General features: G+C 44.9%; 2 long non-coding RNA genes across 2 annotated transcripts; one reads left to right on the top strand and one right to left on the bottom strand.

Moving 5' to 3' along the window:
* Positions 1-20,120: 20,120 nt before the first annotated feature.
* LOC309525700 lies at positions 20,121-48,205 on the top strand. The gene is made up of 2 exons (XR_014216496.1): positions 20,121-20,370; positions 47,744-48,205. It is a non-coding gene; the product is annotated as an uncharacterized lncRNA (long non-coding RNA).
* Positions 21,788-22,560, bottom strand: LOC309525330. The gene is made up of 2 exons (XR_014216155.1): positions 22,502-22,560; positions 21,788-22,391 (listed from the first exon to the last, which is right to left on the bottom strand). It is a non-coding gene; the product is annotated as an uncharacterized lncRNA (long non-coding RNA).
* Positions 48,206-72,089: the final 23,884 nt, after the last annotated feature.

The raw sequence follows: 72,089 nt of genomic DNA, 5'->3' as shown, positions 1-72,089 counted from the left end.
AACAAAGGCTTAATATCTGGGGTCTTCTACCCACTCTGCCTATTCTGGGGGAATCCAGGGAGCTGCCGTGTCTTTCTGTATATTTTTTTAAAAAGTTGAATCTCTTCTCATGTATACTTGTCAAGTTTGGTGTTTATTGCTTCCCAGTGGAAATGAGAGAGGGAGAGAGGCTCAGCTGGGGAAGGGCTAAGGCAAAGCAAGGAACTGAAGAAATCGTTGACAGTTTACTCCTTTATTCATCAGGTTGCTAAGTTGTGCTAGGGGTAGGGGAAGAGAAAGAGGTTTCCTATCCCATGGTTGGAGAACTTGAGGCCCTCCAGTCCTATCACGGGACGCGGGTGGTGCTGTGGGGTAAACCACAGAGCCTAGGATTTGCCGATCAGAAGGTCGATGGTTCGAATCCCCATGACGGGGTGAGCTCCCATTGCTCGGTCCCTGCTCCTGCCAACCTATCAGTATGAAAGCACGTCAAAGTGCAAGTAGATAAATAGGTACCACTCCAGCAGGAAGGTAAACGGCGTTTCTGTGCGCTGCTCTGGTTCGCCAGAAATGGCTTAGTCACATGACCCGGAAGTTGTACAGTGGCTCCCTCAGCCAATAAAGTGAGATGAGTGCCGCAACCCCAGAGTCGGTCACGACTCGACCTAATGGTCAGGGATCCCTTTACCTTTACCTTTTAGTCCTATCACAGATGTTGGACCCCAGCTCTTATTAGCACCAGCCATCATGGCCAATGGTCAGGGATGATGGGCTCTCGAAAACCACTTGAAAATATTGTCTGGGCTTTCTCAGAAGCACTGAAAATTGGGGAAACAGCTACCTACTGAGTATTTGACAGCTGTTCATATATATTTTTAAGGTGATCCCCCACCCTTTTAACGAAATCAGTGCAGAATATTTCCTTTAAAGGGTAAAAGGAAGAACTTCCCTTAAAAACAAATCACTGTACGCAATGAACTCAGGCACTTGCTAGCCAGCCTCCTTGACTTCCCAGGCTTCAATTAAAGCTCAGAGAAAGGTATCACAAGGTGACTCTTTCCATGGGCCTTTTTCAGATCTGGAAGCAGGGACAGCTGGTGAAACTGCAGAACAGCCAGCTTGCAACAATAAGGTAAGCTCAACTTCTTTTTTATAAAAAAAAATTCCAAATTCCAAAAAAAAAAAAATCTAAAGTGACCTGTGAAGGAGACACTAGTACAGAAGCATTCTTTGCAAGAGAAATGTTTTGTGTGTGAAACTAAACAACATTTTTGCCACTACACTACTGTAAATATTGCATGCAAATTGAAACTCTGGCAGGAATCGGGTATCCCACTTATGGATGTTTTCGGGTGGGGGAGGGATTCATGCATATTTTAAATTCCAGTTCAACATTAGCTACTGTCCTTATTTACATTTGAACCATCCTTATTTATGTATTACATTTATATTATATTTTTCCCGCCGTGGAAGCCAAGGCAGGTGGTCGTCCTGCCAGGTACCGGCCAGATGCAAACCTTGCTTAGCTCATTTGCTTTCTGACTATACTCTAAGATAACAGGTTGTTATGTACTGAGTTGAATAGTACATAACAATAGTACATAGTTGTTAATAGTTGTTAATAGTACATAACAACCTGTTATAAAACGCAGCAGTCTGATTGGTCCTAGAACAATAGGATCCAAAATGCAGCAGTCTGATTGGTCCTAGAACAATAGGATTCAGAATGCAGCAGTCTGATTGGTCCACAGGAGCCACCCAGTCTAGCTCCAGGTGGAAGTGAATCCACAACCTGATTGGCCTACAGGAGAATCCCAGAATTAGCCAATCACGTTGGGCCCATTGTGTAAATAATGTGTATAAAGCAAACATTCTGGGGGAACTTCCATTCCTCCTCACCACTATGAGCTGAATAAAGGACATGAAATCTACACTCGACTCAGAGTATATTTCACAGGCCTTGAGTGCACAAGAACTCGCTGGAAACTCAGTTGCTCCATTTTCACATACCAGGAGACTGACCGTAGATTAGATCTATTCATTTATTGCAATACTTGAAGTGCTGTTCATTAACAAAGATACCATAATACAAGGTTGGCTATTTCTTTTTGCCTGATTCCACTCTGCTCCAAAGTCTGATGTTTAAATTGATTTGTTTCCGCTGATGAGCTATTAAAAAGTAATGAGATCCATTAGGCACAATTTTGATCTTGGCATAGTGCATTTAAGTTGCTATGCCAATATACTTTTTAAAAAACACGATCTTCCTACATATGATCTTCCCCAGATGTTTCATTGCTGATTAACTGCTGAATAATCTCAAACACATGTGCATAATGTCACACAGGGCGTTTCAAAGTTCCACCAAAGTATTATGAATCAGTGTATGATAGTGATGAGGAATCCAGGCCTAGCAGCCAAATGTGGCCCTCAAATCCTTTTTATCTGACCTTTAGGAAATCTGTGCACTTCACTGAATGTTTCTTGGTGGGAACATATCCTTGAACTCTGACTCTTGGAAGAGAAGGAGTGTGTGTAAAAGCTAACAAACTTTACAATGCTATAATGTGCATTGCTCCACCCACTTTTAGCTCTGGCTCCACCCACCACTGGCATGCAGTCCTCAGGCTGCAAAAGATTCCCCACCCCTGATTTGTAACATCTTTATTACACATAGGGGTTATCTGCAATCTGCATCAGGCTAGGTTGAGTGCTGGGGCATAGCATGGGAGTGCCAGGGGGCCTGTGGTCCCAAGCACACAATTTTGAGGGGGTGTGAACCAGGTGCCCCCACTCAGACAGCCGAAGTGCGGTCCAGTCTGGTGCTCCTCTCTGCATCTGTTGGGATTCACCTGCCAAGGGCCACACTGGCTGGCCAGGCTCCCCCCAACGTGGGTGGGCAGGTGTCCCCACTTGGCTCTGATCATAGCTGTCAACTTACAGATTTGAAAATAAGGGACCAGCAGCCTCGAAAATAAGGGATCAGCAGCCAAATAAGGGATTTTAGTCAACCAACAGCCAAACAAAGCCTCAATCGGTGGTTCCCACAGTGCAGCAACCCGGCAAAGGTGATGCAGCAAGGAAAACCACTGTCACCTCTCCGCTGGGAAGCGCTGAGCAAAGGCGAGTCCCCAGGCAACGCGGCCGATTTGATCGGCACAAGGCATGCAAGCACCATCCCCCAGTCGTTCTTAGACTCCTTATTGGGTGAGCAACGCAGCCAAGCAACACAGTTGGAGCCTCCCTCCTCCCTGGCTGGCAGGAAGGGAGGGAGAGGAGCTGCTTCCTTTGAAACCCAGGAAATTTAAGGGACATCATCAATAAGGGACAGCAGCGGGACACGGCGCTGGGATAAGGGAGTTTCCCGCCAGATAAGGGACGGTTGACAGCTATGGCTCTGATGGGAGGTCGCTCTATCAGTGGCGAGGACTAGGTTAGTGTAGCAGGCTCTGTTCATCCTCTGCACCCTGCACCCCCAGCGCATGCAAACACCCCTGGTGTGTAGACACATCCCAGCACACACATGCATGCCCTGGGCACTGGCAACCCCACGCTACACCACTGGTTGAATGACCCTCACTTGCTAAAGGCTCTCCAGTGAACTTCATGGGCTAAGTGAGAATTTGATACCAGGACTCTCCACTTCAAGACCAGTGCTAGCTGCTCTTTCATGATGCCAGCAATACGGGCATGTTCTTCTCTAAAGGAGAGCCGCAGAAGCTTATTTCGGGAATCTTCTGGTCTGAATTAAAATAAGCAGCTTTCTTCCATGCTTTGATTTCTCTGGTGGTGTTCACATCAGATCAATTCAAAACACTGCTGCTGAATCTTGGCTCATCATGGTGGCTACTTAGTTCCCTGAACTTCCTTTCTTTTCAGTCTCCGTGTTGGCTCTTGTTTTCCCCACTATATCACTTGCAAATTTCTTTCCTTTTACCTTCAAAGCCCTTTATAATTAAACTTCCTTTTAGTTCCTTCCTGTATTACATTAGCATTCCATTATCTGCTCACTTGGCGCGTAGAGCGACACAGTGACGTTCCAGTGAATACCTTGCCCAGATTCGACTTTTTCTTTATCCTTCATCCTTAACATAGGAACACTCCAAAGAAAGAAAAAGAAAGAAGGGTGACGACTGTCCTTCAATGTACTAGATTTTATTGTTTTATTATAATACTCTCAGAACAGTACAAGCTGGGAAGTGATTCACTTTGTCCATGTTTGGACCAAGTTCTTTCCGTTTAGCAAGAGGGGTTATAAAATTAATTGGAGCATTTGCAGCTTTCAGTGCCTTCAGTTGTGCTTCGGAATATCAGCTGCCAGGGAACGTGAGCGAGGAAGAGTGCTCTTGTACTCATGTCCTGCTTGTGGATTTCCCATCCGATTGGCCACTGTGAGAACAGGATGTTGGACTCGATGGGCCTTTAGAAGGAACCATCAGAGCTCTTCTCAAGCTGTTGCAACACTTGTGCAATCACATTCTTGCCGTTGCAATTGAAGCAGTGCTTTTGGTGGGGAAAGCTGTTCTCCCAGTGGCCAAATAAGTTCCACCATTTTGGAAGGGCTGGAAAATGCTAGCTGTGAACCAAATGCACCCCTCAGTTTCAGAACCTTATACGTAGGATGTGAATTTGAGGGTGACTACAACTGTTTTTGTAGATTGTCCTCACTCTGGTGGCTTCAAATGACACAACACAACGAAAGAACGTCGTCCCGAAATCCACCAGATTGAAGGCAATGTTTTCTGCTCTCACTCTAATGGGCTTTCAGGAAGAGAAAAGATGTGCTTGCCAGTCAGGAAGAATGCCATCTCTCTGAAATAAGGGATAGCGGTGAAAAAAAGATGAGAGCCAGGGATGGTTTGGGGACCATTTCACACACACATGCCCTATAGCTCTTATCATATGTCTCTGGTGGGAGGAAATCAGCTCTGCTTTATGAAATTCAGTTTATTCACAGCAGAAGAAAATCATCTGAATCATATGCAATAGTGGGTTAATAACTGAACAGAAAAGGAAAAGTTCTAAATTATCCAACAGCATCATTCTTCATATCTGTATAATGCTTGGTTTTTAACTCTACATAATGAGACAATAACTCTGAGAGCAATTAAGCCCCGTATTCTTACATCTGATTAGATTAGACTCTGATCTCCAGACTTTCCTGCAGAGCACGGCATGGAAATAAACAGCTGAATTAATTTTAAAGACACTACCAGTGGATTAAAGCATGGATGGGCAGATCTCAGGCTTGCTGGGTTTACTTTGTTATTTGTACTAGGAACCCAAGATTCATCAAATGGAGTCTGATACAAAACAGGTGTAGGCGTAAAATAAATTACTGGACTCAGAATGTTTTAAATTCTGAGTATACAGTAGAACTGAATGGAGTTCTTCTACACACAGGGGGGGGGGGGAAGAGATGATAGATATAGACCATCCCAAGCATTTTTCATTTAGCAGTATAATTTAGGGTAGATATAGGAGCCACCAAGGATTGGCTCCTGGGATCACTCTGGAGAAGGAGCACAGGAAGAACTCCAAGAATGAGTTGTTGTGTCTGCTCCAATGCTCATTATTTAGGAGAAACACAACGCTAGTCTTTCTGAAAGAAGATATTGGAGCGCTCCAAAGTATTTCCCCATGTATGTGCACAGAAAATAGTAGGTTTAGCTGAAAGGCAACACATTGAATCATAGAATCATAGAATCATAGAATCATAGAATCATAGAGTTGGAAGAGACCACAAGGGCCATCGAGTCCAACCCCCTGCCAAGCAGGAAACACCATCAGAGCACTCCTGACATATGGTTGTCAAGCCTCTGCTTAAAGACCTCCAAAGTAGGAGACTCCACCACACTCCTTGGCAGCAAATTCCACTGTCGAACAGCTCTTACTGTCAGGAAGTTCTTCCTAATGTTTAGGTGGAATCTTCTTTCTTGTAGTTTGGATCCATTGCTCCGTGTCTGCTTCTCCAGAGCAGCAGAAAACAACCTTTCTCCCTCCTCCATGTGACATCCTTTTATATATTTGAACATGGCTATCATATCACCCCTTAACCTCCTCTTCTCCAGGCTAAACATGCCCAGCTCCCTTAGCCGTTCCTCATAAGGCATCGTTTCCAGGCCTTTGACCATTTTGGTTGCCCTCCTCTGGACACGTTCCAGTTTGTCAGTGTCCTTCTTGAATTGTGGTGCCCAGAACTGGACACAGTACTCCAGGTGTGGTCTGACCAGAGCAGAATACAGTGGCACTATTACTTCCCTTGATCTAGATGCTATACTCCTATTGATGCAGCCCAGAATTGCATTGGCTTTTTTAGCTGCCGCGTCACACTGTTGGCTCATGTCAAGTTTGTGGTCAACCAAGACTCCTAGATCCTTTTCACATGTACTGCTCTCAAGCCAGGTGTCACCCATCTTGTATTTGTGCCTCTCATTTTTTTTGCCCAAGTGCAATACTTTACATTTCTCCCTGTTAAAATTCATCTTGTTTATTTTTGCCCAGTTCTCTAATCTGTCAAGGTCGTTTTGAAGTGTGATCCTGTCCTCTGGGGTGTTAGCCACCCCTCCCAGTTTGGTGTCATCTGCAAATTTGATCAGGATGCCCTTGAGTCCATCATCCAAGTCGTTGATAAAGATGTTGAATAAGACCGGGCCCAAGACAGAACCCTGTGGCACCCCACTAGTCACTCTTCTCCAGGATGAAGAGGAAGCACCCTTTGGGTTCGGTCAGTCAGCCAGTTACAAATCCACTGAGTGGTAGCATAGTCAAGACCACATTTTACCAGCTTCTTTACAAGAATATCATTGAGATCTGCACTGATTGTTGTGACACATTCCTGATTATTATTACTGCGTAATAATAAGGTTTTTTTGTACAATCTTAGAAGGTTGCATAATTTTAGAAGGGAGCATGACTGTGATGGATGTGTGGCTGTGAGCAAAGGCATGGCAGTGATTGTCATGAAGGGGATGTGGACTTCTGTAGTAGTAGGGGCGTCTTACCCATAGAGGCTAGTGGTGCGGGGCGCCAGGGCGCCAAGTTCTGGAGGGCACCAGGGAAGAGGTGGATGCTGTGCCTCCTGGTATCAGCTCGCTACCCTCTCCCGTCTCTGCCATGCTGCGCCAAAGCAGCGCCGCACCCAGAACCTCCGTCTGCCGTGGTCACTGCGGAACGAAGCGTCCAGCTGAGCTGGGAGGCGCTGCATCCAGCCTTCGCCTCTTCCCCGCCGGAGCAGCCACCCTCCAGCCACTGCCCACCTCCTCCAGCCCCACCAGCAGCGCTGTCCTCCCTAAAAAACACTGGGAAACGGGGGGGGCGCTTTGCACCATGGCGCTGGATATGCTTAATACGGCCCTGAGCAGTACTGTTCACGAGATGCTTGGACGACTGCTCTATCAAACTGGTGGGGGAGGGACTGTTACTTTTCACCTTAGGATTTCAAGCTATTATTTAATTTATTTAGATTCTATCAGCATTTTTAAAAATAAATCAGGATTAACTGAAGTACACAGTTCACCAGTCTTGTTTGGCATGTAACTGTATATTGCATATTTCTTTTTAAAGAAATCTTTCTCCTATCGAGATGGATTTGTTTTCCATTTATATAGCAATTGACTGAAAGAGGGAGTCATTGGGGATAATTCATTCTCTGTCAGCTCAGAGCATAATTCAAATTGCTAGGAGAGATGCAAAGCTTGGTGGCCATTGCTCACACACTTTCAATCAAAGAGGATTAGGAACTTGATTATATATGATCATCCTAATTTTATCTGACTTGCCCATATATTTTTCATGCTGCTGCCTATTTGAGCAAACGGAACATGGCAGCCTAGTTCTTAACTATTTTGCTGAGAATGCCTTGCTGCCGTGCAAATATCAAGATGGAAAATGCAGGCTCTTATTTTGATTAAGAGGAAGCACTGATTTGTGCATAAACAACTTGGTGGTTTGAAAATGCAATATGATGCTAACATAGAACCCATTCTAAGGCGGGTAATACACCTTTGCCCTTTGAGTGCTGCACATATATTTCTGCAGGTTAAAAGTCCAGTCCAGGAGTCTTCCCCGATCCTGCTATCTTCGTGAACAGATGAACACAGTTTCTGACCTGCACTTTTCAACCCTGAGAAATGTGCACACAGCTCCCATTTTTACACATGCACTTCCTCCTGCTGGTGTAGAGTATGGGCTGATAGACACCAATCACATACTTGTGTGGTCATCATGACGGGACAATGACATATTGTATCAGCTACTTTGTTTCTGGTGTGTTGCTATCAGAGGGCTTGAGAAGCAGTAAAGCTGATATCTCCTCATAATAGATTTTGATCGTTAAATTAAAATTATCTTATATTGCCTTCGGTATGTCAAAAGGACATCTATATTGAGAGTTTTGCCAACTTACAGATTTATTTAAATATATTTCATGGATGAATGGATTGAATTGGCTAGGGGGATGAATATCTAAAAATCATTTAATCAGTTGACACCCTTAATCTTTTCCTCCATTGACCTGCTGCAGATATAATGGCAACTTTATGGCCATGGAAAGTAATAGCTGTGGTATCACTAATGATATTCATTCAGATCCCCTTCCATGATGTTTGTGATCAAGCAGTAATCAGCCCCTCTTACAGTCATGAGTCCCTGATGACATCAGCAGGCTTTAGAGGCCATCTTGGAAGTAAGACTCTTGTCAAACGAAGTTCACATGGAAGCTCGCTGATATATATATCATGAATGGTTTCGCTCATCAAATGTGCCTAGCCATAGCTCTACACAAAATCATAGAACATGGCTAGCACTTGGGGAAAAGTGCCACTGTGGACTCAGTCTGATATCATCAGCTGATATTACTGCAGAGCATTGTCTGGGATTGACTTCTAAGACCATTACAGATGCTTCACCGGCGGAGTAACAGTTGCTGCTGATTGTATGCCTTTGCAGACAAAGTTTATCCATGTTTACTCAGAAGTAAGGCATACTGGTGTCAGTAGGACTTCCTCTCAAATAAGCGTGCACAGGAATGCAACTTGATTCATACAGAAACTGCCAACCTGTTTCTCCCATTTTGTTGTTGTCTTTTAGTTATTTAGTCGTGTCTGACTCTTCATGACCCATGGACCAGAGCACGCCAGGCACTCCCATTTATTGAGTTGTAAAGAACTTTTTATACATCTTCCGGCTGTTACAGGGGTTTTTCCAAATGTAACTCCAACTAATCCTTTTATCTTGGTCACAGCATATTGCTGTTGACATTTGAACTCTGTGCAAGCCAGCCATCTTGGGTAGAGCCAAACAATCAAAGATAGACTCTCTCACATTGAAGACTTGGTTAAAACTTTGATGCTAAACCTCAGAGATCAAAGAGGGAGGAAGAAAATCTCAACTGTTCCTTTTCTCCTGTTAACACCATTTGTTTGTTCACACGACTGTTATTTAAAAATGGATTAAATGTACAGACAAAAACAAACTCCCAACTGTTGAGACGTGTTCTCTGAAGAATTTGGAGTAATATTTCTTCCCACAAAATTACATTCTATAATATTGGGGCTGATAGGAGCTGCAGTTCAACAGCATCTCAGGAGGCAGAGGAGCAAGGAATGGACACATCTGTCCATTTCAGTTTCTCATATTTTCAGTCTTTAGTTCACTTCACATTTATGCATCAGCTTGAAAATCCTTCTGCTAAAACACTTTGCAAAAAATCATCTGCTTTTAGTGTGCATTTGTCTTAATATAGGCAATTTTGCCAGCATTTCTCCCTAATTATAATGAAAGTTTGCTTGTGTTCAATGATATGAGCATTTTTATGCACACTTTCCCTTAATACACACATTTTCGTATAAATTGTTTTGGGCTGGAGATCTACAGCACAATGTTTGGAGATGCGAAAATTATGAAGAATAGCTATGTTTGGGGTTGCATATTGTTTTGGGAAATGAAAAATGGTTTTTAATGCAAATCGAACTGACTCTCTCCCCTATTTGTAGCCACAACAGTTTACCCATTCCTGCTCTTTGGCACTGGCCGTAATAGTTTTTATTGTTATCTAGGGTTGCCATATTTCAAGAAGTAAAGACCCGGACACAAAAAGTTGTGGGGCTATTTTTTGGGGGAAAGTTTCAACAACCTGGATGTTTTGCCAATTTCCCCCGGACACTAATTCCATCATTTGAATCCCAGAAATGTTGGGGAAATCCAGATGCATGGCAACCCTATGTTATCACAAAACAAAGTCAAGATAAACTCTAACCCGTCACCTTTAATATGTAATAGAGTGGTGGAGAGTGACTGGATTATATGTGGTTGTCATGCACATTACATGATTAGAGGACATATAAAGGCAGCTCTGTATTGGGAAGTTTTTAATGTTTGATGTCTTACTGTTTTTAAATTTGTTGGAAGCTGCCCGGAATGCCTGGGGCAGCCCAATCAGATGAGTGGCATATAAATGTTGTTGTTGATGATTATATTTTCTGTGGTTTTTCTCCCCCTTAAAATAGGTGGACCTTGGAAATTAGGCAAATTACATATAAATTTGTACAGGAGTACATCCAGTTTACACATGATGTACATGGTGATATGACTGGAACAAACATTCTCAAAGTCTGACTCTACAGCCCACCTTGTGTAGGAGATAACTACTTACAAAGTTAGCCTGAGTTAGGCTATTACACAAAATACAGCACATTTTAAAAGACTTTTTAAGAAATGGTATTTGAGGTTGGAATTAAGCAATAGGCCTAGGTGTATTTCACTGCTACACTGTTGCCTAAGAGCAGGAACTATTTATGTATCCATTCATTGATTTGAAACCTCCACAGAGATTGTAAGGCTTAAATAATACCCACAGAGTCTTTTCATAGATGGAGTGATCTAATCCTTATTTCCAATGTCTAGATCTCTTATCCTGTCTGAAATTAGCCAACAGCTCAGATTATACAGGTTGCTCAGCAAATCACAAATATTAAATGCATTTGGCTGAAACAAACAAAAAGCAAATAGAGATTGCCACTGTTTTTATATTTTTCTGCATGGTTTATTTTGAAGACTCTTTGATCTTTTAATCTGAATGTCTTATTTGAGCTAGTTGAGAGCTCCAGTCCCTTATTTATTTATTATTTCTCCATAATGCACTTGATGTCTATTTAATCATAAGACCTGAGAGGACTCTTTGGTCTCAGAGCTCTCTCTGTAGGGTTTCGGATACAAATAACAAACTCGGTTTCAACAGATGCCCAAAGCAACATCAAATGCACGTAACACAATGAATGGAATATTTATTTTGCATCACCAAAGGAAAAAATAAGAAAATAATAATAATGCTAATCCGGCCATTAAAAATACAACGGGTAACATCTAACCAATGTGGTGCATTGCAGTCAGAAAAGAAAACACAGCACATGGATACAGGTCGAATGATTTTGCGGTATCACTTTCATTCCTCTCTGTTTTGTTAGCATTCTTCTGCTGAGATGGAGGCTGCAGTTCTCTACTCAGTTACATGGGAGTAAGCCACACTGAACTCAATGGGTGTCAGAGACTGGGCAGAGAAGAAGGGCACTGGAGGGGGGATAATGCCAGGGGCTGAGCAGAGGAGGAGTAGTGATAGAGACCGCCTCCCCATCCTGACCCTTCCAGGGAGGAGAAAGAGGAAGACAGCATAGATTTACAACAGGGGTTTGTGGGAGGTCGCAGCCCAGAGGCAGATGAGGGGGAAAGTTGGGAAATAATGGGAGAGGAGGAGCAGGCAGAGCCGGAACAGCAGCTGGCTGACACATTGTTCCTAGAAAGTATTCCAGACCGTCCATCTCCCAGAACCTGGCAAGCCTTGAAAGTAGGAGAGCAAAGAGCTTGAAAACAGAGGGCACTTAGCAGCAGCCGTAGAGGAGGCAATGATGATGATGAATGAGGAAGTGGGAGAGAAGCGGGGTGGAGAATCACTCGGGACAACACCATTATCCAAGATACTGGGTTCTATAGCCTCTCTTTGGAAAGTTTGAAATAAATAAGGACTGTAAGGAACTTTTCCTTGTCTTTATCATTCCTGGGCAACCAGCCGGGAGCCACTGATGGCACCCTGACAAGGGGACTACCTTCTCTGTAGACATTGATAGGATTGCACCATAACTGTAGCCCAGGCATAGGCAAACTCGGTCCTCCAGATGTTTTTGGCCTACAACTCCCATGATCTCTAGCTAGCAGGACCAGTGGTCAGGGATGATGGGAATTGTATTTCCAAAACATCTGGAGGGCCGAGTTTGCCTATGCGTAAAGGTAAAGGGACCCCTGACCATTAGGTCCAGTTGTGGCCGACTCTGAGGTTGGGGCGCTCATCTCGCTTTATTGGCCAAGGAAACCAGCGTACAGCTTCTGGGTCATGTGGCCAGCATGACTAAGTCGCTTCTGGAGAACCAGAGCAGCGTATGGAAACGCCGTTTACGTTTCTGCTGGAGCGGTACCTGTTTATCTACTTGCACTTTGACGTGCTTTCGAACTGCTAGGTTGGCAGGAGCTGGGACCGAGCAACGGGAGCTCACCCTGTCACGGGGATTCGAACCGCCGACCTTCTGATCGGCAAGTCCTAGGCTCTGTGGTTTAACCCACAGTGCCACCCATGCCTATGCTTGTTGTAGCCCAATTTGGGCATTCTTAAATTGCATTGATGGAGGGGCAGTTGAGCCATGCTGCGAGTGAGCCCCACATGACCCACCCATTTCTTTCTTGAATGGAAAGATCCAAAAGGGGATTGTAAGCAATAGCGGTTTGGGAAGTGCTGCATGGGTTGGTTTGTGCTGCTCCCCTGTCTTCCCAGCACCACACATTGCTGCTACTTACCGAGAAGTGGGAGGGCAAGCAGGAGGAACTTGGCACAGTGTGTTGTGGGAGCTGTGGTGGGAGCGGAGGGTGCCTGTGCCATTGTCATGGTGCAGATGCAGTCTCCCTGTGCCTTGACCCACTCTCAGTAAGTAGAGGCAACACGCCCCACTGGGGAAATGGGCAAGTAATTTTGCTCTAGTAGCGTACCTCTGATGTGGCTACGCATGTAAGGCTGGATGAGTTCACAGTCCTCATCATGACTGGGTTTTTGTTGCTGCCTTGAGAGACAATGGAGTCTGCTTCTGGGGGGTAAAGCCAAACCACTGTGTTAGCAGCACTGAAGTGACCTCCCCGGGTTGCAGTGGGTATGGAGGTCCTGGGCTACCCAGACAACAAGACCTCCCCACTCTCAGACTCACTGATGTGGTCCAAAGGAAAGCAGAGCAATACATTGGGCTCCAGCTTGGCAGCAGGAGTTGCTGGAAGGAGGTGTACCAGACGCCATTCAACCGTCCTAAGATCTTTCCTTCAGATTTGTGTAGGGTTTACTCCATAACAGTGGCGTAGCGTGGGGGGCAGGGGGCGGCCGCACCGGGCGCAAATCCATGGGTTAGGGTTAGGGGGTGCAAATCCACGGGTTAGGGGGCGCAAATTACTTGCCTTGCCCCGGGTGCTGACAACCCACGCTACGCCACTGCTCCATAACCTTTACTTCTCCTGAAGATATCCCACAAGGCAGTGGAGGTTTAGGATCAGAGTTTTCCTTCTCCTAGATGGGCTACCTTCCCAGGTTGATGAGCTCCATTTACACACACACACACACACACACACACACACACACACACACACAGAAACGGCCTTCTTGACTCGGTACCCTCCTGATATCAGGGGGCCCTGTAATCATGTTCATATTAACATACTTACAATCCCCCTTCAGACCTTCCCAAATACAATTTAAGAATGCCTGACTAGGAGTAGTTTTAAACTCATCCAGTGTAATCTTTTTGCTCTCTTCTAATAAGGAAGACAAAATATTCAGGTCTTCCTTTGATCTTTTTTTAATGCAACACCATAACTCCTCTGCTTTTCTCGAACAAAGCAAGGCTTGGGAATAGATCAATATCACAAGCTTTTGCTGACTCAAGGTGGTACTGCAGAATTGTGGTTCAATATTCTCGGAACTTTCTGAATAGTGTGATATTGTTATGCACACCTCGGTCTCCAATCAGCAAGAGATTTCAGGGGTGTCAGCACATATCTTGGGTTTGATTTCTTTTGAAAAAAAAGGCTAGCGGATATGGTTTGCAGTCCTTAAAACCATAGCTCTGAATTCAACAGAGAAAGAAAGTCAACCCATTCTGTCTTCCAGTTCTAGCTGAAAAATGAGACTGGTCCCTGGTCTTTTGATTTCCTTTACACTCTCAAGTGACATCAGTTGAGGCATCTTGTGGAAGCATCTCCAGCTAGAGGTTTCTGTGCTCTTTAGTCATGCGAAGAGATGCTTAACAGGCTCAGTTAGCATAATTAGCAAAGAGACTAATTCGACCACTTAGGACATGGGTAGGCAAACTAAGGCCCAGGGGCCGGATCCAGCCCAATCGCCTTCTAAATCCAGCCCATGGATGGTCTGGGAATCAGTGTGTTTTTACATGAGTAGAATGTGCGCTTTTATTTAAAATGCATCTCTGGGTTATTTGTGGGGCATGGGAATTCATTCATTTTTCCCCTCTTCAAAATATAGTCTGGCCCCCCACAAGGTCTGAGGGACAGTGGACTGGCCCCCTGCTGAAAAAGTTTGCTGACCCCTGACTTAGGAGCTTAGAGAGACACCCTAAGCTGATGTACAGGTGAAACACTGACCCATCATTCTACAACAATATATAAAGCACAAGTTGGAATCATATACTTACCTGGATATTTCACAGAGTAATATTCATAATGCTGAGCAAAAACTCAGTCCCCCACCCCCTTATCCAGGAAGCAAGCAAGCAAGAAAGGAAAGATTGTATTATTTTACACTGTCCTCACTTCCCATCATGGATGACGTATCATAAGCCACACCTTGATTGCATACTCATGATGAAATCTCATTCTTTGTACGGTTCCTGATTGGGTGGGTACCCTAATGTGATTAATATTTCAATGAGAAAGCAGGAGAACTGGGGGGAAACTGGTGCATAAGGAACATTGCTGAGGGGAAACAGCAATGTCAAAAAAGGAAGCTGGGGGGGGGGAGAAATCAGAAAATTGAACAGCTTTGGGAGGAAAATGGCACCCCACCAACAGTTGTAGTCTCTCACCAAAATTTGAAACTGGAGACTCTTCAGCACAGCTCTAAGATGCAAGTATCACAAGTTCTCATACACCCTGACCATATGTGTAAAAATATGAAGCATCTCAAGTAATCAAATTAAAGAGTGTTTTGGATTTGAGGACCATTTCATCAAGGCTTCCATCTTGGCTTGCAGACCGGATTAACAGAAGGAAGGTAAATTATTTTAAAGCTGCAGAGAGATTATGCTTCTCTCCAAAGAGGCACATCGGTGGCAGACTATTTTGGAGTTGTATCTCTTGGGAGAACTATTTATTAAATGCTAGCAAATGAAGATTCATTCATAACAAATTAATTACGTATCTAGATTGAAATTACATATTAAAATACACACAGGGGCCTATGTCAGTGGAGATTACTTGATGAGCCTCTTGATGTTGGAGCAAGAGTACATAGGTTTCTGTGGTCATATGCTGACCATGTCAGTTCATGTGGGTGGAGGCTAGGAGACCTCTGAACACATGATATGCCTGGTCTGCTAGTCACTAGCTCTTCTTCCTAGTAGTAGGAAATGTCATCTCAGGCCTAGTTTGTTCCTTTGCCTGGTACTAGTGATGTTGGCTTGTTCCATGATGTAGGTTTGAACCAGGCAGAGGGCCTTCTCGGTGATGGCGCCCGCCCTGTGGAACGCCCTCCCATCAGATGTCAAAGAAATAAACAACTATCTGACTTTTAGAAGACATCTGAAGGCAGCCCTCTTTAGGGAAGCTTTTAATGTTTGATGTTTTATCGTGTTTTTAATATTCTGTTGGGAGCCGTCCGGAGTGGCTGGGAATAAATATTATTATTATTAATCTTGTGCTTGATACTGGATTAAGCTATGGAGGCTGTACCCAAATTGATGGTTCCCTTGCTTGCCGGTAAGCTCACAAACTCGGTTCAAACCAAGATGTTGTTGCTCTTCACCTCTGATCAACTGCAGCCATCATTGCCAGTGGTCCATGCAGGAGTGCCAACTTGAATAAAATATTGGGTTGGGGGAGGTAAGCCCCACCCCACGTAATCAATCACATGGCATTGTACACACATACCATTTGAATGGCAATGCCCATCAACTTTTGGGGAACTCGGACCCCTCAAATACTTTATGGAGGGGTGTCGAAGGTCCCTTGGCCCCTAGGAATTGGCTCCTATGGGTCCATGTGAAACCACAGGAGAGAGTGGGTCAGGAACAAAATGGTAGTGGCACCTGCCCTGTGGAATGCCCTCCCACCAGATGTCAAAAAGAACATCTGTTTAGGGAAGCTTTTAATGTTTGATGCATTCTTGTATTTTAATATTTTGTTGGAAGCCGCCCAGAGTGGGTGGGGTATAAATAATAAATTATTATTATCATTATTATGCTTCAGATTAACTTGTACTTGGTAAAATAATTTTCAATCTTTCTTAACTGTAGTTTAGCTCTGTTTCTAATGATCCTCCCAGATCTTTGACAACTAGGACATCTCCCTTGTTGCTAGATTCCCATTTGCATCAGTGTCTATCTGCTGCTCAGTGATCAGTACAATCCAGAAAAAAATCCTGTAAGCTGTTGTATTCCTCCCCCCACCCCTCCCAATCTCTGAAGGGCTGCTTAATGACGGCAACCCAGTTTTCTCTAAAGTAGCTTTTCTGCTACCTTTTCCTACAGAACAAAGGTACCTGAAGGATGTCATTTTGCTGACTGTTTCATCATTCCTCTCATGTTGGCTCCCTCCTATTGGTTTGCTTTCTCTCTGCATAAACTTTCATTTTCCTTTACATTGCTAAGCAGCTGTTGGGATTTTTATGCCTCATTGACTCTGATGATCTTCTCAAAACTTTTGTTGGGAAAGTTGCCAGGCAAATCAGCCTGAAAATAACTCTCTTGCAAGATCGGAAGCAGGCGAGTACAACTTGTGGTCCGCCAAGCCAAGCCAAGTCCATCCGCCTGCCCACCAGGCTCTTGATAAACCACCTGAACTTTTGCTGCCCGCCTGCCGTTCCAAAATAAAGGGAAAGGGAAGTTGTCATGGCTAAAATACATAGCGGGTGAGCTATGTCCAGGCTAGTGGGTCTCTGGTTCTTGCAGGGCTGGTGTGAAACTTCACTGAGATTCGTAACATCTCAAGAGGACGGATATATATGCCAATGAATGGTTCTTTAATTTGGTCAAGGAGTTAATTTGACCTTTAAGTGATTTAAAATGAATTTGGAAAAACTATTAGGGAGGAAGGAGAATTCCATTGTGGCTCTAAGGTTATTGCTGTGTCATCTAGGGATGATATAATACAGGATTGTTCCAGACTTCAATGCTATGTCCTGTATCAATAATATGGGCTGCGGGTAGTGCTGTGGTCTACACCACTGAGCCTCTTGGGCTTGCTGATCAGAAGGTTGGCGGTTCGAATCTCTGCGACGGAGTGAGCTCCTGTTGCTCTGTCCCAGCTCCTGCCCACCTAGCAGTTTGAAACCTACCAGTGTGAGTAGATAAATAGGCACCGCTGCGGCAGGAAGGTAAATAGCGTTTCCATGAGCTCTTTTCCATCACAGTGTTCCGTTGTGCCAGAAGCAGTTTAGTCATGCTCGCCACATAACCCGGAAGGCTGTCTGTGGACAAACGCCAGCTCCCTCAGCCTGGAAGTGAGATGAGCACCGCAACCCCATAGTTGCCTTTGACTGGACTTATGGTAACTGTCCAGGGGTTCTTTACCTTACCTTTTACCTTTACCTGTATCAGTAGTTTGGTCTTGCATTTCAGGTCTGTGGGAATGTTCAGGGATGCAGGAGAGGGTATATTGTTTGATTATAGCCTTTCCAACTTGTGTTAACAAGCTCACAATTTGGCAGAGTATCATTCCCATTTTTAAACTTGCAGCAGATGCGTTTGCTCAGGCTCGCTAAAGCCTCTATAATAACTGTTCTGGTATTTCCCCCTTATTCCCTCATAAAAGATAAGACATGACACAGTCTTCTATAAAAGTATAAAAAGAGTTTATTCACATTCTTTTCACAATCGGATCCCAGAAGGGAGACTTGGCTTAGAAAAGTAACATATACCTGGAAACTATCTCATAAGGAGACAGTCCCTTTGTCCTCTCTTGGCTGGAAGCCAAGAGAGCATCTTTGGCTAAGCAGATGTTGCTTCTTCGATGCATGTAGTCAAAGAGAGAAAGATGGCTGCCCTGCCCTGTGCTTTTGTTGTTTACCTGCACAGGTGAGGCCACACCCACCTCTAGTCACATGCAGAGGAAGCCTGTCCCAGCCCAGAAGGAAACAGGAAGTTTACCAGCTGGCTGGAGAAACATTCCTCCCCATGTGTAAACATGTTCACTCTAGGAATGTTGTACTTGACTGTTCTTGTGTTTCACATCCCACAAGGTCTTGTCTTGTCTCTCTCTCTGCCAAGTTAGGGATCCTCTCCAAATGCACATATTTGAAAAGGCGTGTGAAAGGTCATGTATTTAAGCTCTGGGTAGCCAAGCACAGAGAGATTTACAAATTTGTGCTTGTGTTTCAAATTCCAGAGGGGCCATCCTGCTAGGATGAGATAGATTGTAATGGGTTGGTTTGAAGTCACTTCAGCACTAGATTGGGGGGTTGGATTCATTCCCCAACCGCTCTGCCCTGTATTTTGCCAGAACAAAGGTGGCAACCCTGATGTCATCACAAGCATTTCTGCTTAGCTGATGGAGCAGTCTTCCTTCTCCTCTCCCTGCATATTGTTCTGGTTGTATGTGGGGCAGGACTGGGGGGGGAGCTCTACTTCTCAGTGGAAGTCCTTGCACTGGCTTTCGTTAGTGGGATCAGTTATTTTCTAGCCCATCTTCTTCGCAACCGTTAAACCAGGGGTAGGAAACCTGTGGCCCTCAGCTCAATCTCATGTGGCCCTCAGCTCAATTTCATGCAGGTGTGGTAAGCCCAAAGGGATAGAAGTAGGATAGCGGAAGGAAAAAAGGAGACATAGAAGGAGAGGTGGAAAAGAAGAGAAGTGGAAACGCCCTCTGCAAAGCCAAACTCTAGGAAGAGTGGTTTTCCCCTTTGATGGACCGCTTGCTGGTTGGAGAGGAAGAAGGAAAAAGGAAATGGGGCAGCAGAAAGATAGAAGGGTAGCCCTGCCCACTTTGGGTTCTGCCTCTGCCCATTGCTGACTTCAGCCCTGCCCAACACTGACAGATAATTCCCCAAGGGAATGTGGACTTTAATAGCTAAAAACGTTCCCAGTATACCTGCAGGAGCATCTCCACTTCCATCATTCAGCCTGGACACTGAGGTCTAGCTCTGAGGGCCTTCTGGCGGTTCCCTCCCTGCGAGAAGTGAGGTTACAGGGAACCAGGCAGAGGGCCTTCTTGGTAGTGGCACCCGCCCTGTGGAATGTCCTTCCATCAGAAATCAAGGAAATAAACAACTATCTGACTTTTAGAAGACATCTGAAGGCAGCCCTGTTTAGGGAAGTTTTTAATGTCTGATGTTCTACAATTTTTTATTTGCTGTAAAGCCTCCCAGAGTGGCTGGGGAAACCCAGCCAGATGGGCATGGTATAAATAATAAAATTATTATTAATAATAATTAATACCCACCCTTTCATGAAATGGACACCTGACCACCAATTGCACTGAGCTGCTGTACTGTAACGGGAGACGTGGATAATTTGAAAGTAGTCCCTCTCAAGGGTGCAACTAAAATGGACAGCTAAACTGGTTGAGTTGTCATTCCCTCTCCACATAGAACAGAAGTTCTTGGAGGCGGTGATGAGGGAATCTCTTAATTGATACCTCTTGGTGCCTTTAATATGGAGGCATTCGTTCTATGCAGATATCTATGCAGATATAAATAATGAACCACATGGCTGCTACTGAAAGTGGCAATAATGGGTTGTCTTCTAGCCGAACTTACCTTCGCATCATGAGATTATGGCATTCTCGTTCTTCCTACCCTGCTGCTTCTTCCTGGCTTTGGTTGTCAGGGGCCAACAGGAGGAAAAAGCATTGTGATGTCACAAAATAAGTATGTTCCGTAGCAGTGAACCTTGCTTGCTCCTGCAATTCGCCTGTGGCACAGCCTAAGATGGAGTGATTTTGGACTGTGTGACCTTCAACATTCTTCCAGCTTACAAGCGGATGGTTCCAACCACAGTTTGCAGAACTCATGGGGCCATTTTCTTCTCTGTGTCACGCTGAAGAGGAAAAAGTGAATGTGCAGTTGCCACTGTGCTGCAGTACAAGCGAATTTTGTTAGCGGTGTGTCATCAGATGCTTCTGAGAGGGACTTGAAAGGTCTGGCTATCACTCATAAATCTTACAGTGTCAAACACGGATGGAGATGTCAGTAAAACCCGCATTAATGTTCAAACTATGATTGTGCTTAAGTATAGCTAGATAATGGCCTCAAGTCCTCCTTCCTAGTACTTGTTTGACAGGTTGCATTCCAGATTCTTCTTATTGCAAAGCAATAAACTCTAAAGAGTTTTTTTGGGGGTGATTATTTATTACTAGAACAATACTAACATTATTATTATTTTTATTTTATTAGATTTCTTTCCTGCTCATTATCATAAGGTCCCAGGGTGAGAGACAGCAACCTAAAAATATATTAAAATGTAGGAAATAACAAAATAGTAAAATTAAAAGCAGCTGTTGTGTGTACCACAGCCTTCTGAGACAAGGTTGACAGGAGTGTGCCAGCAGGCCTTATCTGTGGTGGTGTCTTGCATATGGAATTTCCTGTCCCTTCATTTGTGTCCTGCCAATCATTAAATAAGGGATGCGGGTGGCGCAGTGGTCTAAAACACTGAGCCTAGGACTTGCTGATCAGAAGGTCAGAGGTTCAAATACCCGCAATGGGGTGAGCTCCTGTTGCTTGGTCCCAGCTCCTGCCAACCTAGAAGTTCGAAAGCACAAAGTACAAGTAGATAAATAGGTACCGCTCTGGCGGGAAGGTAAATGGCGTTTCCGTGCGCTGCCCTGGTACGCCAAAAATGGCTTAGTCATGCTGGCCACATGACCTGGAAGAACTGTCTGAGGACAAATGCCAGCTCCCTCAGCCAGTAAAGTGAGATGAGCACCGCAACCCCAGAGTTGTTTGTGACTGGACTTAACTGTCAGTGGTCCTTTACCTTTAATCATTAAATACAGTATTTTTTGCTCTATAAGACTCACTTTTACGCTCCTAAAAAGTAAGGGGATATGTGTGTGCATCTTATGGAGCGAATGCAGGCTGCGCAGCTATCACAGAAGCCAGAACAGCAAGAGGGATTGCTGCTTTCACTGCGCAGCGATCCCTCTTGCTGTTCTGGCTTCTGAGATTCAGATATTTTTTTTCTTGTTTTCCTCCTCCAAAAACTAGGTGTGTCTTGTGGTCTGGTGCGTCTTATAGAGTGAAAAATACGGTACTTTTGTTTTGAAAGAAGCTTCTGAATTTGGATAAATGCTTGACTTATCAGGTTACTTTTTGTGGTTTTGCTGCTTTTTCCATTTTATTATTTGTGTTTTAATCGATGGATCATTGCTTTTTAGCTCTCTTTTTTTAATTTCCAAGTTGCTTTGAGAAACTCCTCTGGGAGGAGTGGAAGTGGAGCATTTAAAATAACAAGAAATGTCCACTCAGAAGTAAATCCCAGCATGGCCTCCTTCCAGCATAGAATGGGGCTATAGGATTGTAGTCATAGCTACTAGCTGCACCATATTAGCATTGTTGGTTAGGTTTTTGTTTTAAACACATTTTGTAGCAATTTCTGCCAATGAAGTTTTTAAAAACATTTTTCACAATTCAGCATGCAATATTAGTTTCACAATTCTTACCTCAATTACCTATGCCAGTGAGCCTGGTATCTCAATTCATTTTCATTAAGGCTCTTATGTTTCCCTTTGCATTCTTATTCTGAAGGTGAAAGGCATTCTGAAGAATAAAACTGCACTCTAGACCTGATGAGTCACAACTGGATGAATCTTTCCATCTATTTCATAGCCCCTCGGCTGTAAATAAGTGTTTCATGTGTTCCCCTTTCCCCGCTCCTGAACTTCCCCAGGTCTCACCACCCACTCTATATCTTTACTTGTCCATTTCTTTGGGTCAGGCTGGCTGCAGCTTGGGAGATGTTGCTTCAGCCATGGTTCAACTCAGACTGGGGTCTTCTACAGGAGCTGGAGGCCTCCCTTCCTTCCTGGCCCTCAGCCTCATCATAATCTGAACAAGGGCTTCCAAGAGCTTTGCCCTCCTCCTGAGTAGCCTCATGGGCAGCTAGCCAGGTCCTTTGGTGAAGTTCTTGCCTGGCTCTCTATCTCCTCTGCTTCAGTGGCTGGAGGGAGGCAGAAAGCCAACCAGAAACCCCAACGCTGTATGTAAAACAAAGCAAACAGCTTCATATGAATAAAGGGGACAACCAAGCTGTTTGAGCGAGGTCCTCACCTGGGAGCTCTCTGAGAACAAGAGACCACCAGGAGTTCTGAGGGCTGCTGGAACCAGAGGTGACAATTGGTTTGTGACACGGAGCCCATTCTAGAATGTTCCAAATAGAAGAAACCAATCGGAGAAAGGGCAGGGAATGATATTATCAAACAGGGTATGTGTGAAGGCTGACTTCATTTAGAATCCAGAAGACGGCCGGGAGAGACCAGCTTGCAGCTCTGAGAAAGACCTTTTAGGGGTGTACTTCTCTGTGACACGATGTGGGACTGTGGATTTTGCCGTTTGTAGGGGTTACAGTGTCTGTTTCCATATCTGCTCAATCTGTAAATATTACAAAAATGCCTCAAGGGTGACATCCAGTGTTACTCATGCTCAGAGTAGACCCTGAGCTAAAAGTCACTGAAGACCATTGGTTTCAATAGGTCAAAATTGCTTGGCTGGATATTATCCTTAGTCTCCAGAGATCCCTTGTTCCAAAGGGAACCAAACCTTGGCAAACATCACACCCCTACAATTTCCACAACACTTCAGGGAACTGAGGCATTTGTTAACAATATGAATATTATTCCCCCACCCCCATAATCTCACACTCTCCAAACGATTTCAGGATTGAGCTGTCGCGTGTTCAGACCCAGAGACCTCCTCCCTAAATAAGCACACAATTGACTCAAATTTTAGTTTTGGTTTTTGGCAGAATTTAGGCTACAACTTTATTGATTACAGAAAAGTGAGTGGTTGCATAGGCTCTGGTTTGACTAGCTCCCTGCACCCTTGCAGGTAGCGCTGACCTAGGTCAGCCAAGGGTGAACACCTGAGGTAGGTGAAAAGCCCAGGAACAGACTCTGTTCACTCCCCAGATGCTCCCCTGGACTCAGGCATGGGCACCCCCGAGAGGGGGTTGACCAAACCAAGTTGAGTCCCTTGATTCCTTTAACGGAATACCCTTCACATAGGGATGGCGAGACCGTTCTCCCATCCCTATCACCTGAACCAGTGCCTATCTGCAACCTTACAAGTTGTGACAATTTGCTACGCGGCAGGTGAAAGCCAAATGGCAACAGCCAATCAGCCAAGTGGGAAAATTCCTGCCATGCCCCTGTCCCAACGACAGATGACACACAACGACATAGCAAGGTCAATCGCAAAATGCCCTAAAAGTAGGGAGAAGTGGGCGGGTGTTCCGATGCACGAGCCGAAAGAGGAAGCTCTGGGTCACGTGCATAGGTATATATAGGTCCCTCGATCTGTTTAGACTGCACCCCATTGGCCAGATTAAACCCAGCAACGAGGGACCTACCAATCAGGTGGTGTGGCTGTCCAATATACCCACCCACAACCAGGAGGTCAGTCTCCAGGTCTCACCTCTTTTAGGGAGGACAAGAATTAAAAATAACAATAGAAGCACTCTTGTGGAATAAGCTCAGAGAGGTAGTGTTGTTCTGTTGTAGCAGAACAACAGCATCAGAGTTGTGTGACACTATAGAAACCATTAATAATGAGGCATAAATAGGTAAAGGTAAAGGGACCCCTGACCATTAGAGGTCCAGTCGTGGCCGACTCTGGGGTTGCGGCACTCATCTCACTTTATTGGCCGAGGGAGCCGGCGCACAGCTTCCGGGTCATGTGGCCAGCATGACTAAGCCGCTTCTGGCAAACCAGAGCAGCGTACGGAAATGCCGTTTACCTTCCCGCCGGAGTGGTACCTATTTATCTACTTGGACTTTGATGTGCTTTCAAACTGCTCAGTTGGAGGAGCAGGGACTGAGCAATGGGAGCTCACCCTGTCACAGGGATTTGAACTGCCGACCTTCTGATCTGCAAGTCCTAGGCTCTGTGGTTTAACCCACAGCATCACCCGCGTCCCGTGGCATAAATAGTGTTGGACTAAAACTTCCATCACCCCTGATGGCTGGGGTAGTTAGGAGTCTGACAATATCTGTAGGACCACAGGTTCCTCATCTCTAGGACTACTTCATTCGATGCACAAACTTAAGTAGCATTATTCCATTTCGGGATGGTGCTTCTGTGATAGAAGCATTTGACACACAAGTATAAGCAGCTCACTTTAGGGTTCTCTTTTTGCATGGTTGAGCAAAAAAATCCAAATCATATGGGTTTATTCACCTCAGTGAATTTTAATAAATGTGGCACTTACAGTATGTTAATGCGGAGCCAGCATAAGCAATGCTCCAGGCAGAAGTAGTTTTAAGGAATTGCAGGTGTTGTGGGTCTTTTTGTTTGAAGTCTCCCGGCTCCCCAGCTTGCCAGGAACATGTGTTGCATATTAACAACTTGTATCTATGATTGTCAGCAAATTGCATAATTGGTTCACTATGCCTGAGATAGAACTGTAATCATGAACAAGTGATTGGACATATGAAAAATGTGAACTAAAACAAAAAACAAGAATCCCTGAACACAATACATTTTAGTATATGACTGTTTACATTATTTCAAACTGCTTTTTAATTGTGCTTTTTCTTTTGAAAAATTGTTTTTAATTGTTTTTATGTGGGGTGTTTTTTTTTGGGGGGGGGTTATTCAGCTGTTTCTTTTTATATTTTGATTATGTATTTTGTGATTCTATATTGTAATTTTATCTTGTGAAGCACCCTGAGACCTGCAGGTATAGAGCAGTACATAAATTTAATTAATAATAATAATGACTTTAAGTGACAGAATAAATTGTATAGGAGACAGGATAAGGGATAAAGCCACTTACAAGAAATACCTTGTTATCTTACTTAGCAAAACAAAACATGTCTACTTAAAGCACTGAAGGTGTTGCCTTGAGATTGAATAGTTGACTGCCTATTCCCCTCCTCACACCCAGCCCTATATTTCTATGAATTTATCGCTTGTATTTTCCTATCTGGGACTCTGAAGTGGATAATCGTGATTTTCCCCACTGTATAGATACATTTGCAACATCCTATATACATGGGGCCTTGTGCAGATGTTCTGATCAATGGACAGGACACAGCTAACAAGTTCCACTAGCCCAAAGGGGTTTTTCCCTCTCTTCTTGACCTGTGTCCCCTCATGCCTTCCACAGTTGGCTTTGTGTGGTGAGGCGGAGAGGAGAGAGTGTGTCATCTGGCACCTTGAGAAGCTCAAGGTGATGGGACAATTGCCATAGGGCTACACTGAATTTCTTTCAATATTTGGATGTCAGGTACATGGAGAATTTTAATGGGTGTCATCCAAGTCACTGCTGCCAATCATAATGATAATTAAGTAGGATAACAATGTCATGGGACCGCCATGGAATGCCTTTGAGTCGGGGGGGGGGGAGAGAATCAGAGTGGGAACAGTCAGGAGGAGACAGAGAGGAAGTGATGGAAGGGGAAGAGGGAGAGAGCCAGGAGGCGGGAAGGCTCTCCAGTGCTGAAGCACAGCCCCAGCACCGCACAGGGAGTTCAGGAACAGACGGAGAACCAGCTGAGCTGGGGCTGGGGCTTGAGCCTGAAGGGTCCTCACCTGTGCCGGATCCTCAGGAGCAGACACCAGCTAAATCTGCTCTAGCTCCGGAAGTGATCGAGGACCCATTGCCTGCAGGTGCTCCACTCTCAGCCCCGTCAGAGGAAGCTGAGGTTGCCTCTGGGTCCGGTAACCCTCCAGCCTCTCCTGAGCTGCAGAGGCTCAGGGCAGAGAGGTGGAGGGAGCTAAGTTCCCGCAGGAGGAGTGCTCACCTCCAGGCCAGGAGAGGCGAGTCACCTGTGGACCGGGGCCGCCCTATGCCTTGGGGCAGATAAAAGCCAGTCAGCCACAGTCCCAAGTTGCGGGAGCAATGTTGTTGCTAGCCTGTTTCTGTCTGTACCCTGTATCATTTGTGAAACTTATGTACAGTGGTACCTTGGTTCTCAAACTTAATCCATTCTGGGAGTCCGTACATCTCCCAAAACCGTTCAAAAACCAAGGTGCAGCTTCCGATTGGCTGCAAGAGCTTCCTGCACTCAAACGGAAGCTGCGTCGGACGTCCGGCTTCTGAAAAATGTTCGCAAACTGGAACAGTTACTTATGGGTTTGCGGTGTTCGGTAGCCGATTTGTTTGACAACCTCAGCCGTTTGAGAACCAAGGTAGCACTATATCTTGAACAAAGTGGCCCTGATACATTTACACCAACAGCTAGTGACCTGGATGGGGTGCACATTCTGCTGGCACCCAGTGACCTATCCAGCTCGTTGAATGGGGCCCAAGATTTGGTGGCTTAAGAGCTTGAGGATTTTGCATATGATTTAGGCCTACTGGTGAAGGTGAGAAAAGTGACAGCAGCATTTTCTAGTGTTCTGAATTTCATATCAAGTACAGATGTAGATGAGAAGCCAGATACAGTGGTACCTCGGGTTACAGACACTTCAGGTTACAGACACCGCTAACCCAGAAATAGTACCTCGGGTTAAGAACTTTGCTTCAGGATGAGAACAGAAATTGTGTAGTGGCAGCGCGGTGGCAGCAGGAGGCCCCATTAGCTAAAGTGGTATGTCAGGTCAAGAACAGTTTCAGGTTATGAACGGACCTCCAGAACAAATTAAGTTCTTAACCTGAGGTACCACTGTACATATGTGCATATGTTCTAGATGCACGTATGAAAGATGGAGTTGCCATATTTCAAATAGTAAAAGCCCCAAAAGTTGTTGAGCCAAAAAGAGAGAGAAGACTTGCCTTACTCGTAGATTCAGGACAGACTACCACCTTTCAGATGTCCATTCTGCCTTTGAAATCCTGGTAATGTCTGGGAAAATCCAGACGTATGGCAGCCCTAGGAAAAATTGCTTTCATTCATGTATTACCCTTCAATCCAGCAACTGTGGGACCTCTTTATAGGGCTGCCCCATGTGGCCAACCATTGAACTACAGGTGGCGGCCATCTCAGTTTCTGATCGGACTCTGCCCACTAAGGCTGGCTATAGGATCCTTCTGGGAAGGGAAGCATAGAGAGAAAGGGTTTTCTATTCCCATTCTTCCTGGGTTGAGCAATGAGGTGACCCTGAGCTCTGCTATGTTGCTGTATCCTTGGAAATTTGCTTAATTCTGGTTTTTGATTTGGTCGTTGTTCCCACCTGGTTCTTTGCTCCTGACTAGTGGCTTGTTCTTTGCTCCTAAATCACGGAATCTGCTGCCCGCTACCCAGCCCTGATACTGGGGCATCTGATCAAGGCCTGTATTTTAAAATGAGCTTAAAGATATATTTGCAAATGTTTGTATGTTTCATGCCAGGCAGAAACCAGCTGGCTAAGTACTTTGGCAGTTGTTTATCTTCCTGCTCTCCTGAACAAGGGCCCTCCTGATTTATAGCAGTAGCAGGAGACAAGTTTCTCAAAGTTGTAAAAGGAAATTACAGGCTGGGAGCAAATGTTATACTGACCCTACATATTACAGAATACAATCAAGCTGCAAAAACACTAATTAAGAGTTGGTAAATAGTAAGATTTATTGTTTAACAGAAAATAATACAATGTGCCTCCCATCAGACTCTAGGCATATTTTCCTAAGGTTTAAAGTATACTGAGAGAGTTAAAGGGCAATAAATTTTGGGAAGAGTTAATGGGAAAAGCAGCTGGCTGGGAAAGGGGGGTGTAAACTGAAGAGGCTTCTTTTGAAGCTGTTTTTACTGAGTTTCTTTTTTACTTTGCAAAGGCCTTTTCTTCTAAAAAGCTATCTTTGTTATGTATGAGATTTGTTGGCGTAATGTAATTATGCAAAGGATTTAGAAAGTTAGAAATGTTAGATTCTTATGTTAGATTCTTATTTCATCGATGGTGTGTGAGAATGTGAACCCAAGATCTCTGTTTAGATAGAATTTAATACCATGAGCCATTTGTTTTGGAATGCAGGGGCAACAGGGGCAAAAGGTGATCTGGTAATTAAGGTGCCTTGTCGAGGCAAATGTAAGATATATGGCTACTTGTCTGCCATTTATGGATAGAAGGAAATATAGCTCTTTGTCTCCCATAAAAGGTAATAGGAAATGGGTGTATCTTTTATTATTGGTTCTGGCAAACAGCCAATAGGAATTTCAACCAGGTTGATTGGTCAGAGGCAGCCAAAGGAGGAGCAAGGGGACTGGGCTGAGGGAATATAAGTGCTGGTCATCAGGGCTGGAGGGAGGCAGAGCTTTGGTAACCATATGCCACTGTGCCTATCATTTATTTGTCTGACAAATAAATTATTATTTTAATTTCTCTATTGCTGCGTTGAATATTTCATTCCAGCTAAGCGTTAACCACAAGCAGGGTGCTACAATACATTTGCAGGAACACCAAGGCTAATCTTTAATGCATTGAATGCAACTGAAGATAGGAGTGCTGGCAAACGTGGATAGTCAAACCTTAATCTTATGTCTCTCTTCTTCAGCAAGTAGTTGCCTTGTTTATGTTCCTCATTTAAGTGAGAGTCCTGAAAGAAGGGACCTCGTGGAATGATTCTTAGTTTGGTCTCTCAGCTTTTGCTTTTTTTTCTCATTAAGTTGCTTTGTAGCCCTTGTTCGTTTCAATTATGTAACGTGCTTGCTTTATTGATCTGTGACCGTATAATTAATTCACAAGTGAGACATTCAGCAGCTGCGTAGAAAATCTTGCCTGCCTTTGTATTGCTAGTTGTGGCAAAATTGCTTGTTATGCTGGGGTGTAGGAGAAAGGCACAAAACTAGCTAGATTAATTGGAGAACCAACTCCAGAAACTGGTACTTTTATACATAACTGTGCTTTAGATACAAAATACCTTGACGTTAGTTTCCAACTGGTCTTCTAGAGTATTGTGCAATAATAGTACCATGCCAAGTCTTGGAGGCAGGTTCTATTATATTTATTTATTTATTCATTTATTCATTTATTCATTTATTTATTTATTTTACTCTTTTTTCCATATAGAAACTTACATTTGTTACTCAACAATTATATTTCAATTCAACAGAACTAGTGCATTCTCTCTCACCCAACACCAATGTTTAAAACCCAAAATTACATACAATTTTAAGGTTCTGTCTTACCTCATTTCATCCTCTCTAACATTTTTCTTAATATATTTTGCTGTGTTCTTACATTTCTCGCTGTGGGTCTTTGTACATGGGAAATAACTTTTAATATAGACCAGAAAGGGCAGAGAGGATGAAATAGCTGCTGAGGGATACTGATGACTCTGTGATTTATAAGGTGGCTCTCTATCTCAGTGTTTCCCAACCACTGTTCCGTGGCACACTAGTGTGCTGCGAGATGTTGCCTGGTGTGCCGCGGGAAAAATTAAAAAATTCGAAAAAAATATTTTTTTTAAAGTCAAATTTTCGATTGGGGCGCCGTCACTAGATGACCCCTGGGGTTCCCTCCCTCCCTCCCGTTCTGCCTTCGGAGAAGATGAGCCAGCCCTCAAGGAGGTGATTATGTAATTTGCTAGCAATTCATGTCCCTCCCGGCGTGACGCTGCGCGCTGACGTCACGGGGCTGTAATGGTGGTGTGCCTCGAGATTTTTTTCATGAAACAAGTGTGCCTTTGCCCAAAAAAGGTTGGGAAACACTGCTCTATCTTACTGGCAGCTAGGAAGAATAGAAAGAAAGAACTGGATGGGCTAGCAATCAGTTGCAAAGGGGACTCTGAGATCTAATTTGCACATTTTATTTGAGAATTACTTTTTATTCCGTACAATAAGAAATAAGAAATTTTGTTGGATTTGACCATGGTTTTACTGCATATGTAGCGACTGATGTTTTCTATTCTTTATTTTTTCCTTCTTTGGATGTTGCCATGGCCTTTGGCTAGTGCAATAAAAATAGTTACTGTTATAAACTACAGTGGTACCTCGGGTTACATACGCTTCAGGTTACATACGCTTCATGTTACAGACTCCGCTAACCCAGAAATAGTGCTTCAGGTTAAGAACTTTGCTTCAGTATAAGAACAGAAATCGGGCTCTGGCGGCGTGGCGGCAGCAGGAGGCCCCATTAGCTAAAGTGGTGCTTCAGGCTAAGAACAGTTTCAGGTTAAGAACAGACCTCCAGAACGAATTAAGTTCTTAACCTGAGGTACCACTGTAGAAAGGGTTTCCAGTCTTCTTTAAAAGATTTGAAATTTGTACCTTTAATCAGTGCCATCAATTTTGCCATATCTGCATATTCCACAATTTTCATCAACCATTCTTCCTTTGAGCGTGTTCTCTCCTCCTTCCATTTCTGGGCCTAGAGAATCCTTGCTGCTGTAGTCACATGTATAATAACTACCATTAGGCTATATTTGGGATTTCACAGTCTAGTATCGCCATCAGGAAGGTTTCTGGCCTCTTGGGAAAAGTTGCTTAATTCCCCCCCCCCTAATTTTATTAAGGTCCATGTGATGGACCTTCTTGCAGGTCCACCACATATGATAGAATGACCCCTCAGAGGCATGGTCAGTTTTAGGAGTATTGTAACAATAATTACAATCATGCATTTGTACAATTCTTTGAATGTACAAGAGAGATTTTGTTCCCTAGGTTGGTGATAGGGACTTGTGGGGTTCCAAATGATGCTTGACTACAATTCCCATCATCCTTAACCATTGGCTATGCTGCTGGGACGAATGGGAGTGGAGCATTTGAAGGTCCTGAAGTCTCCCATCTCTACACTTGGGATTTTTATTTCGGCATGCTTATAGGTTTTAGTGGTGGGGCTTTCAATTACCATGTTGGCTCTGGTGTCACAGTTTTCTGTTTGGGTTGTTTTCTTCCTTGCTTTAAGATTTTTTTTTTTTTTTTACATTAGTCCTGGTGGAAAACAAAATTTTGGACTTGGAGAACTGATAGCTCAACCCAATTGGGCTTTTCCTATGCAATGGGATATTAATCTTAAAAATTGGGGATATTTAGACAGATGTGGCCTCTAGTTACATGAATCCAGATATTTTGAAAGTTTGTTGTTGTTTAGTCGTTTAGTCGTGTCCGACTCTTCGTGACCCCATGGACCAGAGCACGCCAGGCACTCCTGTCTTCCACTGCCTCCCACAGTTTGGTCAAACTCATGCTGGTAGCTTCGAGAACAGTATCCAACCATCTCATCCTCTGTCGTCCCCTTCTCCTTGTGCCCTCCATCTTTCCCAACATCAGGGTCTTTTCCAGGGAGTCTTCTCTTCTCATGAGGTGGCCAAAGTACTGGAGCCTCAGCTTCAGGATCTGTCCTTCCAGTGAGCACTCAGGGCTGATTTCCTTCAGAATGGATAGGTTTGATCTTCTTGCAGTCCATGGGACTCTCAAGAATCACCTCCAGCACCATAATTCAAAAGCATCAATTCTTCGGCGATCAGCCTTCCTTATGGTCCAGCTCTCACTTCCATACATCACTACTGGGAAAACCATAGCTTTAACTATACGGACCTTTGTTGGCAAGGTGATGTCTCTGCTTTTTAAGATGCTGTCTAGGTTTGTCATTGCTTTTCTCCCACTTCCAAATTCTCTTAGCCATGCTGATAACAGGTTTCCATGATGGTCCTGGGAGCTGAAGAGATTACTTGCTTTCCTGTAGAACACCAATAAAATGAGATAAAAAATTAGCAGCAAAGGGTGGTGCCAGGAAAAAGGAGGCAATAGGTCTAGGCAGAGCAATGACATTAGGGGAAGGCAGACACTATGATTCCCTCATGGAGGTGAGAATGGGAAGTTCAAACATGATAATTAAAAGCTAAAGAGAAAGCGGTAGAATAATTGGAAGCAATTATTTTTCAGCAAAGCGCCATTTGGGCCCTCTGAAAGAACAGATAATCAGGCAGATAATTTCCACTGTACTAAGCAGCTATTAAGTGGAGCAATACCAATACTCTTTTTTTCTTGCTTTATCAGTACATTATGTCAGGAAAAAAGCCTTAAAGCATCTCTCTCCCTCCCTCTCTCTCTCTCTCTCCCCCCTGAGAAAACGGGGTGGGGTAAGGAGAATGAATACTGACTGAAGACTGTAAAGGGTATTGTCAGGGGTTTAGGAGCAGAGGCAAGGGCAAGGGAGGAAACAGAGAGCGAAGGGGAGGAGGCAGAAGAAAAGATGAGTGATGACGACGACCCGAGATCTCCGAGTCTTTCCAGTGAATCAGAGGATTCACAGAAAGGAGCACCAGTGGCCAGGGCAAGGGGGGAGTCTAGGGGGGCACCCCAGGAAGATAGAGCCAGAGGGGACTCAGAGGAGAGCAGTTGGAAATCGGGACCAGCGTCACCGCCAGAGAGCAGGGAAGAGGAAGGGAGCCAGGGGGCAAGCGCTGGCAGCTCACCACAGGAGGGAGGGCATGAGTCAGGAGTGGCCACACCTCCATCGGGGAGCGAAGAAACGGTTAAGAGGAAAGTGGAAGGTTGGGCGCGCGCGCCAAGTTCAAATGCAGAGGAAGGCGGCGCAGTAAGCAGCCCGGAAAGGGAGCCAGGTCCTAAAGCCCGGCGCAAGGAGGCAGGAGGGTCCGGGTCAGCGTCAGAAGAATCCCGGAAGGAAGAAGCCCCGGGGGGTAGAGGGACCCAGAGGAGGACAGTCAGGCGGAAAAGGTGGAGCAGGGCTAGGATATTAAGTTGGTGCGCACGGGGCGGAGACTCAGACGGAGCTTCGTCGATCTAGCTACTAGACGTAGAGTTGCGCGCAGCAGCGTGAGAATGGAAACTGTAATTCAATAAAGACTTTTACTAAATGATCGCTGGCTAGCGTGATCCTCTGTGAGCTAGGATCTTCAAGCAGCTCTGACAGTAAGCTCCGTCTCCAAATTGTGGGCATCTACAGCCCCGAGGAGGGGAGAGAAACAGGTGCCTACTAGTGAGCTCACGAACAGCAGACGACATGACGGCTGAGCAGCAGATAGAGGAACTCAGAAAAGCAGTGGCACAACTGAATGCCGAGGCTCTCGCATCCAGGAAGAGAGAGGAGGAGGCAGCTGCCGCCTGCAGGGATCTCCAGATCAGGTTAGACGTGCTGACGAAGCAGACACCCCGGCAGGAGGGAATTGGGTTGGCGAGACGAACAGGCGGGCTGGTCTCTCACTTCGATGGGAACCTGCAACAGTATCCCAACTTTAGAGCAGACGTACTGTGCGCACTGCAACTGCTGCATAAAGACTTTAGAGATGAGCAAGAGAGAGTGGGATTCATCATGGCCCATTTGCATGGGGATGCTAAAGCATGGCTACGCAATTTATGGAGGGATAAGGATCCGGCGCTCCAGAATGCAGATGCCTTTATTAAAGCGATGGATGGGTGTTTTTTATCAAGTATTGACGTGGATCTTGCCCGGAAGGAGGTGCATGGGCTAAGACAAGGGAGGGCCAGCGTCAGACAGTATCATGCACGCTTTTTCGCCTTGGTCAGTGCCCTGGAATGGGACAGAGATTCGGCCCCTGTAAGAGACCTCTTTTGGGAGGGGTTGCACAGCTTGATTAAAGATGAGATCGCGAGGGGGGAGAGACCCCGAACCACCCAGGAGGTCGTTCAGAGGGCACTGGCAGTGGGGGTGAGGCTGGAAGAACGTCCGTGGAGCAGGGACGAAGGGCGTGGAGGGCGCGAATCAGCCAGGGGCCCCTCCTTCCTTCCCAGAGAAGCAGCGTGGGCGCAATCCACGCCTCTGCCAGGAGGAGGAGCCGAACCTATGGAGGTTGGAGGTGCAAGGGCTCAGTCAGCAACCAGAGCCCTAGCACCGGCAGCAGTGAAAGCGAAGCCTCCTAGAGGGAACAGGAAGTGTTACGTCTGTGAGGAGCCAGGGCATATGGCGAAAGAGTGTCCCCAGAGGCTCCACAAGCTCACTGCAGCCTCAGCAATGGTGACTGCAGCAACGCAGCAAGGAGAACCACAGCAGGGAAACGACGATGTCTGGCTGGAGGAAGAGGCACTGGGGCCCAGCCAGACATGTCAGTGAAGCAGTCCCCAGAGATTTTACAGCCCGTGAACCCCCTCCCGCCCAAACCAGTGGTGAGGCTCACCGCATCTCTCCAGCTGCCCAATGGAATCACCATGGACGTGCCAATTACCATCGACTCGGGCAGCAACGCGGACTTTATAGGGCAGGAGTTTGTCGACAAGCACGCTATACAGTTGCTGCCTGCCACGCTGCCCCTGCAGGTTGTCACGGTGGATGGAAGGGAGTTGCTAGGGGGGCAAGTGGTGAAGCAGACGCTGCCAATGGTGATGCGACTTGGGAATCACAGGGAAATCATCAGCTTCAATGTCACTCAGCTATCGGACACGCCCATTGTATTGGGCATGAGTTGGCTGGACAAGCACAGACCGGCGCTGGCTTGGTACCAGAGGCAGCTGACCTTCGGCTCTTCCTTTTGTGCTGAACACTGCATCATGCCCCAGCAGGAAGGGGAGCAAGAGGAGTCACAGCTGCAGCTAGGCACGCTGCAAGCGATTCCCCACAAGTACGCAGAATTTTTGGAAGTTTTCTGCGAGAAGGAGGCGGACAGGCTACCCCCTCACAGACCATATGACTGCAAAATTGACCTGCTGCCGGGGGCGGCGCTGCCCAAAGGGAAGCTGTATTCCATGTCAGAGGACGAGCTGCAGGAACTCAAAGAGTTCTTAGATCATAATTTGGAGCGCGGTTTCATCCGAGAGTCCAAGGCAGCGGGGGGCAGTCCTGTATTCTTTGTTAAAAAGCGAGACACGCCCCGAAAAAGACTGGTCGTGGACTATCGCATTTTAAACAATGGGACCAAGCCGTCGGACTTCCCCATGCCACGAATCGACGACCTCCTGGCGAAGGTGCGGAAGGGAAAAGTGTTCACCAAGTTAGACCTGCGAGGGGCGTACAACCTCATTCGCATGCGGGAGGGAGATGAGTGGAAGACGGCCATGTTCACGCCACTGGGTACCTACGAATACAGAGTTATGCCTTTTGGATTGCAAAATGGCTCCCACGTTTTTCAAGCTTTCATGCATCACGTGTTGGCGGGACTTCTCTACAAGACGTGCGTCTGTTTCTTAGATGACATCCTGATCTTTTCGGAATCGCAGCAGGAGCATGACAGACACGTCAAGGAAGTGCTGACCAGACTAAAGCAACATAGGCTCTACGCCAAGCTGGAGAAGTGCCAATTTGACGTGACGGAGGTGGATTTTCTGGGCTACAAGTTGTCTGACAAGGGGCTCGCCATGGACAGCGCCAAGGTTCGAGCGGTATTGGATTGGAAGAGTCCACGCAACCGAAAAGAGGTCCAAAGGTTTGTCGGCTTTGCGAACTTCTATCGCAAGTTTATCAAGGGCTTCGCTATGCAGACAGCGGCCATCACAGACACGCTTAGCTCCAAGAAAAAGAAGTTCGTTTGGACAGAGGAGGCGGAGCAGTCCTTTCAGGCACTCAAGCGTCTCTTCGCGTCGGAAGAGCAGCTGCTTCACGTCAACCCCAGCAGGCCGATGAGGGTGGAGACAGACGCCTCGGACAGAGCCGTGGGGGCGGTCCTGCTGCAAAAGGACCAGCAGGGGGTGTGGCGGCCAGGAGCGTTTTACTCCAGGAAGCTCAGCAAGTCCGAGCAGAACTACACCATCTGGGACAGGGAGTTGCTGGCCATTCATGCAGCGTTCAAAGCGTGGAGGCACTTCCTGATCGGCGCCAAGCACACGGTGCAGGTTTGCACGGACCACAAGAATCTGGAGCACTGGCGCACGGCACAGTTCCTAAACCAGAGGCAGATACGTTGGGCTGAGTTTTTTGCGAACTTCGACTTCCGCATAGAGTATGTCCCGGGGGACACTAACATCATGGCGGACGCCCTCTCCCGTAAGCCACAGTATCTGGAGGACGCAACGCCAGAGGCCGCCATGCACATCTTCGCACCAACAGTATGGGCGTGCGCCGCGGCCACCGTGGACCTGGAGGCGGTGCGACGAGCGTTGCAGGATGACTCCTTCGCGCAAGCAAAGATGGCAGAGGTGCAAAGGGGCAAGGCTGCGGCCGACGGTTTCCAGCTACGAGATGGATTGCTCATCCGTAAAGGGGCCATCTACGTGCCGGGAGACGACCTTCGCGCCAAGGTGCTGCAGCAGCTGCACGACGCGCCCACGGCCGGGCACTTTGGCAAGGAGAAGACGGTGGAATTAGTAGCCAGGGATTTCTGGTGGCCTGGAATGAGAGGGGAGGTCGCAGACTACGTGGCGAGGTGTGACACCTGCCAGAGGGCCAAACCAGTGCACAGACCGCCGGCAGGACTGTTGGAACCGCTGCAAACTCCGGTCGAACCTTGGGAAAGGGTGGCTCTGGACTTTGTCACAGATCTGCCCAGCTCGAGGGGCAAGACGGCAGTGCTGGTGGTGGTGGACCTGTTTTCCGAGATGGCACATTTCATTCCGTGTGCGAAGGTGGCCACGGCGGAGCAAACCGCCAAACTGTTCATAGACCACGTGTTCAAGGTTCACGGTCTGCCACGGTCTATTCTGTCCGACCGCGGGCGGCAGTTCATCTCGAATTTCTGGCAGAAGCTGATGGGCTTCCTAAACGTCAAGATCAACCTGGCGTCGGCGAGACACCCGCAGACCAACGGGCAAGCGGAGCGGGTCAATGCCATCATGCAGCAGTACCTGAGATGCTATGCGAATCAACAGCCTGCGACGTGGGTGGATTACCTGCCGCTTGCCGAGTTCGCCTACAACAACACGAAGCACGTGTCCACGGGGGTCACGCCGTTCTTCGCCAACAACGGGAGGCACCCCAGAACCTTCCCGGGACTGGAAAGAATGGGGGAGGGGGAGCCGCAGACAGCAGATGCGTTCGCGTCGGAGCTGCAGGAAGTCCACGATCAGCTGAGGCGCCACCTGGAGCTGGCCAAACACGCATACAAGGTACAAGCGGACAGGCACAGAAGGGTTGGCGAAGAGCTCCACGTGGGAGACTGGGTCTGGTTAGCAGCCCACGCAGTGCCGGCCAGGTCGTTGGCCAAGAAGAAACTAGGGCATAAACAACTGGGACCCTACCAAGTCGAAGAGCAGGTCAACCCGGTAGCTTTCAGACTGGCACTTCCGGAGGGTTCCAGAATGCATCCGGTGTTCCACAGATCGGTGCTCACTCCCTACAAGGCACCGCACAGGTTCCAGGAACCCGGAACGGCGCCGAGTCCGGTCAGAGACAGAACGGGGCACGCGGGAGTGGCACAGAAGGAGCGCATCAATGACGTCACGGAGATTTTGGACTCCAGATGGGGGGAAGAGGGGGTAGAATACTTTCTCGCCAAGGAGGGCACCCTGGCCAGTGCGAACAGCTGGGTGCCGGGCTACGCCTTGGACGAACCTCTACTCAAAGACGAGTTTCATGCCCTCTTCCCACATAGACCTATGCCAGCAGACTTTTTCGACGACTGGCTTTTCACGCCCACGCTTTCGGCCAGCACTTTCCGGGGGTTCGACTCGGACGAGGACCCGACACAAGACGTCCGTTCCCCGGAGGGGTCACCCTCGGGATCTGCATCAGAACCCTCGTATTGGTGGGACGATAGACCAGAGGAGCAGTTCCGCAGAAGGTGGCTGGAAGGCCCAGGACGAGCAACTCCGCCAGGAGGAAGTGAGGGAGAGACGGACATGGACGTTTTCGGGGACGACCCTGGTTTCGAGCACGGCGGCACAGAGATGGAAGCGGAGGTGACCGTCGTCAACGAGAGCAGGGAGGAAGACCCGCGAGACTTCAGATGGAGGCCCGCCACGGGAAGCGAACGATATCCGACGTTCGTCCCTTTGCAACAGCACACCCCAGCTCCAGCACCGGAAGGAGGGGAGGGGGGAATGGGGGGCTTCGAGGGGGGGATGGATGTCAGGGGTTTAGGAGCAGAGGCAAGGGCAAGGGAGGAAACAGAGAGCGAAGGGGAGGAGGCAGAAGAAAAGATGAGTGATGACGACGACCCGAGATCTCCGAGTCTTTCCAGTGAATCAGAGGATTCACAGAAAGGAGCACCAGTGGCCAGGGCAAGGGGGGAGTCTAGGGGGGCACCCCAGGAAGATAGAGCCAGAGGGGACTCAGAGGAGAGCAGTTGGAAATCGGGACCAGCGTCACCGCCAGAGAGCAGGGAAGAGGAAGGGAGCCAGGGGGCAAGCGCTGGCAGCTCACCACAGGAGGGAGGGCATGAGTCAGGAGTGGCCACACCTCCATCGGGGAGCGAAGAAACGGTTAAGAGGAAAGTGGAAGGTTGGGCGCGCGCGCCAAGTTCAAATGCAGAGGAAGGCGGCGCAGTAAGCAGCCCGGAAAGGGAGCCAGGTCCTAAAGCCCGGCGCAAGGAGGCAGGAGGGTCCGGGTCAGCGTCAGAAGAATCCCGGAAGGAAGAAGCCCCGGGGGGTAGAGGGACCCAGAGGAGGACAGTCAGGCGGAAAAGGTGGAGCAGGGCTAGGATATTAAGTTGGTGCGCACGGGGCGGAGACTCAGACGGAGCTTCGTCGATCTAGCTACTAGACGTAGAGTTGCGCGCAGCAGCGTGAGAATGGAAACTGTAATTCAATAAAGACTTTTACTAAATGATCGCTGGCTAGCGTGATCCTCTGTGAGCTAGGATCTTCAAGCAGCTCTGACAGGTATGATTTTTCAAAGGAACAAAAGATATGTAGTTCTGTGGTAAGATTCACCAACACTCACATCCCACCCCACCCCCTCGGTTAAAGGTCATTGGTTTGGTTTTCAATTATAAAGTTCAAGTGAGGCAAAGTGAGGCAACTGTAAAAGTTGTAAAGTTATAAAAACCAAGAATTTCGATAAAGGGCATCATCAGTAGTACCTAAAATGCGTCTGAAGGATTCTGTGAAGGAGATTTTAAAATGTGAGTTTCTCCTACCATGTAATGGGAGCTCTGCCTTGCCTTTTTAATCAAACAAATGATTAAACCCGGCTTTCTGTGGACTACTTCAACCCCCAAATCTAATCAAATGCTGTTTATGGAGTAATATTCACCTAAGTGAAACTTCAATGTCAAAAGCACGTAACATTGAGGTATATGGGATTTTGATTTATATACCCTTGGCACATGGGACAGTGTTGATTTGGAGAGGAAAAAAAGCCTTTTGAATTTAAATTAAAAAGAATTGTTCAAGAGCAGACCAGGGGCAATGTGGGAAGTAGAAAAGCATTATTCACAAGCTACTTGGGGTGGTGTAATGCTTTCTGCAGCCCAAATATCACATTACAGCAGGTAATGGCCTCTGGCCAAAAGATGCCTTACTGTGTCACATTCTCTGGGTTTTCCCTTGTCTCAGGGTACTAAGCATGCCAGTGCAAGTAGCTAAATAGGTACCGCTGTAGCAGGAAGGTAAATGGCATTTCCATTCACTCTGGTTTCTGTCAGAGTTGCACCAGGAGCAGTTCAGTCCTGCTGGCCACATGACCCAGAAAGCTGTCTGCGGACAAACGCTGGCTTCCTCGGCCTAAAAGCGAGATGAGCGCCACAACCCAATAGTTGCCTCAGACTGGACTTAACTATCCAGGGATCCTTTACCTTTACCACCAGCAGCTGCCAATGGCATGGAGTAGAGTAAGATGAATCACATGATGTGACTCTTAAGTATAATGGTTTAATTGATTCTGAAATGAGAATGCCTAAATGTATATTGTTACAGATAGGTAGCCGTGTTGGTCTGCCATAGTCAAAATAAAAAAATTCCTTCCAGTAGCACCTTAAAGACCTGGTCTGAACAGAGACATTGGATTCTTATCTCATTATACATGACTAAGCCATTTCTCACCTTCCCACCCCTTGCCTTTTCCTGTAAGACCTATTACAGTCGTTAAGAGTCGTCAACAGGCTCATCTCAGCTATCTGCCAATCTCCCATTCCCACCACCCTTCTGAGTAATACCCCTCCCCACCTTCTCACTATATAGAAGGATCTGGCAACTTCTGTTTCAGTGTATCTGAAGAAGTGTGCATGCACACGAAAGCTCATACCAAGAACTAACTTAGTTGGTCTTTAAGATGCTACTGGAAGGAATTTTTTAAATGTATATTGCAGAAGGTTTAACATGGGGTTCTTCAATGGGGTTATATTAAAGCCAAGGAGAGAGCATGTTGAGCTCTTACTAAGTTAATGTTTAACTAACTGATTGCTGTTTCTCTGGTAGCTAACATGTGAGGGTTGTAACCTTAGATCATGTAAGAGGTATTGGGTTTCAAAATCTCCATTTTGAAAGTGAGTTGCCTTTGAATCATTATCTCCCATACTGAACGGTAAAGATAAAGCACTCCTGGATGGTTAAGTCCATTTGAAATCGACTATGGGGTATGGCACTCACTTTTGTTTTCAGGCTGAGGGAGTTGGCATTTGTCTGCAGACAGGTTTTCTAGGTCATGTGGCCAGCATGACTAAATGGCTTCTGGAGCAATGGAACACTGTGACAGAAGCCAGCGCGCACGGAAACACTGTACCTATTTATCTATTTGCACTGGTAGGCTTTCAAACTGCTAGGTTGACAGAAACTGGGACAGAGCAACGGAAGCGCACCCCATCGCGCGGATTCAAACCGCCGACCTTCTGATCAGCAAGCCCAAGAGGCTCGGTGGATTAGACCATAGCACCACCCACATCCCTCAAACTCAGTGGAGTGAAGGTGTAAAATGAAGCTCTCCTGAAGCAAGAGTAAATAGCCTGCAGGCTGTGAAGAGAGAGAGAGGGACCTTTGTTTCTAGGGCTGTTTGGATTATTTCATAGGCAAGATGCTGAGCCGGTTGTAGATAACACAATATATTGTACAAATATATGGATGTATTCTGTTTTGTTTTAAAGCGTTCTGCTGGTAAAAAGTTTGAACAATCTTTTTTATGGGTCTGGACAATGTTTTATTCCAAAAGAAGTCAGCTCTTACGCTTCCAGTTGCTTCAAACTGCATTATATTAGTATCTGCAACAGTGACAATGTTACTTAAATGGAACTAAACCTTAACAGCAGTGGTAGCAGGGAACCTTTGACCCTGCAGATGTTTCTGGACCTAGACCACAACTTCCTGTCTCCCCTGACCATTGGTCAACCATATCTGGAGGGCTGCATAAGTTCTCCACTCCTGTCCGGAAGAGAGAAAGGGGAGGGTGAGATACAGGAGGTCATTTTTGATAGTAATCCACTATAACGTGTTTTGGCTCAAAGTCACTGTAATTGTTCGAGGGTGTGTGTGTGCATTTTAATTGCCCCTTTGGGATAGTTGGTAATTACTGCCTGAACCACTTAGGGCGACTTCTCTCCCTTTTATACAAAGGATGCTAGTCAAGCTGAATCTTGCCTCCAACCTACTTAAGAAAAGAAAACCCCGTGGAACAGCTAAAATCTATAATTTCAGACTTCATGTGTTTGGACACCTTTCATCATAAGGCAGGTGCAGAACAGCGACTGAGACTAATTGCCTTGTAATTATAATGCTAAAAAATGAGCATGGTTGGAATGGCAGATTATTAATCCAGTTGGCTTCAAAACCCACCACTACAGATAAAGAGTAAATTAATTAATTTGGCCCGTTAGTGGCCTCTATTCTTTGTGACAGATCAGTGAATGCTTTCCCAAAAGCTTCCCATATATGTTTAAATTCAAGTGCCTGATTATCCTCTTCCAAAGCAACTACTCTATCCCAAACTTTAAAAACGGAAAGTGTAATGATGGTCAACAAAAGAGGTTTAAAGACTGTCTGAAGGCAATTTTTTTTAAAATGTAGTATAAACACCAACAATTGGGAAACACTTGCCTGCGAGCGCTCCAGTCGGAGAACAGCCTTCACCAAAGGTGTCATGGGCTTTGAAGACACTCAAACTCAGGACGCGAGGGAGAAATGTGCTAAGAGGAAGGCACGCTTGGCAAATTCCCACCTTGATCAGCTCCCGCCCAGAAACCTATGTCCCCACTGTGGAAGGACGTGTGGATCCAGGACTGGCCTCCACAGTCACTTACGGACTCATTGTTAAAACTGTGTTTATGGAAGACAATCTTACTCGGCTACGAGTGATAGAAGAAGAAGAAGAAGAAGAAGAAGAAGAAGAAGAAGACGAAGAAGACGAAGACGAAGACGAAGAAGAAGAAGAAGACGAAGAAGACGAAGAAGACGAAGAAGACGAAGAAGACGAAGAAGAAGAAGAAGAAGAAGAAGAAGAAGAAGAAGAAGAAGCTTTTGCACCCAGAGCCAATGGTGAGGGCTCAGAGGCAGAGCAAGGTGGCTGTGGGCTGCCCCGGGGGACGCCTGAGGGGGTGTGTGACAAAATCCACCCTGGTTGGATCACTGCCATGGCAATAGGGCACCCCCCAGGCAGACTGATGCTGTGTCGATTGCTCACCCCTGGGTGGATCACCCCACCCACTTGGGTGGATCACCCCACCCCATGGGCATGGCATGTGGCCACTCCAGGTGCCCAAGTGTGAGGGCTGTTTTCTTTTCTATAAATAATTTGACAAAGGTTTTCTGATTGCTTTTAGCTTCTTGAAGCAGGGGCCCGGCAGAGGAGAAGGAGAAATATGTTTAATTCTTTAAAATGTACAGTATAAGGAACTACAGTGGTACCTCGGGTTAAGAACTTAATTCATTCTGGAGGTCCATTCTTAACCTGAAACTGTTCTTAACCTGAGGTACCACTTTAGCTAATGGGGCCTCCCGCTGCCACCGCACCGCCGCCACACAATTTCTGTTCTCATCCTGAAGCAAAGTTCTTAACCCGAGGTATTATTTCTGGGTTAGCGGAGTCTGTAACCTGAAGCGTCTGTAACCCGAGGTACCACTGAACAGATAAAGTCAGAGGTATACCTAGGGGTTGGCAAAACTGATCCCTGTTGGGGGTGCAGGCCTGGTGAGGGGCACAAAAATCATCTATCAGACGATGGAGTGAATGATGGAAATGTCCATCAATGTGATACTGCTATCATTGCAAAATCAAACACAGGAGAAGCTTCCTGTCCTTCTCCCACAGTGGCACAAAGGTGGGTGTGTAAGTGATTTTTTTTGGGGGGTGTCCTAGATAAGCAGCTGGGTAAAATGCTTTCTTAACTGCACATACTTCTCAGCATATAATTAATCTGTGTTACAAAAGTGTGACCACAAGTATAGAAGACCTCTCAAATGGTCTTTTAAAGAGTGAGCACATTGGTCCTTTCATCGCATGAACCTATTGTGTTCTGCCTCTCTAACATATATGTATATTTGGGGGGGGGGATATGAAAGTGCTTAAGAGTTGGTTTATGGATAGATGATTGAGATAATTTCTTAGAATTAAAAAATGTTTAGAATTTATTTATTTTAATCAAGTCCCCCATTTTTTTAAAATGAAGGTCTTCTCTTGGCAATGTGGATAGTAAAACAGACTAAATTAAAACATCCACTACAACAGCTTTATTAGACAAAACCATAAATCAATAAGACAAACCCTGCAATAGTACAACGATAAAATGGAACCATAAAATCCTAAATAGGCAGACACAAATCAAAAACCCAGCAACTGGTCCAACAAAACGCAGCCAATCTACAGATGCTTTAAAAGCCTCAGCCAAATGGCCATTATTCTGCAGAGACCAGCATCAGTGATGTTAAAGGATATTAGATCAAAAAGTCCCTTTGCCCAGCTCCAACAATGCATTGAAGTTGCTGCTTCCAGCAAATTAAAACACCAAATATTAAAAACTTCCCAATTCCGGGATGCCTTCAGATGTCTTCTAAAAGTCAGATAGTTGTTTCTTTCCTTGACATCTGATGGGAGGGCGTTCCACAGGGAGGGTGCCACTACCGAGAAGGTCCTCTGCCTGGTTCCCTGTAAGCTCACTTGTTTCAGTGAGGGAACTGCCAGAAGGCCCTTGGAGCTGGACCTCATTGTCCGGGCTGAATGATGGGGGTGGAGACGCTCCTTCAGGTATACTGCGCCGAGGCCATTTAGGACTTTAAAGGTCTATAAAGCAGTTTTGTGCCAGACTGGGTGTGTGGACTGTGTAGAGGTGTCCCTCCATCTGGTCCCACCAGCCTTTGTAGGGTAATCCCTCCCCCCATTCTGCTAGCACGTCACTCTGCTGGGGTGGCACTCCCCCTTTCATCTGTTGAACTGCCACATAGACAGAAGCTCTGCAAGCAGGAACTCCACCGGTAACAACCAGTGGGAAGCCTTGAAATGGGGTGTTCAAGAGGAGGGAGCTGAGCTGGCTCAAGAGCCATTGGATTCTAAGCTGGTCCCACTGCTTTCGTGAGATTGCATTAAGGCCACATTTGCACCATACATTTAAAGCAGGTTTACACTATTTTAGCAGTCACGGACTCCCTCAAATAATTCTGGGAACAGGAGTTTGGTAAGGATGCTAAGAGTTGCTAGGAAATGCTTATCATACCTTCCATTGTTTTTCCAATGAAAGTAGGGGAATTATTATTATTATTATTATTATTATTATTATTATTATTATTACCCCATACATCTGACAGGGTTGCCAAAGCCACTCTGGGTGGCTTCTTGCATATATAAAAACATTAAAAACCACTGGACATTACAAAACTTATGCTATACAGGGCTGCCTTCAGGTTGTATAGTTACACATAACATAGGATTGCCATACGACCTGATTTTCTGAAAATGGCGTCCTGGATTTTTTTTTTTTAAATCAGGCAAATGACCTAGAAAACTGGCAACGGGTGTTAAATTGTGCCGAAAATGCCTAGAAAAGCTCCATACCTTGAAAATTCTTGTAGCTTTTACTGGAAAAATCTCAACAATTTTGGGGTTTGTCTAAAAAAAAAGCTCAACAGCCTTTGGGTTTTCCTTTAGAAACCTCAACAATATTGAGGTCTTCCTGTCCTAGTTTTTACTTTTTGGCAACCCTAGCCTAACTCCATACCCTCCAACATTTCTCTGATGAAAATAGGGACGTCCTAAGGAAAAGCGAGACATTCTGGGATCAAATCAGAAACTGGGACGGCTTATGTAAATCTGGGACTGTCCCTGGAAAACAAGGACATTTGGAGAGTCTGCCGTATTCCCCTCTGAGAGTTAACAATTCACTGAGTGGTTTGCTAATCAACCCTTCTTCCCAAGGAACTCTGGAAATGTATGGAGCAATCACTGGGAGGCTGATTCAGTGATTTGATTGCTCTCCTTCCCACTCTATCCTGGCCGGCATAAGCAGCAGGGCTACAGATGCACCAATGGTCCCCAAACTCCATTAAGCTCCACTGGGCAGCAACTGGGGTTTGCATTGCATCCTAATTCATTAATGCATCAGACCACTTCATCATCCTGAACCACAATTGTTTATTACTTAAATGCTACCTAAATGATGGCCAGCTTTGATGCTTCCCAGATTTATGACCATACATTGAACACTTCTCTACCTTCTAGTAGCTAAATAATGCCTTCCACTTGCTAATATGCAATTTTAGCTTGTTCCTTTTAAATGATTTATCCCGAGCAAGGCTGAAATAAGTTAGAAGTTAACAATAATTCGAATGCAAGTGTTATTAAACTGAGAGATGCTTTGCGCAGTGACTTTCCTCTAGGTTCATTTCCCTGTTTAATAGACTTGAACTCGGCTAAAGTAGCTGTAAAATGCCTACCTTGATGCACATTTTCTCATTGATTCGTCTCATCTTACCGTAATATGCCAGAGATGATGCCTAAATGGATGGGAAACACTGAGATATTTGTGCCTGCTTAATGCTCATTTTGGAAGAGGAATTAAGCAGATCAGGAGCAATTGGGGGATCCATCAGCAAAGTTTCGGCAGGAGCAAAGCTTGTTATGAACCACCCAGCTGTTGAAAATGGAAAAATAAGAGTATGAAATAAGATTCTGTGCTGTGTTCATGCCTCCAGATCTTCTCCACCATGTTCTTCTATCCCTTTTCCTGCAGAGATAGTGTGCCACAGGCATTGCTAACTTGGAGCTGATTATTATGAACAGTTCCTTCCCCCATGGTGGTTTCAACTCTCCAGTCTAAAGGGTGGAGTTCTACTGCCAACACTGGTTGAACCTAAAACAAGTAGGTTCAACTGAACAAGGAAGAAGGGCTACATTAATGGGAACTTCCCCATTGCTCTAGTTTATAATTTTATTATTTTTTATTATTATAAGCACTCCTTTCAGTGCAGGAAGGCACACTGTACCTTGCTATCTAAATGATGGCCAACTTTGTGTGTGATGAAACGATGGTGCTGTGGTCTAAACCCCTGAGCCTCTTGGGCTTGCCGATCAGAAGGTCGGCGGTTCGATTCCCAGCAGCGGGGTGAGCTCCTGTTGCTCTGCCCCAGCTCCTGCCAACCTAGCTTCTCGAAAGCACACCAGTGCAAGTAGATAAACAGGTACCGCCATGGCGGGAAGGTAAACGGTGTTTCCGTGCTCTGGTTCCTGTCACGGTGTCCCGTTGTGCCAGAAGCGGTTTAGTCATGCTGGTCACATGACCCGGAAAGTTGTCTGTGGACAAACGCCGGCTCCCTCAGCCTGAAAAGTGAGATGAGCACCGCAGCCCCATAGTCGCCTTGACTGGACTTAACCATCCAGGGGTTCTTTACCCTTTACCTTTCATTTATTTGACTACAAAGATACCTCTTACGATGGGAGGCAGGAGGTTTGTGGAGACAGCAGCAGCGGAACCAAAAAAAAAAAAAAAAAGAAATCTGGTGGGGAGGAACAGAAGTACATTTCTAGGTAAGTTAGCTGTGAAAGCAAAATAACAGTATTACATTAATGGCTAGATTTTTTGTGGGGGAAGCAAGTGGGAGGGCAAGCTCCTTGTTTGGGCACTTGCCCCTCTGCCCCCATTTTGCTGCCACCTATGGGTCTGTCATTCATATTGTTGCCCCTGCTCTTTCACATTAATAGCCTCCCCCTGGATTCAAGTTTCTTGGTCACCCTGGAGTGTGACAGAATCTTGAAGCCTGCCTCCTGGAATATGCAAGTGGGACCTGCCATGAAATGTAATGTTGCAGTGCATTCTTGCCTTGTACCTGGAATGCTTCTCTTCAGGGTTCTAGCCTGCCAGATGCCTGGAGCATCATCCATGATACCATAAGTTGCAAAGGGCTCAAGAAGACCCTTTCACTCTCCCTTCTCTAATCCCACTCCATCCCCATTTTCCATCCCCCCATCCCCAACTTGCACTCCTCATTATGTGGCTCCACTCCCATTTCCTCCTCCCTTTTTTTTGCATTTAATCTTTATTGATTTTAAATATTGCATCCACCCATCACAAGAATAAAAAAGAAAAAACACATCAAATACAAAGAAAATGTTACATACAAGATAACGTTATTCCATACGTTAAGACTTCCATCTTCCTCAGCATGGCTCCTTCGTTTCCTGGTTAACTGCAAATTGTATGACATTTAACTTATCACAAATTATCTATAATCTTTGTAGCATATAGTTGTTGGAACCTGCGTTCGACCGAGCGACTCCTCCAGTCGAGCCTTCGTTCTCTCCTCTGACGATAATTAACGACCTGATCCTCTGATAAGGCTCCAAGCATGTTCCCATTCAGCAGAGTTTCAAAGCAGCAGAAGTGACGAGATTTATGCGCTACATTGCTATGCTTTATTTCTAGCTACGCAGACAGAAAAGAAAACATCCTCTCTCTGTGAAAGACAGAGAGTAACTGGAACAAAGGAACAGGAAACCGGTAAACATCATATCCATCTCCTCTCTCCCGTGAGACTTCCAACAGTATGGAATCTCTGGAATGTAAACAGAGTCTTGTGACTCCAAGCACTGCACAGTGGCAACACACAGAAACTAACATCAGTATGGCAGAAGTTAATCAAAGCATGTCAATGATTTCATATGGGAACAATGTTCTTTTAAATATAATCTGTATATATCCCATTATTTGTTGAACTTTTGGTCTGTCTGGTTCCTAATTTTTCCTGTCATCTTTGCCAGTTCCACGTAATCAAATATTTTCGCCTGCCATTCCAATTTAGTTGGTATTTTATCTCCTTTCCACCATTTGGCTATCAGCATTCTCGCGGCAGTGGTTGCATACATAAATACCCTCCTCAATTCCTTCAGAATGTCTGCAGCCATGATACCTAAAAGGAAGGCTTCTGGTTTTTTTTTGATGAAAGTTAATTAAAATATTTTTTTTAGCTCCTTATAAATAATTTCCCAAAAGTTCATTATCTTTTTACATTTCCACCACATGTGATGCATTGTTCCCTTCTTTTCCCTTTTTAATACTGCATTCTACTGGGTACGCTGGCTTTTGCCTGAGCATTGAGATACCTCTTGTTTCTCAGAGAGCCTTCAATCCTTTTCAGTGTCCAGCCAGTTGACTATTATCTCTTTGTGTTTCTACTGCAAAGTATTAAATGGTGACGATCTTGCATTTGCCAGTTCATAAAACTTCTATCGGCTGTCATGGAATTTTGTGTTAAGTAGGGAGGCCTCTAAAGCCTTGGCAGGAACGCTGAAGAGTTGGTTGCTTATCGTGTTTTTGACACCTTCTTTATGAATGGGGTTTTTTTAAGTGCATGGAAGACATGAATTATTAGACCCTTGTAACCTCAACTAAATGCACAAATCTCTGTATACTTGCAGATCATCCTTTCTGCTCTTTCCCCATTCATTTCTGCTTAGTGTGTAATGGATAGCTCTTTTGGATTTCTGATTTAGATCTTCCTGATGGGTTTGCGGGGTTTTTTTGTCATTTATGTGGAAAGAAGCTTTCTCTCCCAGTTCAGTAGGGGAGTTAATTATCACCTGCTATGAATCTATTAAGAAGATTACAAAGAACCTAGATTCTTAAAGCTGTCAGTTACTCTCTTTTTTTATATCTAGTCTCAGCAATTCCCTTACAATAGCGAAGAGAAAATCTTAGCAGCTGATTATTAATATATCACCAAGAGCTTATGTAACGTTAAATTGGCATTGGCAGAGCCTGCATTTTTTACATTCCTTGAATCCTTATGCAGTATTAAATCTTACAGGGCCATAATTCTATTACTCTTGGTTCAAGGGATGTGGGGAACCTGGCACCCTCTATATAGCTTTGGACTACAACTCTGACCAAACACTATGTTGGCTGATGGAAATAAGAGTCCAGTAATATATGGGATGCGGGTGGCGCTGTGGGTTAAACCACAGAGTCTAGGACTTGCCGATTAGAAGGTCGGCAGTTCGAATCCCCGTGACGGGGTGAGCTCCCGTTGTTTCGAACCTAGCAGTTTGAAAGCACGTCAAAGTGCAAGTAGATAAATAGGTACCGCTCCGGTGGGAAGGTAAACGGCGTTTCTGTGCACTGCTCTGGTTCGCCAGAAGCAGCTTAGTCATGCTGGCCACATGACCTGGAAGCTGTCTGCGGACAAACACCGGCTCCCTCAGCCAATAAAGCGAGATGAGCGCCGCAACCCCAGAGTCTGTCATGCCTGGACCTAATGGTCAGGGGTCCCTTTACCTTTACCTTTAACATCCAAGGTGCCATGGGTTCCCCATCCCTATCCCTAATATCAGTCCTGCCATGAACCCACAAGGTGGCTTTGTGCAAGCCATTCTCTTGCTGCACACCTACTTTACAGACTGATTGTAAAGATTATGAGGGCTGCCATATACCCGGGATTCCCCAAACATATCTGGGTTTCATCTGTCAGAAATTGCATCTGGTTGGAATTTCTGAAAATCGGTTAAATGTCCCGGAAAAGCCAGGCAACCCATGTTGGGAGTGTTTATTTTTTGGCCAATTTCCTTAAAAATAGCTCAAAAACATGGCTCCCAAAAAGAAAAAGATTAACAACTTTTGTGTCCAGATTTTCAATTTTTTAAATATAGCAACCCTAGCTAGGATCATAAGATAATGTTTGGGAACATTTGGCTCTGAAAACTCAAAAGCAACTTCGCAGTGCTAAGCTGTGACTCCTCAATTCTGTTTTTCAACTTTGTTTGGAGTCTGAGCAATAATGTCCCCCAACACTCACCCCTTCCAAGCTGCCTCCTTCGGTTTTCGCTTTGCATCAGTACTGAAGAACTATTTAGACTTTCCCTTGTCAAGTTTTTGAAATGAATCTATTGCTGCTGTGGTTTTTTTTTTCATGGATCAGATAATTACTACCTGCTGTGAGGAGTATATTAAGAATAGAAAGTGTATTTGCTCTCAATGACATAATTGAGTTGCATTTAGTCTGCCATTGTCTTATCAGAAGAGATGGAAAATCTTTGCTATTGGGTGTTTTTTCATACCTTTAGATTTTGAACTTCAGCAACATTCCATTTTTGCCCCCCTCCATGTGAGGGCTACAAGGCTTGAATTTAAGGCTAAAGCTTACTGGGAAATGATATATAATGAATTGAAAAGGATGCTCAAAATAACTTTTATTTTAAAAACCCCAGAAGCTTTTCTTTTAGGAATTATAGGGACAGAACTACCTAAATTGTATAGAAATTTATTCATGTATGTTACTACAGCAGCAAGAATGTTACTTGCCCCGAAATGGAAAGATGCAGAAGTCCCAGCAAAGGAAGAATGGATACAAAAACTTAAGGAGTATGCAGAAATGTTAAACTTACTAGAAGAATAAGAAATAAAGATAATACTTTCTTAAATAAAAGAATGGAAATGGTTTATTGAATATTTACAGCTAAATTGTAACCTGATAAACATATTAGCAGGATTAGTATAATAACCTGCAGTTTTATAAGAGTATACATTTACAGTAGATAATTAAATGAGCAAGTTAAATTAACTTGGATATGCAGAAGATATTAAGAAATACATTTGAGGAACCGCAGAAAGAGGGGGAAGGAGGTCAAATTTTGAAATGTCAATGGATTGTAATATTAATGAAATGTATAAATTTGAAAAGTATAAATAAAAAACTGTTAAAAAATGAATTTGCCACAGAGACAATTCAAGCCTTAGAGTTCTCACATGGAGGCAGAGGCAGAAAACCTCAAGCTCAAGGGCTGAATGTCCAGGATTGTCCTGGTCACTGGAGTGTCCTCAGGACAGCATCCTGTTTCTCAGCCCACATCCCTCCCCTAGTCTACCCCCTCCTTGAGGGGTTTTGGTTGACCCGAATGTCTTCTTGAACTGTAAGAATGCCTCTTGCTTGCTGTTGGGGATTGGCTGGATGAGGAGGATTGTGGGAAACTTCCTGCCCATGAGGCGGGAGGGACAGCTGCATATTCCTGTATTGCAAGTGGGTGGACTAAATCAGGCTTCCTCAACCTCGGCCCTCCAGATGTTTTGAGACTACAATTCCCATCAACCCTGACCCCTGGTCCTGCTAGCTAGGGATCATGGGAGTTGTAAGCCAAAAACATATGGAGGGCTGAGGTTGAGGAAGCTGGACTAGGTGATTATCAGGCTCCAAATCTGATTCTTTGACTGCTAGCCATTGTAGACAATGCTGAAATAGATGGAATAATGGTCTGGCTAAGGCAGCTTACTAAGTTTCTAAATTCATGGGGGGGGGTTGGGGGGAGACATACACATAGCAGATGGCATTCAATGCATTTGACGCAGATGTCTTTGGAGTAATTTCTGTCGCAATCAATTTCCGAGTAAAAAGGTTTGGGAAGGCCCAAAATGCATTTTTAATATGCGGAAATGTATTTGGATGTGGTCAAAAGATGATGATATCTAAAATTAAAGCAAGCACTGCCACTTCTACTCTCAGAACATGTTAATGCGGGGAGCGCATTCATACGCCACTAGTGCTGAATTATAATTGGAAGAGGAAGCTGCTCATTTAAAGCTTTTTGAATTCTGCTTTGCGAAATCTCTGAGATTCCATTTGAGCCATCAGTCACACTGCAGTTCTCTCTTTCTCTCCCCAGCCTTCCCCCTGGTTTTTTATATCTTATTTTTCAACCTTCTTTTCAATAGCTGCGAGATAGTTAAGCCATTTTTTTTCACTACTCCAGTGCTTCTGATCTTCAAATTATCGTGCCATTAACTCTCATGGTGCACTTACATAATTCATTAAACGTTTTGAAAGCTTGGCACAGTCCAAAGATCTTGAACTATTTGCAACTTCAACTCCTCTACGCCCAACATTAAGAAACAGCAAGGGGGAAGGAAGCTCCTAGGAGAGTATACCCTATGTGATGAAGATGGTTACCACAGTGGTATCTCAGGTTAAGAACTTAATTCATTCCGGAGGTCCATTCATAACCTGAGGTACCACTTTAGCTACAGGGGCGTCCTGCCGCCACCGCGCCGCCACCGTGTGATTTCTGTTCTCATCCTGAAGCAAAGTTCTTAACCCGAGGTACTATTTCTGGGTTAGTGCAGTCTGTAACCTGAAGCGTCTGTAACCTGAGGTACCACTGTACAAGCCAACTCACTGCCATGGAAGTGCAGGACAAGCCTGGTGTGTGGACAGATATGGCAATGAGGTAACAGGATTCAGAACACATGGAGCTGCAGCTTGTGCTATTGATCTGGAAACGTCAGGTGATTATGCCTGCGGTGATTTCCATGAATGGATAGACGATGAGGATGACAACAGGATGAATGACGAAGATGAAATTGAAGATGACGACGAGGATGAAGGGGACGACGACGATGATGATGACAACGAAGGATATATTTGATGCTTTTAAAAAGGTAAAGGACCCCTGACACTTAAGTCCAGTCACAGACGACTCTGGGGTTGCGGCGCTCATCTCGCTTTACAGGCCAAGGGAGCTGGCGTTTGTCCACAGACCATTTTTCCGGGTCATGTCGCCAGCATGACTAAGCCGCTTCTGGCGCAATGGAACACTGAAACCAGAGCAGCGCACGGAAATGCCGTTTACCTTCCCGCCAGAGTGGTACCTATTTATCTACTTGCACTTTTTGGTGTGCTTTCGAACTGCTAGGTTGGCAGGAGCTGGGACTGAGCAAAGGGAGCTCACTCTGTTGCGATTCTGATTGGCAAGCCCAAGAGGCTCAGTGGTTAAGATCACATGCTTTTAGCTATGACTAAATTGTCTCTTTCTACAAGATGACACCATAGAAAATTCCTATACCTTCGAAGGTCAAAAGGTTTCTAAACAGCATGTATAATTTGTATTATTACTTGAAATACTGAAGCTGGAGTCATAGACTTCCTTTGTTTAAATAAAGAGCATTATATTATGTGTTTTATATGCCACTGAGCAGAAGAAAACACACTGGATTCTAGCCCAAAGAAAGAAACATATGTGTGCTACTTAAAAAACAAACCTGTTCAGATAATCATAAGGACAACTAGTACAAATGTTTGGGATTTCTTCAGAGCAGAAAGAAAGCGAAGAAGAGAGTTTAGCGTCAAAATTGTGAAGTAGATCGCTGGTTCACCATCATGTAAATTTACTAGTGTAGTTTGAGACGTCTGTGGACAGACTCAGTGTCAGCAATTGGTCAGTTCATGCACTAACTGAGTGCTCCATCCCCCAGCCAGCTGTTTTAGATGTGGGCAGGTGACGGAGCTTCTTTTGAATGAGAGCAAACTCAAACTCCCATCCATGGTGGACACCTGGCGCCTTAATCTGACATGAATGCAATGCCTCTGCCTATCAATATATGATGTCTAGATCTCCCAGAGGGGCAGCAAATCAGGAAGCTTACCTGGCCACTGTTAGACCATCGTACACAAGTGTTAGGCTGTGTTGAGCTTAGTGAGTCATAAACTGCAGAAGAATGTGTTAACGCCTAGATCAGAATGCTCCAATTTATTGATGTAAACCCCCCCAAAATGTATTTTCTCTAGTTGAGTTTTAACCTCTATTTTCAGTACATTTTATTTTAGTGCTATGGTTAGTGGCTGATGCAAATAAAGATTCTTCTGGTTCTGAATGCTCTGATTTGATACTGTTCCCTAACTGCAAAGCATTCATCTCCACATGCTCTGACTGAGGGTATTCCACCTGATTAGAAACTCTGACTGTTTTTGATTATAGAACCAAGTGAATTCGTTTAAATTAAATTAATTCTTTTTTCCCTGGTAATCTCTGGTGTTCATTTGCAGCTTTGAATGATCACGCCTGTTGGGTAATATTTCTGGATAGGATAAAATATTATAGACACTGTGATATATGAAAGAGCTGGGCATCCAAGAAATAAGTGTTTGAAACTCTCTCACCGAGCCGTGTTTCACTGGCTTTTGCTGATTAACTGGGTTAATATATGTAATTATTATTTGCTGAATAACTAATGAACTGACTGATTACAACTCATTTGTTGACCTGCTGACTTCCAGAAGATGAATGGAAAGCTGTTTGTCACACTGTATATATATATATTATTATTATTAAATTTTCTGTTTTACAATTCAAAATACTCACTTTACATCCTTAATATATCAATCACTTCTCTTCTTCTATGGTTCATTTTACAAATCATAAATCCCTGCATATTTGACAAAAACTGTACCATTCAGTTTCCATTATTGCATCCATTAAAACTGGTTTATACTGTTGAATTTCTCTTAATGCTGCCAGCGTTTTCAGCTGTACACTTATTTCCCATATATTCAATAGACGTTTTCCAATCTTCTCTAAATGTATGTTCTTCTTGTTCTCTTATTCTATATGTTAAGTCTGCAAGTTGTGCATATTCTATCAACTTAAGTTGCCATTCTTCTTTAGTTGGGACCGTGCTCGTTTTCCATTTTGGGGCTAACAAAGCACGGGCTGCAATAGTAGCATACATAAATAACCTTTTTTGACACCTGGGAATTTCAGTCTGAATTATCCCCAACAGAAAGGGCTCTGGGTTTTTTGGGAAAGGACTTTTAAACATTTTTTTTAATTCATTATGGATCATTTCCCAATACTCTTTTACCCTTTTACAAGTCCACCACATATGAAGGAATGTTCCCTCCACCTCTTTGCATCTCCAGCACTTATCTGACTCCGTCATACATCTTAGCAAGGCTACTCGGAGTTAAATACCATCTGTGAATCATTTTCAGGTTGTTCTCCTTCAAAGAATAACATGCTGTAAACTTCAAATCACTTTTCCAGAGGTTGTTTTTTCCCCCCAGCTGCTTGTCACACTGGCTAAGTTCATGTTACATAACCAGATACTTCCTGGCTGTTTTGTATGACATTTTTAACCAGTTAAGGAATCTGGGTCAGGTCCATGTTTGGAAGGGGACCCTTGGACAAGATGCTCTCATTGGGCCCTTCCTTCCTTGAGTAGACCCATCTTCTCCTTATCACTGCCACAGCTGTCCAGCTGTCTGCTCTTTTCCTCTGGGCCTGATCCACACCACCACCCTGGCAAGGTTACGGTGGTTGTTTCTGTGTGCAGTTGGACACAAAACGGGAATTGGGGAAATTATGCTGTTGTAAAGTTGATAATGTGCAGTTAGAAAAATGGGGGAGGAGAGACTTAGACATGTCGCGAATATGGTTATATATATATATATATATATATATATATATATGCTTTCGTAGATTTTCACGGGTACAGGAATGCAGGTTTTGGTGTCTTCGGGTGTCTTCCCGTGTAAGAGTCGGGGTGTCTGTGCGACGTTTCGACGAGGTCTCACTCGTCATCTTCAGGCTGGTGCTTTCGGCTTCTTGTTACTGGAACAGAGCAGAGTCTGGTGTTTGAGTTCCTATAAATACTGTTGAGGGGTGTGGTGTATAGCCTCCAACGTTCTGGGCAGAGAGGAAGTTCCTAGATTAGTGTGCCTTTTCTTCTTTTGTTCCTTAATTACTTGAGGGATATCTTGGGTGATTTCATGAGTGATATTCTGAATACCACTGGGTGGGTCATTAAGTGTAGATTAGTTGCTAAAGCTTTCGTGTCTTGACCTCTTGAGCTTGTGAAGAGTTTTTCTGAGAAGATGGCTGTGCTGCATTTAGTTGTGCTTTGGCTTGGCTTCGTGTATAGGGGCGAGCTGTGGTTTTGTGCCTTGTGCCAGCCAGATCTGTGTAGGGATTGCAGGGGGGTGCAGCATCCGGAGGTGCCACTATAGTTTGGCTACTGGATGGAGTCTGTAATATGTCTGTGGAGAGGGTCTGGGTTTGGGTCTGGTGTGGTTGATTGGTGACGGCGTTCTGTGTGCCTCTGGTTCTGGTGTCGGTTTTTGTGGGGAGGGCTAATTTCCAAATGTCTGGCAGGCGGGACGTGTCGTCACGCTTGTTCATGTTGTGAGGGTGTTTCTCTATCTCGATGGCTTCCATGATTATTCTCTTGTGGTGATGTTCCATGTTAAAGAGCAATTTGGAATCTGCAAAATTAATTTCGTGTCCTGTTTCTTTCATGTGTTGGAAAAGAGAGGAAGTTTTTTCTTCTTTTTTGACGGCATTCTTGTGTTCTGCGATACGTGCATTTATTCGTCTGTTTGTTTGTCCAATGTACGTGGCTGGGCAGACTTTGCAGGGTATTTCATAGACCCCTTGGTTTTCCAGCTGGATTTTGTCTTTTGGGTTTCTGAGGATATTGGCTATTTTTTGGTTGGTGCAGAAGAAAAAACTTCCTCTCTTTTCCAACACATGAAAGAAACAGGACACGAAATTAATTTTGCAGATTCCAAATTGCTCTTTAACATGGAACATCACCACAAGAGAATAATCATGGAAGCCATCGAGATAGAGAAACACCCTCACAACATGAACAAGCGTGACGACACGTCCCGCCTGCCAGACATCTGGAAATTAGCCCTCCCCACAAAAACCGACACCAGAACCAGAGGCACACAGAACGCCGTCACCAATCAACCACACCAGACCCAAACCCAGACCCTCTCCACAGACATATTACAGACTCCATCCAGTAGCCAAACTATAGTGGCACCTCCGGATGCTGCACCCCCCTGCAATCCCTACACAGATCTGGCTGGCACAAGGCACAAAACCACAGCTCGCCCCTATACACGAAGCCAAGCCAAAGCACAACTAAATGCAGCACAGCCATCTTCTCAGAAAAACTCTTCACAAGCTCAAGAGGTCAAGACACGAAAGCTTTAGCAACTAATCTACACTTAATGACCCACCCAGTGGTATTCAGAATATCACTCATGAAATCACCCAAGATATCCCTCAAGTAATTAAGGAACAAAAGAAGAAAAGGCACACTAATCTAGGAACTTCCTCTCTGCCCAGAACGTTGGAGGCTATACACCACACCCCTCAACAGTATTTATAGGAACTCAAACACCAGACTCTGCTCTGTTCCAGTAACAAGAAGCCGAAAGCACCAGCCTGAAGATGACGAGTGAGACCTCGTCGAAACGTCGCACAGACACCCCGACTCTTACACGGGAAGACACCCGAAGACACCAAAACCTGCATTCCTGTACCCGTGAAAATCTACGAAAGCAAATATCTCACCTCTACGGGGAGGAAACCTTCCAGCTGACAAGAACCTACGAGAAACTAGAAATCCGAAGAGCCACCATCTTATGTGATCTCCTGTTCCTACGCAACTGCCGAGACAACAACTTAACTCCCACATGCTTCCAACTTAAATTCCACTCTAAAACCCCAGCTACCGAAAGGATCCTGAAACGAACTGAACTATCCCTAATCAGAAACGAAATACATAAGAAAAGATACCTACTAAACCAAACCAACAAAGATCTGCTCACTCTTCACCTCAAACTATGTAACAAAATCCACCCTGCACTCTGGGACAAATGCAAACAACTAGCCGTCTGGAGAGCTGAAACTGAGACCTCACATAAGACAGACAGACACACCAACAAACTCTACAAACTAGAGAAACGCCAGAAGCCCAGCCACCCTCCACAACAACCCATGAAACAAACAGTACATAACATATCAGACAGGATCCTCACCCCAACTGAAACCAAAGTACTCTCCAAAGGTTTCAACTTTGCAGTCGCCCCGAGACGCATCCCCACGGAAAACATCATATGCGGAGTCGAAGCTAGCCTGACCAAAATCGACCCAGATGAAGCCAATAAAATCAGACTTGAAGTCACCAACATCCTCTGCTCCAGCAAACCACCCAGAAGCAATTTACACAAAGAAGAACAGAAAGCACTCACCAACCTGAGGAAAGACAACAACATAATCATTCTCCCAGCAGACAAAGGCAACGCCACTGTTGTGATGAACACATCGGACTACCAAGCAAAACTATCAAATCTACTCCAAGACCCTACCTACCAACCTATAAAAACAGATCCCACCACCTATCTGGAAAAAACCACCAAATCCAAAATAAAAGCCTCTCCTATCAGTGAAGAAATCCAGCTAAGAATCATCCCCAGAGAAAAATCATCCAGATGCCCCAAACTCTACGGTCTCCCCAAGATACACAAAGAAGGAACACCACTCAGACCAATAGTCAGCTCCATAGGCTCACCTCTACAAAATCTCGCTAAATTTCTCGCTAAGCAACTTCAGCCCTATGCAGAATCCATCGCTTCACACGTTACTAACTCCTTCCAGTTCATAGAAACAATAAAGAAACAATACCTACATCCCGATGACCTACTTGTGAGCTTCGATGTTGTATCTCTCTTCACTCAAGTGCCCATTAATGAAGCCTTGACAGCCATTCAAAACAAATACAACCCCCCCAAATACATCCTGGACCTGACCAACCACTGCCTAACCAACACGTACTTCATCCACAATGGACAAAGATACAAACAGATAGAAGGAGCACCTATGGGATCACCCCTCTCACCGGTCATCGCAAATTTGTACATGGAACACTTTGAAACCAATGCTTTAGACAAGTCAGAACACAAACCCAAACTTTGGCTCAGATATGTTGACGACACCTTTGTAATTTGGCCACACGGGAAAGAAAAACTAGATAGCTTCCTCACACATCTCAACAGCCTACACCCCAAAATACAATTCACTATGGAAATAGAAGACAACAACCAACTCCCCTTTCTTGACGTCCTAATCTACAAAAAACCTGATGGCTCCCTAGGACACACTATCTACCGGAAAAAAACACACACCAACCGCTACTTACATGCACAATCACACCACCACCCTGCACAAATAAACTCCGTAGCCAAGACTCTCATCTCCAGAACCAAACGCCTGGCTGACAAAGACCACTTGACAACTGAGTTACAGAATCTCTCAAATGTGTTAATCGCCAATGGATACCAGAAAAACAGGGTTACGAAGCTAATCCAAAAAGAAACACCCCCCAAAAACCAAGACACAGAAGAAAACAATGGCATGGCCCTCCTTCCTTATATCAAGGGCACTACAGACAAAATCAGCAAAATCCTCCATAAACACAATATCAAAACAGCCTTCTGCACCAACCAAAAAATAGCCAATATCCTCAGAAACCCAAAAGACAAAATCCAGCTGGAAAACCAAGGGGTCTATGAAATACCCTGCAAAGTCTGCCCAGCCACGTACATTGGACAAACAAACAGACGAATAAATGCACGTATCGCAGAACACAAGAATGCCGTCAAAAAAGAAGAAAAAACTTCCTCTCTTTTCCAACACATGAAAGAAACAGGACACGAAATTAATTTTGCAGATTCCAAATTGCTCTTTAACATGGAACATCACCACAAGAGAATAATCATGGAAGCCATCGAGATAGAGAAACACCCTCACAACATGAACAAGCGTGACGACACGTCCCGCCTGCCAGACATCTGGAAATTAGCCCTCCCCACAAAAACCGACACCAGAACCAGAGGCACACAGAACGCCGTCACCAATCAACCACACCAGACCCAAACCCAGACCCTCTCCACAGACATATTACAGACTCCATCCAGTAGCCAAACTATAGTGGCACCTCCGGATGCTGCACCCCCCCTGCAATCCCTACACAGATCTGGCTGGCACAAGGCACAAAACCACAGCTCGCCCCTATACACGAAGCCAAGCCAGAGCACAACTAAATGCAGCACAGCCATCTTCTCAGAAAAACTCTTCACAAGCTCAAGAGGTCAAGACACAAAAGCTTTAGCAACTAATCTACACTTAATGACCCACCCAGTGGTATTCAGAATATCACTCATGAAATCACTCAAGATATCCCTCAAGTAATTAAGGAACAAAAGAAGAAGAGGCACACTAATCTAGGAACTTCCTCTCTGCCCAGAACGTTGGAGGCTATACACCACACCCCTCAACAGTATTTATAGGAACTCAAACACCAGATTCTGCTCTGTTCCAGTAACAAGAAGCCGAAAGCACCAGCCTGAAGATGACGAGTGAGACCTCGTCGAAACGTCGCACAGACACCCCGACTCTTACACGGGAAGACACCCGAAGACACCAAAACCTGCATTCCTGTACCCGTGAAAATCTACGAAAGCATATGTGTATATATATATATATATCTTCATACTTTTCAGATATATACATTTCACTGATTTCACAAATGTTTTGACATTTTAAAACTTTACTCCCTTCCCTCACTTTCTGTGGTTCCTTAAATTTATTTTTAATATCTTCTGCATATCCAAATTAACTAAACTTGCTCATTTATTCATCTTCTTTAAATATATACTCTTATGAAACTGCAGCTTATTACAGCAATCCTGCCAGTGTTTTTATCTGTTTGCAATTTATCTGTCAATATTCAAGAAACCATTTCCATTCTTTTATAAAAAGTTTGTTATCTTTTAGTTAGTTTTTGCATCCATTCTTCCTTTGCTGAGACTTCTTCTTCTTTCCATTTTTGGGCAAGTAACATTCTCGCCCTTGTAGTCGCATGCATGAATAAATTTCTATACAATTTAGGTAGCTCTGTTCCTATAATTCCCAAGAGAAAGGCTTCTGGTTTTTTAAAAGCGTTATTTTAAACATCCTTCTCACTTCATTGTGTATCATTTCCCAGTAAGCCTTAACTTTAGGGATATGTGTTTATTAAGCACTTAATGACAAAGACAGCAGGAAAACAAGTTAAACAAGGGTAGAATGTACTTAAACTACCCAAGCCATCTTAAAACACCTTATCGGTGGCCAGAACCTCCTCTTTTTCACCTTTGGACAGGTAATGCTTCGTTCCATTGTTGTAAATAACCTTTGTGCCTGCTAATTACTAGACTAAGACAGCTTCACAAATGAAACGTCTCCATACAGTAGACAAGACCTCATGCATCTAGCCGGCTTCACGTAATTAGAAATAAGGAGAGAAAATGTAATTCTGTCCAGCCTAAGACCTTTTAAGCCTTATTGATTTCAGGAGGCGATGAGATAAGCATGTGCATTGAAATCAATGGGAAGGTGCTTAACTTTGGCTGAACTTCCCCGCAGAAGCATCATTTCGATATGAGGGGTCTAAGATGTTTGAGGAGGGGGCAAAATTCATAGCAGGATCAAACATCTGTTATTGGATAGATATACAACATTGGACCACAAAAAGACCCTCAGACAAAATAACACCAACAGTGCATTTTAAGAACACTTGTCAAGGTTACGTTTTAAATTTTTTTGGGGGGTCCTACTTCCTAAAAATGAAAGTGTACTTCACAATAATGTGTGGAAAGCTCATATGTGTTCCAAAATATGGGAGAGAGGGCTACCTTGTCTCTCTAAACTGGTACCCCTGTCATACCCAAACAGAGGCGGAATCTACACACGTATAAAAAACATTCTGAAAATGCTTTTTTAAAAAAACATTTTTTAAAAATACTTTGAATTTTCCATAAGGCTCACCATCGCCATCTAGCATCACATTGTATATTGCACTTAAAACACACTTAAAGCATTTTATTTGCAGCTGTATAGCTGAGCCCAGAGAGTCTGGATGGGATTATCTTGATTGCCCAGATCTTCAGCAATTGTCTGCCAAACATGCTCTTGACCACATCAACTTTTTTCTTCTTGAGTGCATTAGGTACTTGCTGCTACTTTCTTGTAACACTCGGGAGCTATTGCTTCTGCTAATTGAAGCACCTGTATGATCTGCCTAAAATTTTTGTCCAGTTTATCTTTGACTCTACTTTTGCCTCACTGCTTATGAGTATGGGTTTGTTTGTTTTCATACTCCTTAACAGTCTCTCCTGATTGTTGATGTTGAGAAATGGCCTGCTTGTCACATACTCATCTTCGACATTTCTCTATTTTGAATCCCCTGTGCAATGAATTACTCTCTTTTTCATAGCCGTTCCGAGTCGTCATGTCAACATCTCCCATTCGACCTTTGCCGTCGGCACTGCCTTGTCTCCTTTTTTGCCTGCATCCACGACTGACTTTTGAAAACCATGGCTGGTATCCAACCAACTTGTTCTGTCAGTGAAAGGATTTCTGCACCCTCCTCAAATCTGCTCTGGACGGTTGGAGGAAACCCTGGAACAATTTTAGGCCGCACAATGGGTAAAAGTTCTGTTGTGCCAGTGGAAAGCCTTTCACTGACTGAACAAGGGACTGGAGAGTCAGAATGAATGAGGGAGAAAGAAAAAAAACAGCCTTGGTCTTGTGTTCAGGTGGCATCAAAAATCACAGAAGTGAAGTGCAAAGTTGGTTTGACAGCAGTGTGTGTGTGGCATGTGGCAAAGTAGCAGATGGACTTGAATGCCCAGTATTTTCCAAGACAACATCACTGGCAGGACTATCACAGCACAAGACAGACAAGAACATCCCTTCCTGTAAGCTTTGTGATTGGAAAGCCCTGATAAAACCATTACCTCTCATTTAGAAACCAGACCTGCCAGTCAAAAATGAGCTCTCCTTCTTCCCTTTCCCCATCTTGGCATTTTCCTTATATAAGAAGGAGAAATGTTCCCATTTTTGCAGACACACAGCAGCATTTTTTGAAAAACCAAATAAAACCAAATTTCTAAGGCACTTCAGAGATCCCTGCTTTGGTTCGGACATGTCTTGAAGCAGAGAGACCCCACTGCAGCTTGGATAAGCCCCAAATCTGTCTGAAACAACCTGGGTTTAGGATTTGTCTAAATCTGCTGCACACCCCTAAAAATTAACTGGTGGTGAACCATGTTCTATTCAGCATGCTGTCCATGTATGGTGGCCCACCAAGGACTTAAAACCTTCCATTTTTGTTTCTGATTTGTTTTTGGTTTTTTTGCTGTTTTGCAAAAACAGCTTCTGGCAGGCCTCAATACAGGACTGATGGGACTGCATTCAGTTTCAAGAGTTTCACAGTGTTCAGTGTGGTGCTTTATGGATTGGAAGAAGCAAAGATCACCAATGTTGAAGCAATGATTCTTCAACATCAACTTCGTTGGACTAGTCATGTTGTGCAGATGCCTGATTATCATCTTCCAAAGCAACTGCTCTATTCTGAACTTAAAAATGGAAACCGTAATGCTAGTGGTCAACAAAAAGGTTTAAAGACTTTCTCAAGGCAAATCTAAAAAAAGTAGTATAAACACCGACAACTGGGAAACACTGGCCTGAGAGTGCTCTAATTGGTGAACAGCCTTTACCAAAGGTGTCGTGGGCTTTGAATCTGAAGAAGTGTGCATGCACACAAAAGCTCATACCAGTTAAAGCTATGGTTTTCCCAATAGTGATGTATGGAAGTGAGAGCTGGACCATAAAGAAGGCTGATCGCCGAAGAATTGATGCTTTTGAATTATGGTGCTGGAGGAGACTCTTGAGAGTCCCATGGACTGCAAGAAGATCAAACCTATCCATTCTGAAGGAAATCAGCCCTGAGTGCTCACTGGAAGGACAGATCGTGAAGCTGAGGCTCCAATACTTTGGCCACCTCATGAGAAGAGAAGACTCCCTTGAAAAGACCCTGATGCTGGGAAAGATGGAGGGCACAAGGAGAAGGGGACAACAGAAAATGAGATGGTTGGACGGTGTTCTTGAAGCTACCAGCATGAGTTTGACCAAACTGCGGGAGGCAGTGGAAGACAGGAGTGCCTGGCGTGCTCTGGTCCATGGGGTCACGAAGAGTCGGACATGACTAAATGACTAAACAACAACAAGGTGCTACTGGAAGGATTTTTTTTTATTTTGTATGGGGTTTGAAGACACTCGAACTCAGGACAAAAGGGAGAAATGTGCTAAGAGGAAGGCACGCTTGGCAAATCCACACCATGATCAGCTCCCTCCTGGAAACGTATGTCCCCACTGTGGAAGGATGTGTGGCTCCAGAATTGGCCTCCACAGTCACTTATGGGCTCACTGTTAAAACCGTGTTTATGGAAGACAATCTTACTTCATTACAAGTGATCGCCAAAGAAGATATGGATGAGAACATACCTACCCTGAGTCTCAGGCAGACTAAATCTAAATAAAGGAATAAAATGTCATGCTCCCAATGGGGGCAATATAAACAATTGCTGTGAATATGCTAGGGATCAGCTAAAGTGGGTGTCAACACTCTCATTTGTGCCACGTTTCACAAAGAAAAATGTGAATTCCTTTCTCTGCATCTCTGTTGAAGGTCTTCCCAATGGGTAGCTATATCTAGCAGCTTGCAGTTAGATATCACATAACATCAGTCTTTCTTCTAGGGTAAGCTTAATAAATTATGTCACCACAAGAGGAAATAATGCCATTATAAAATAAAGTGTACTGTTTGGGTCTGAGATGGAGGAATTGACATTGGATATGCAGCTCACTTTGGAAACAATCCAATTGAGAAGGCAGGTTTCTGATTAGACTTTCTGTATTATCTTCTACATGATAGATGAGCTAATAGAAATGATGAATGGTTTATAACTTTCCCTTCAAATGGCATCCTCCATGTTAGTTAAAGTCTTTTTGCAGTCGAGAAGAGTTTTGCATTTGCATGGCACCCAGGAACATCATCAACATAATTTCTACATTGAGAAAGGACTGGAAGGGGGGAAGGGTCAGAATTTAGTAGCAGAGCATCTGTGTTGCATTCACAAGGCCCCAGGTTTGGGATTGGGAGAGGCTTCCTGTCTGAAACCCTTGTGAGCTACTGCCAACAGGTGTCAATAAAACTGAACTAGATAGGCATATTGTCTAACTCTGTAAAAGGCAGCTTTCTGTATCTTTGAGGGGTCCAGTTTAAGTCAACATTACGGTAATATGGCGTCGGTCTTTTAGACCTTCATCATAATTGTACACACACACACATATCCAGTAGCACCTTAAAGGTAAAGGTAAAGGGACCGGTGTGGAACTTCTGGGTCATGTGGCCAGCATGACTAAGCCGCTTCTGGCAAACCAGAGCAGCACACAGAAACACCGTTTACCTTCCTGCCAGAGCAGTACCTATTTATCTACTTGCACTTTGATGTGCTTTTGAAATGCTAGGTTGGCAGGAGCTGGGACCGAACAATGGGAGCTCACCCCGTGGCGGGGATTCGAACCACCAACCTTCTGATCAGCAAGTCCTAGTTTCTGTGGTTTAACCCACAGCACCACCCGCGTCCCATTCAGTAGCACCTTAGAGATCAACCAAGTTTGTTCTGGGTATAAACTTTCGGGTGCAGGTACACTTCTTCAGATAGACTGAAACAGAAGTCACCAGACCCTTATCTATAGTGGGAAGGTAGGGTGGGGTTTCTCTCAGAAGGGTAGTAGGAGATGGGTAATTGACTCAATGGGTATTGTAAACCTGTTGACGACTGTTAATGACTGCAATTAGTCCTACAGGAAAAAGCAAGGGATAGCATGTAGATGATTAGCATATGTAATGAGATAATTGTACTAGGTTCGTGCTGGCTGACTGGTTCACTGCTGAGCTCGTCTGCAATTTGATCCCTATCTTGTATGATTCTTTGACTTGCCCCACATTCGAACCCTTCCTGATGGCAGTAGCCGCAGCTAAGCGATGCTGCTGCGGCTTCTTGTCTGTTTTGTAAATTGCCCATGTCAGAAGGCCCCGATAAAGGAATGCAATGGGGGGGGGAATCATCTTACCTATACCCATTCCCAGGAGTGGAGAGGGTCAGCCCCACAAACCTAGCCTTCCAGTAGTGGCATTGCTGCTGCGTACTGCAATGGTGTTAGTGGCATGCAGTGAATTTTTTTGTAGGGGAACGGTTAGGGCCAGAGGTGCCAGCTTGCGAGGGTGATATTGGGGGATGGGGTGACATCATGTGGCATTCCTAAGCTGGGCAGAAGCTCCCTGGGCTTTGGGAAGGAGGCAACAGACCTCTGATCAGATGCTGGAACCTTCCATCCTCCTTCACAAAACTTGGGAAGGTTGTGAGATGGCTCTTGGACCCATCAGAGCATCGCACCTCCCTCCCTAAGCTGGGCAGAAGCTTCCCAGGCTTTGGGAAGGAGGTGTTAGGGCTCTGCTAGGATACTAGAGCCCTCTTGCCTCCTTTCCAAGGCCAGGTAGACTTTGGGTAGGTGACAGGAGGGTTCCTGGACCCATCAGAGCATCGCACCTCCCTCCCTAAGCTGGACAGAAACTTCCCAGGCTTTGGGAATGAGGAGCCAGGGGAACATTTAGGGGACTGGCCTAGCCCCCCTTGTCCACTGACCACATGCCCCTGGATACTGTGGGCCTGGGGCAGAGAGGCATTGCTGCTTGTGAGCCTGAACCCCCTCAGCCTTGCTGCCACCCTGCCTGGCCCTCACACCATCCTGGCCATGCAGTGGCGTAGCGTGGGTTGTCAGCACCCGGGGCAAGGCAAGTAATTTGCGCCCCCTAACCTGTGGATTTGCGCCCCCTAACCCTAACCCCCAGATGTTGCGCCCGGTGTGGCCGGCCCCCCCTGCACCCCCCACGCTACGCCACTGTGGCCATGATTCCACTTCCAGGAGGCCATGTCTGAAGCAGCGCCCCTCCCTTACCACTCATAATTTCTCCAGAGATAAGTGGAGATTTTGAAGAGGTCCAGTGGCGCCAAGAGCCCAGACTTTCAAGCACACCCCCCAGTAGCCCTGACCATGTTCTGCAAAGCAGAGGAGACTCTGTGCTCATGACAGGGAGGGAACATGAAGTGCAAAGTGGCGCCTCGCAGCAATCATTATCCTGCCTTATGACTTTCCAGCGTATTATCATGTCATGCTCTTCTGTCAGGCAAAGAGATTGTACCCCTCTCTGGGGTTTGTTGAAGCCTCGTAGTTGATGGGTGGATAATCCGTGTTTAATTAATGGGCAATTAGCAGCAGCAAGAGCCCCTGTCTCATGCCTCAAAGAGCACAACGGAAGGAAAACCAACCTGCAAGATGTCGGCTGGGACCGAAAGTCAATTGTGGCCTCTGGCAGACGAGCAAGAGATATTTATTCCTCTCTCTCTCTTTCGAGGGAGGCATCAGAATTTGCAGTGCTCACAGCTAGAATGCAATTTGGGAGGCTGAACTGATGTTGTCGCTTGATAGTTAGCAGAGACTCTGTGCTTGCTACTGAAATGCTGATCAACGTCCACTAAAACACACACGTATTGTTACTAAGACATAGGGTGGCCATATTTCAAAATCTAGTCACAAGAGTTGTTGAGCTTTTGGAGGGCAAAGTTGTTTTTGTTCGGCCAAAATCTCCAAAACAAAAATGCCGTTTTTAACATACTTTTAAGGGAAATATCCAAAAATATCAACACTTCCGATATGGGCTGCCATATGCCTGGATTTTCCCGGATATTTTTTCCGCTTTTTGGAAATTCCACCCAGACGCCATTTTTGATGGACGAATTCTGGCTATGTCCAGAAAATTCTGGATGTACGGCAACCACAGCAACCCCCCCCTCCTGTGGTCTGTTTCTCACTCACTTGGGCTGACTTCACATATACATGCACATATGCATATATATTTCCTACAAAAGAGGCACCGAACTTTTGATTCCAGATTCATAGCCTTCTGTGGGGTGTTGTTTTCAGGAGAAATTCATCAGGCAAAAAAGGGTTAAGCACTCAAGTCCCACCAGCAGATTCTCCCCTATGAGGAAATCCCCTGCACCCCATAGTTGCTTTATGAGGAAATGCATAGTTTGGAGTCCTGCATTTCCCACATTGCATATGATTCCCTCTTAAGTCTCCAGTACTCAAATGGAAACCGAACCCTATAGAAGCTGCCCTGAAATTCCCACAGCCCACGGAAGGGAAGGGAACCTGGCAAAGCAGTCTGTTTTGCTCTCACTGACGTTGAAAATACAATATGACAAAAGGCAAATGCTAATACACGATGCATAATTAATGCCTGGCACAATTGCTTGGCAGCAGTAAAAACAGATAAGCGGAAATTTATTTCTGCCTGTCTAGCTCCTTGCGGTAGTTTTCGTTTGACCTTAATAAGATGAACATTTGGAGAGAGGAAAGCACAGAGTCAGCAGTCTTGAGATGAGCTGTGGATTGCATAGGCTTCAAACTTTGGGCTGATTCATTCAATAAATCATTCAATGACTCTTCACCTGAGGACTTGTCGCTCACCTGTGGACCACCTGCTAAGAGAGGGCCAGGAGATCACAGCTTTGCTTAGACCAAAACAGGACTAGTTGGTGGGTAATGACTACCTCAGCCGCAGGAGCCCAGTTTGCCTTTAAATATATGTGTGTGTGTGTGTGTGTGTGTGTGTGTGTGTGTATACATACACACACCTTTTTTAAAAGGGGGTGGTAGAATGTGTATTGAGATGAGGAGGGGAATTCAATTCAGTTCACGTTTAAAGGGAAACCTACACAATTTGTGCTTTCTGAAACTATATGAGTACTGAAACCCAGCTATCATTAGACATTTGCAAAAGGGGGGGTAGAGAAAGAATTTTGCAGTTCTTGGCATTTTGCAATGAAGTTCACCTGCCAAATGACACGTGCAACATATAATGGGGAAAAGTGGCTACAATGAACTGGGAAGAATTTTGGGTATGGAGCTTCTTAAAAAGATAAAGGTAAAGGACCCATGACAGTTAAGTCCAGCCGCGAACGACTCTGGGGTTGTGGTGCTCATCTCACTTTACTGGCAGAGGGAGCAGACACTTGTCCGCAGACAGTTTTTCCAGGTCATGTGGCCAGCATGACGAAGCTGCTTCTGGCAAAACCAGAGCAGCGCACAGAAACACTGTTTACCTTCCCGTCGGAGGAATACCTATTTATCTACTTACACTTTGATGTGCTTTCAAACTGCTAGGTTGGCAGGAGCTGGGACCGAACAATAGGAGCTCGCCCCGTCATGGGGTTCAAACCACCGATCTTCCGATCGGCAAGCCCAAGGCTCAGTGGTTTACACCACTGCGCTACCCACGTCCCTATGGAGCTTTTTAGCAGAGCTTAAATTAAGCAGCTCTTCCCAAGAGGTAGACAAGTTTGGATAGAACATGTTCCTCAGAAGAATGTGGTCTTGAGTTGTTAAACTGGCCGGGACTTACAAAGCTATTTTGAAGTGGGTTTGTGGCCCGGTGTGGAATTTGTGGATGCAAATATCGACACTTAAAATGTTAGGGGAGAACCTTTTGGATGAAGTGGCCATTTATTTGTATAGTACATTGGTACCTCGGGTTAAGAACTTAATTCGTTCTGGAGGTCCGTTCTTAACCTGAAACTGTTCTTAACCTGAGGTACCACTTTAGCTAATTGGGCCTCCTGCTGCTACCGCACAATTTCTGTTCTCATCCTGAGGTAAAGTTCTTAACCCGAGGTACTGCTTCGGGGTTAGCGGAGTCTGTAACCTGAAGTGTTTGTAACCCGAGGTGAATGTAACCCAAGGTACCATTGTATTATTATTGCTATTCTGTTGGAAGCTGCCCAGAGTGGCTGCGAAAACCCAGCCATATTGGTGGGGTATAAATCTCTTCTTATTATTACTGAGATGGGGAATTGCAGAATCCTTCCGTGGCTATGAGGGTACCATCATTATCTTGTTGCGAGGATTGCTGGCAACACCGAAAGGGGACACAGCTTCATATTCCCTTCTCCTTGTGAGGGTGGTAGAGCGAGTTAGATGAGCATGTTAATTGTCCAGACTTAACTGTATGGAGCAATTTGACTGGACACTCCAGACTTTGCCTGTGCGGGTGGTCATTTATTGATGGCTAAGTCCTTCCCTCCACCTTGACCCAGTCAAACCATGTTCAGCTGCACTCATAATCCTTTAACAAATGCTGCATAAATGAATGAATGAAGATTCCCTGTGTTCCCATATGCTGGTGTCCATCTCTTCAGATGCTGCAATATTGTGCAGCGCTCCTTGATGATGGTTCCAGTCAACTGATTATGATGTGCTTGTTTAATTGTCATGAGTGAAATGATGAAAATTCTGCTGGACAGAATGCTTCATAAAGGGGGAGGAGGACTCTAAAAACCATTCAGAAACGACAAGTGGAGCACTTGGCCTCTCACTCTCTTTGGATTAATGGGTTCCACACCTACGCGGTCAGCCGCCCAGAAGGGTGGAAGGAGATTACAAGCTGAATAATTGTAAAAGAGGGGCCCTTAATGATTTGTTTTATGGGGGGCTTCTCTAATGACACAAATCTAGCAAAACTAAACTGCTTGGTCCATTGTATTTACTGCAACGTAAGATAAAACTGTGCTCTGTTTTCCTGGATCAAATTATTATTACTGTGGTGTTTGAGTTCAGTAAGTTACTCCCATCTAAATTTAAGTGCTCAGCTTCCAGCAACAACATTTCAATCTTGTAAAACCAAGAGTGAAGGAACAGGATGTGCATCAACAGGATGTTATTTGGAAGAACATCAACTTCCATGCTTCTTTCTGTCACATCCATTCAAACAGAAACATTAGCCCTCCTCTCATCTATCACATTTATAGAGAGAGTGGAATCTGTGAAAATGCTTTTTAAAAAAAAAAAAAAATGTTATGGGGGAAAAAAATACATTGAATTTCCCATAGCTCACTGTCCCCATCTAGTGTCGAATTTGTATATTGCACTTTACAACACACCTAAAATGTTTTATTTGCAGCTGTATAGCTGAGCCTTCAACTCTGTCTCTTCTTCATGGAGATGCAGCCATTACAGGCAAGTCACTCACCCACAAAACAAAATGGGTTATCTAATAATAGACCTCCCATGTGACCAGAGTTAACCAATCACATGAGAGTTATTGAGGAAAATTCCAAACACACAGCAACGCATTTATGCATTTCCAGTTTCAGTAAAGTAAATTGCTGTACTTAACATACTCACCCATGGCTCTTAGCTAACATGGGCTCTCATACTATGTAAATGAAGCCCAGCATTTGAAAGTCACAAGTCTTCACATTTTTTCCTGGCTGCTCCTAGGTCACCATTATGGAGCCACATCACCTCATCCAAAACTGATCGTAACGGTATTCTCCGTCTAAGGATTTGCCCTTGCTGTAACACTCCCTCTCAAAGCAAACATTTGTCTAAATATGTTCCAAGCAAAATTACACAAATAAAATGTGGGCATAAGTCTGTTCCCCACATGTATGGTATTACTGGGAAATGAAATATGAAAAATAATAAAGTGGCTAGGTTTTGCTTGCATTTTTGTTTTAATTTGGGGTTTGCTCAGAACATCTAATTAGACTCATGAGAATAATATAGAATCCTGTACTCGTATCTAATGTCTGCGCAGCAGGATTTTGAAAGGGATTTTTTTGTCGCTTAGTCCTGGCTCTCTGACAATTTGTGCATACTCCGTTGAACACTAGACCCTGGTGCATTCCTTTGCTGCGGAATGTAAAGAAATAAAATTTAGAACGTTAGGAATATTACTTTAAAATATTGTATTTCTGAGTACTGTACACTTCTTATTAATGTAAATATATTCTGCATCCAGTGAATCACCTTGGCTCTCTAAAATGGCATTGTACTTAATAGAAGAACAGAATTCTTTCCCCAAATCTGGGGGAAGATTTATAGCTGATGACAAAAAATTAATTATAGACTTTATTACCTTCATGCATCAGTATCAACCAAGTTACTGCTGCTCCCATAAGCCAGGCAGTTGTGGTAAGCCTGCAGTTCCAGTTGAGTCAACAATACTCCTTTTTGTCCGTAG

The sequence above is a fragment of the Podarcis vaucheri genome (genome assembly GCF_965113315.1).
Source record: "Podarcis vaucheri genome assembly, chromosome: 1".
NCBI lineage: Eukaryota > Metazoa > Chordata > Lepidosauria > Squamata > Lacertidae > Podarcis > Podarcis vaucheri.
The sequence above is the reverse complement of the archived record's forward strand: the minus strand, read 5'-3'. Positions and strand labels throughout refer to the sequence as shown.